The 72,089-nt window shown below is 36.9% G+C and overlaps 2 pseudogenes; one reads left to right on the forward strand and one right to left on the reverse strand.

Annotated features, from left to right (window-relative positions):
- Positions 1–27,186: 27,186 nt before the first annotated feature.
- Positions 27,187–27,286, forward strand: LOC111759457 (U6 spliceosomal RNA; annotated as a pseudogene).
- Positions 27,287–54,042: 26,756 nt separating this feature from the next.
- On the reverse strand, positions 54,043–54,132 carry LOC131278134 (small nucleolar RNA SNORA70; annotated as a pseudogene).
- Positions 54,133–72,089: the final 17,957 nt, after the last annotated feature.

Genomic DNA, 72,089 nt, shown 5'->3' on the forward strand with positions numbered 1-72,089 from the left:
GACAAAGGAACTAAGGACCAAGGATCTCGGAAGTCAGCCCCAGAAGGCCACATTCTTCATGAAGGAAGCATTGATTTGGACATTTCCTAGCCTCAAAACTGTAATAAATAAATAAATAAATAAATAAATAAATAAATAAATAAATAAATTCCCATTATTTAAGCCAACCCATTGTATTTGCTTGAGCAACCAAAGAAACTAAAACAACATTGACGCACAGAGAGAAAAGGAGCTTGGGCCTTTGTGGTGATTTGATATTATCACTGAACCTCTGCATCTATATTGCCTCTTAACTTTGTTTTGTGAGATTATTATTATTTTTTACAATGTAAGTACATAAGAGGAATATTTTTTATTAATTAACACTATTTCCTATATTAGACATGTTTTGCAAATATGTACTTTAAAAATATTTTATAACCTTTGGAGTTAACACAAGCCTTGGGGTTAGAAATTACATTTTCTGAGAGACCAGGACAGACATCAGTAAAAATTTCATTTATCAGGGAAGGCTTTTTTTTTTTACTTTTAAATTGTTTAAATTGTTATTATAAAATTTTAAAATATATATATTTTATTACAGAAGTTTTAAGCTTACAAAACTATCATGCATAATGTGCAGAATTTCCATACATCACCCCTCTGCTAACACATGACATTTGTGTGGAACATTTGTTACAGACTATAAAAGAACATTATCGGACTATTACCAGTAAATATGATCCATTGCATAGACTTGGTATATTTTTTCCATACCCTCCCTATTATTAACATTAGGTATTAGTATTGTATATTTGTTATAGTTCATGAGAGAACATTATAGTTCATGAGAAAACACTATAGTTATTGAGAAAACACTCGTATTTTACTGTTAACCACAGTCCATCTTCTTCCATATGGGTCACTTGTATAGTCCCATGCCTTATATGTTCTATTCAAAGTGTATACTCATTGGCTCTCACTTTCATCTCAGAGTTGTACATCCATCATCCCAGTAAAGTTTTGAACATTTTCTTTAATCCAAAAGAAAAAATTCCATACCCCCTATTACTGACCCTTAGGATTGGTATAGTACCTTCTTTGACATTGATGCAAGAATATTACAATATTTCTGTTAACTATAGCCCATAAGTTACATTAATTGTATTTTCCCATGCATCACTATATTCTTACCACCTTGTAATAGTGACGTACACTTATTCTAGTTCATAGAAGAACATTCTTTTATTTGTATTTTTAACTACAATCCTCACCCACCTCCAGGTTCACTATGTTATTCGATCCTTAGATTATTCTCTAATTTTCTTTCAGTTGACATTTGTGTCTCTAAATTTCCTTTTTCAACCACAATCCCATTTATAAACCAGCCCTGTTAGTTATACTCACTATAATGTGTTACCATCAACTCTATCCACTTCCATACTTTTACACTCAAGCTAATTAAAAATTCTACAAAAAAAAATTCTACATACATTCAGCATCAGCACCCCTTCTCTGCCCTTAACCTAAATCATAGTAACATATACTCTAGGTTTTAACTCAATGTGCTTGTTCTTCATATTTAGTTCATTTTAGCAAGACCATACAATATTGTCCTTTTGTGTCTGGCTTTTTTCACTCAGCATAATGACCTCAAGTTTCATCCATATTATCATATGTGTCCTAATTTCATTTCTTCTTACAGCAGCATACTATTCCATCTTATGTATATAACACATTTTATTTATATCTTCATTGGTTATGGATACTTAGGTTGTTTCCAACTTTTGGCAATTCACAATATTAGATGTACAAATGTCTGTTTGGGTCACTGTTTTCAGTTCTTCTGAATATACACCTAGTAGAGAGATTACCAGATCATATGGCAGTTCTGTATTTAGCTTCTTGAGGAACCATCAAACTATGTTGCACAGAGGTTGCACCATTCTACATTCCCACCATCAGTGATGGAGTGTTTCTATTTCTTCACATCCTCTCCAGCACTTGTTGTTTTCATTTTTCTTTCTTTTTTTTTTTTTTTTTACTAATGGTCATTCTATGAGGTATGAGATATCTCATTGTAATTTTGATTTGCATTTCGCATTATAATAGCTAGTGATATTGAACATTTTTTTCATGTGCTTTTTGGTCATTTGTATTTCCTATTTGGAGAAATGCCTAAGTCTTTTGTCCATCTTTAAACTGGATTGCTTGCTTTTTTATTGTTGAGTTATATGATATCTTTACATAGCATGGAAATAAAACCCTTATCAGTATGTGTTTTCCAAATATTTTCCCCCATTGAATGGGCTGCCTTTTCACCTCTTTGACAAAGTCCTCTGAAGCATTAAAGTGTGTAAGTTTGAGGAAGTCCCATTTATCCCTTTTTTCTTTTGTTGTTGGTTTTGTTGGTGTAGAGTTTAAGAAACCACCAGCTACCACAAGGTCTTGAAGATGTTTCCCTACATTTTCTTCTAGGAGTTTTACATTTAGGACTTTGATCTATTTTGAGTTAATTTTTGTATAAGGTGGAGATAGGGGCCCACTTTCTTTCTTTTGGATTTGGATATTGAATTCTCACAGCACCATTTATTGAATAGACAGTTATTCCCCATCTGAGTGAGCTTGACAGCTTTGTCAAAAATCATAGATATGTCTGTTTCTGAATTGTCAAGTCAGTTCCATTGGTCTATATGTCTATCTTTATGCCAGTACCATGCTGTTTTTACCACTGTACCTAGGTAATCTGATTTAAAGTCAGGAAGTGAGAGTCCTCCAACTTTGTCCTTCCTTCTCAAGATGTTTCTGACTATTCAGGACTCTTTATCCTTCCAAATAAATTTGATAATTGGGGTTTCCATTTCTTTAAAAAAAATTTTTTTTTAAATGTTGGGATTTTTATTAGGATTGCCTTGAATGTGTACATCAATTTGGGTAGAATTGACACCTTAACGATATTTAGTCTTCCACTCCATGAAAACGGAATGTTCTTTCATTTGTTTAGACCTTCAATTTCTTTTAGCAAAGCATTGTAATTTTCTGAGTACAATTCCTTTATGTCCTTGGTTAAGTTTATTACTAAATATTTGATTATTTTAGTTATTGTAAACAGAATTTTTTTCCCCTGACTTCTCAGATTTCTCCTTGCTAGTGTATAGAAACACTACTGATTTTTGCTTATTAATCTTATATCCTGATACTGCTGAATTTGTTTATTAGCTCTAGTAGCTTTGTTGCAGATTTTTTGGGCCTAGGTTATAGGATCATATCATCTGTGAATAGCAAAAGTTTCACTTCTTCCTTTCCAATTTGGATGCCTTTTATTTCTCTTTCTGGCCTGATTGCTCCAGTTAGAACATTTAGCGTATATATTGAACAACAGTGGTGACAGTGGACAATCTTGTCTTGTTCCTGGTCTTGATGGAAAAGATTTCAGTCCTTCCCCGCTGAGTACAATGTTAGCTGTGGGTTTTTCATATTTGCTCTTTATCATCTTGAGATCATTTCCTTCAATTCCTATCTTTTGGAGTATATTTATCAAGAATGGATACTTTATTCTATCACATGTCTTTTCTTCATCAATTGAGATGATCATATGATTTTTCTTCTTTGATTTATTAATGTGGTATATTAAACTGATTGATTTTCTTGTGTTGAACCACCCTTGCATGCCTGGTATAAAACCCACTTTATCATGTTGAATTCTTTTAATGTGTTGTGGGTCGGATCAGCAAATATTTTGTTGAGGATTTTTACATCTACACTCATTATGGAAATGGGTCTGCAATTTTCTTTTTCCATAATATCTTTATCTGGCTTTGATGTTAGGGTGATATTGGCTTCATAGAATGAGTTTGGTGCATTCTTTCCTGTACAATTTTTTGGAAGAATTTGTGTAAGATTGGTATTAAATTTTCTTTGAATGCTTCATTGATTTCACTTGTAAAGCCATCTGCTCCTGGGCTTTTCATTTTGGAGAGTTGTCTGATTACTGTTTCAATCTCTTTAGTTGTTATTGGTTTGTTGGGGTCTTCTATTTCTTCTAGGGTCAGTTGTTCATATGTTCCTAGGAATTTTCCCATTTCATCTACTTTGCTTACTTTGTTGGTGTACAGTTGTTCATACTACCTTCTTATGATTTTTTTTATTTCTGTGGGTCAATAGTAATGTCTCCATTTTTCATTTCAGATTTTATTTATTTACATCTCTCTTTTTTTTTGTCTAGCTAAAAGTCTGTCAATTTTGTTAATCTTCTCAAAGAACCAACTTTGGTTTTGTTAATCCTCTCTGTTTTTTTTTTTTTGTGTGTGTGTGTGTGTTTTTTTTGTTCTGAATTTCATTTATTTCTGTTCTGATATTTTAAAATTTCATTCTTTCTGCTTGCTTTGAGAATAGTTTGCTGTTCTTTTTTTTAGTTCCTCCAGTTGTGTAGTTAGGTCTTTGATTTTAGCACTTTCTAAAACATGGAGAGTTACAAATTTCCCTCTCAGCATTGCCTTCACTGTGTCCTATAGGTTCTGATATATTGTATACATACTTTAATTAATCTCAGGGTATTTACTGATTATAGCAATTTATTCTTTGACCTACTGATTATTTAACTGTGTGTTGTTTAATATCCATATATTTGTGAGTTTTCCCTTTTTCTTCCTATTGTTGATTTCCAACTTGATTCCATTACGATCAGAGAAAGTGCTTTGTATAATTTTGATCTTTTTAAATGTATCGATATTTGTTTTGTGACTCAACATATGGCCTATCCAGAGCAAGATCGAAGAGTACTTAGAAGAATACATATCCTGATGTTTTGGAGTACATTGTTCTGTATATGTCTATCTGGTTTAGTTCATTTATATTATTCAAGCTCTGTTTTTTTCACTGATCCTCTGTCTAGATGTTCTATCCAATGATGGAAGTGATATATTTAAGTTTCCACCTATTATTGTAGAAACATCTATTTCTCCTTTCAGTTTTGCTGGTTTGCCTTATGTGATTTGGGGTATCCTGGTTAGGTGCTTATATATTTATGATTGTTATTTCTTCCTGGTGAATTGCCACTTTTAATAATATATAATGTCCTTCCTGTATCTAATAACAACTTTATTTTTAAAGTGTATTTCATCTAAGTATAGCTGCTACAGGGTTTTTGTTTGTTTGCTTTTTGTTTTTGTTACTGCATACATGGAATATCTTTATCCAGTCTTTCACTTTCAGTCTATTGGTATCCTTGGGTCTAAGGTGAGTCTCTTGTAGACAGCATATAGATAGCTCATGTTCTCTTATTCATTCTGCCAGGCTGCATCTTTTAATTGGAGAGCTTAATCCATTAACATTCAATGTTATTACTGTAAAAGCCACTCTTATTTCACTCATTTTGACCTTGGCGTTTTATCTGTCATAAGTTGTTTTCACCATTCGTTTTTTTCACTTTTAGTTACTTTTACTGATATAACCTTCATTTCTAGACTCTCTTAAAGCCTTTCTCTCTTGTCTTGTCTTTTCAGGCTACAGCACTCCCTGTAGTATTTCCTGTAAAGTCAGTCTCTTGGTTTCAAACTCTTTCAGTTTCTGTTTATCTGTGAATATTCTAAATTTGCCCTCATTTTTGTAAGACAGTCTTGCCAGATATAAGATTCTTAGATGGCAGTTTTTCTCTTTCAGTATCTTAAATATATCATACCTCCGCCTTCTTGCCTCCATGGTTTCTGATAAGAAATTAGTGCTTAATCTTATTGGGCATTCCTTATGTGAGGAATTGCTTTTCTCTTGTTGCTTTCAGGATTCTCTATTTTAGGCATTTGACATTCTGTTTAGTCTGTGTCTTAGAATAAGTCTATTTGGATGGGAATACACTGTGCTTCTTGGACATGGATATCTATATCCTTAATAGGATTCAGAAATTTTCTACCATTATTTCCTCAAATATTCTTTCCACCTCTTTGCCCATCTCATCTACTTCTGGGACACCCATGACAAGCAATTTAATTCACTGAGACCCTGTTCATTTTTCCCCACCACTCTTTTTCTGTTCTTTTCTTTTTTTACTTTCTGAGGCTCTATCTTCAAGCTCACTGTCCTTTCTTCCTTTTTATTTTTGTATTTTATTTTTTAAAAGATTTATTTTATTTATTTCCCTCCCCTTCCCCAGCCCCCGCCCCAGTTGTCCGCTCTCCGAGTCCATTTGCTGTGCGCTCTTCTTTTTGTCTGCTTCTGTTGTTGTCAGCAGCACGAAAATCTGTGTTTTGTTTTTGTTGTTGTGTCATCTTGCTGCGTCAGCTCTCCGTGTATGTGGTGCCATTCCTGGGCAGGCTGCACTTTCCCTCGAGCTGGGCTGCTCTCCCAAAGGGGCGCACCCCCTGCGCGTGGGGCTCCCCTACGGGGTGGGGGACACCCCTGCATGGCATGGCACTCCCCTCACGCATCAGCACTGCGCACGGGCCAGCTCCACACGGGTCAAGGAGGCCCGGGGTCTGAATCGCAGACCTCCCATGTGGTAGACGGACGCCCCATCCACTGGGCCAAGTAAGCTTCCCCTTTCTTCCTTTTTAAATCTGCTATGCTATGCATCCAGTGTATTTTAAATTTCATTTATTTTTCCTTTCATTCCCATAAATCTGCTATTTTTCTATGTATACTTTCAATTTCTTCTTTGTGTTCACCCAGTGTCCTCTTAATATCCTTAATCTCTTTAGCCATCTCATTGAATTTATTAAGGATATTTGATTTAACATCTATGATTAGTTGTCCCAACTCCTTTATGTCATCTGGAGCTTCGTTTTTTTCTTTGACTGGGCCATATCTTCCTATTTCTTTGTATGGATTGTAATTTTTTTGTTGGTGTCTTGGTATCTGATTAACTAGGTATATTTTATTCTGGTCTCAGTTTCTCTCTTTAGTCTAGGGCTCTCTATTTGCTTTGCTTTTGCTATAGTCCCTCTTTGATATTTGGTTCAACTTAATTTGGAAGTTTATAGTGGCTTGTGTTTAGCCAATCTGATTTTTTCAGCTCTTTTTCATCTATTTCATGCCCTTTTTCCCTTGCTGGCTGAGAGTTGGAGCCAAGGATGCAGTTGGCACTGTAAGCCATGGAGGCTGAAGCTGCCCATGTTGCCCCATGACCAGTGAAGCTTCTCCCACCTTTCTCCCTGCCAGGGGCAATGATTGCTGTGTGCAATAATCCAAGTCATCCAGGTCAAAACCATCTATAGTTGCCCAGAGAGGCTGAAGAGGTTCCATACTCCTTCCCCCCCTGCCTGAGGAAGGGACAGAGCCACACATTTGGGCAGCAAAGTAACTTAGTGGGTCAAAACTGACCACAGTTGCCCAGGTAGACTGATGAAACACTGGCCCCTCTCCTCCCCTGCCAGGGGCAGAGATTGTGCCACAGATGTGTAATAATCTTGTATGTGTAGGCCAAAATCAACTGCAGTTGCCCAGAGAGGCTGAAGGAGAACTACGCACCCTCCTCCCTGTTGGGTGCAGGGATGGAACCACAGATGTGTCCAGCAGTCTAATCCATGCATGGCGAAAGTGGTTGTAGTTGCTTGGAGAAGCTGAGGAAACACTGTCCCTCTTCCTGTCCTGTCAAGTATAGGGATGGAACCACAGGAGTGCCCAACACTCTAGTCTGTGTGGTCTGAAAGTGGCTACAGTGCCCATCTGTCTCATTGGGAGTGGGGATATAGCCACAGGTTCACCTGATAATCTAGTCTGTGTGGGCCTAAAGCACCTGCAGTTGCCAGGAGAGGTTGAGGAAACACTGCCCTCCCCCCTATCCTGTTGGGGTTGGGGATGGAGCCACAGGTGCCCAACAATCTAGCCTGTGCATGCCTGAAGTGACTACAGTTGCCCTGAGAGGCTGGTGCAGTTCCCCCCAAGCTTCTGGAGGTAGGGCTGGGGTCTAGGCTAGGGCAGAAATCTGACCTATGTGGAAAAAAGCCAGTCCCTGCCATCATTGTGATTTTCAATCAGCCCTGCTTTCCCTCATGCTGGAGACAGAGTTAAAATGGAGGAACCAGCCTCTTCTGACAAGGACAGTTTCAAACTTTAGCTGTTTTAGGATTAGACTTTTGCAAGCCAAATTTACTAATCAGTTGCTGAAGTCAGTGTCTGACAGTCTCATTTTTGGAAAATGGAGCTTCCAACTCCAGCCAGGGAATAGCTCCCGAGGCAGCATGTACTGCCAGTGATGGGCTTCTCCCTCTGTGGCATGGAGTGCTTTACTCATGAATTTTCATTGTAGATGGGCAGTCTCTTCCTTCTGTTCTTCCAAGAACATTGCAGGATGCTCTTCTGGTCTCCTGTACCACCCAAATAAGTGATTTAGTTAGTTCTAGGTGATTACTACATGCCCTGTAGCATGAGCTGATTTTTGGCCCTCCTTACTCTGCTGCTATTTTGTCTCAAATCTTGTTTTTGAGATTATTAAATGTGTTTTTGCTTTAGCCACTATTTTTAATGAGATTTCTGTATTTGACATTTAGTGAGGACAAATGAGGAGAGATCAACATTAAAGGAAGAGTTGGGGAGGTGTGCTTCCTTAGGTTTGTGTCAATTTACTTTCTCCTGGTGTCTCAGAAATTAGAGGAGAGAATGAAATGCATTTCTGCACACTGAACTGTGATTATTCAAACTTCAGTTATCTCTTGGAGTTGATTTTCCCTTCCTGAAAAATTCTTTACTTACATGGATTTTCAGTACTCTCTTCCCCATTGGAGTTCTTTTGACGTTGTCTTCTAAGCTGAGTGAATCCGGGAAACCATCAGACCTGAGAAGGTGACGATAACTGAACTCAACTGAAACTCCCATTGTGCTGACCTTCTCAAGATACTCCTAAAAGACCTGATCTTGATGTTTCTTATTCAATTATCATTTAAGAAATAGGACCCAATCTCTGCACAACCTTTGTTTTAAGTCACAAATTCTAATCACACGTTTTTTAAAATAACATTATGAGACTCAGAATTGTCAACAACATTTTGTGTGCTTTTTGGCCAAGTACATGATCAAATATTATAAATGTCCCATGACTAATTGAAAATAATTTGTATTTTATTATTTTTGGGTATACCTATTTTTAATAGATAAAACATTTTGTGTGGTTCAAATTTTCTAGGGCCTTATTTTCTCCTACTTTATCCATTTTTATTGAGATATAATTTTCATACACAGTTCATCATTTTAAAGTGTCTAGTTCAGCAATTTTTGGTATATTCACAGAGTTGTGGAACCATTATCACTATCTAATTCCAGAACATTTCATCAACCATAAAATAAATCTTGTATGTGTTAAGTCACTCCCCAATATCCTCTTGCCTCCTCAGCCCTTGGCAACCACTAATATACTTTTTTTGTCCCTGTGAATTTTCCTATTCTGGACATGGCATATAAATGGAATCATACCATATGTGGCCTTTTGTGCCGACTTCTTTCACTTAAGATGGACATTTGGATTGTTTCCACTTTTTGACTGTTATAAATAATACTAATTATTTGACTAATATGAGTAACACTACTATGAACATTCTTGTACAGATTTTTTTTGGTGAACATATGTTTTCCATTCTTTTGGGAATATATCTGGGAGTGGAATTTCTGAGTTACATGGTAACCCTATGTGTAAGTTTTTGGAGAACAGTCAAATTGTTTTCCAGAATAACTGCATCATTTAACATTCCCAATACACGAGAATTCCAATTCTTCCACATTCTCACCAAATTTATATTCCAGTTTTAAAAATTATAGCCATTCTAGTGAGGTGATGTAGTATCTCATGGTGGTTTGATTTACATTTCCTTAATGACTAATTGAGCATCTTTTCATTTGATTATTGGCTCATTGTATATCTTTGGAGAAATCCTTTCCCCATCTTTAAAATTAGGTTGTTTGTGCTTTTATTTAAGTGTAAGAATTTAAAAATATATATATATATCTGGACACTAGAACCTTATCAGGTATGATTTAAAGATATTTTCTTCCATTCTATGGATTGTCTTTTCACTTTCCTGGTAGTGTCCTTTCATACACAAAGTTTTAATTTGGACAAAGTCCTACGTATCCTATTTTCTTTCGGTTGCTATGTTTTTGGTGTCATATCTAAGAAACTATTGCCTACTCGATGACCACCAACATTTATTCCTATGTTTTCTTCTAAGAATTTTACAGTTTTAACTTTTACATTTAAGTCTTTGATTCATCTAATTTCATTTTGTGTATAGTGTGAGATAAGGGTCCAGATTAATTATTTTTTATGGTGCTAACAATTTGTCCCAGCACCATTTGTTAACAGACTATTCTTTCCTCATTGAATAGTCTTGGCATCCTTATCAAAAGTTGATTGACAATAGATGTATGGATTTATTTCCATACTCCTTCTTCTATCCTACTGATACCTATTCATTTTTAAGAAAGACATGTTAAAATGTTAAAATCTTCTACTTCTACTGTGATTGTGTGTTGATCATTTTTCCTTATACTGCTTTCAAAAATAAGTAAATAAATTTGTTATACACACTAATAAAGGAATTCAGAGGGGGAAAAGTTCACTAGTCAAAGGGCACACTCTTTGGAAGAGGAACACTTGAATATATGAGTTTGCAGTAATGGAATGGCAGGAGCACTGGGTTGCATGCATACAAGATCACTTTTCATGCCAAGAGGACAAGGAACTGGAGGCAACACAACACAGTGGCTGGAGTCCCAGCTGCAAGTTTGAGTACAGGCTGCAGGTGCTTGGGGAGCACTGTGCTGCCCAGCACAGAAGTAGGTGCCTGCATCATCAGGCTTGGAGGCTGAGATGGTCAGGAAGCTGTCCTTTCTTGTCCCACCAAACTGAGCAGCCATTTTCCCATTTCTAGTCAATTCACCAGTCTTATATAAGGCTATTAAGAGGACAGGACCTTGCCCAGGGTCCTTCTTATACCATAGAAAGGTATTAAATATGCTTGAGGAATTGCAGTTCATGGTGAAGTTCTCTCCTTCCTGGATGGACATAGACTGAGGACTCTGATTCAGCTGTTGGCCACTCACCCCTGTTTAAAAAGACAAATAAGGTATTAAAGATTGTATTTAGATCACCTGTCTCAGAGCTGTGACAGGTACTGAGTCTGTATCCCTAGCCCTGCCTCTGAACTTTTTTTATTTCCTCCATTCTTCTCTGGCTATTTTGTCTCCTTTTCTCTTTTTTTCCAGCTTGGAAAAATCCTCACCCCATTCCCTCACAGAATTCCCACCCCTTTAGAATCCTTTCTGGAAGAACCAGGAACCCCCAAGACTCACATGCCAGCTGCATCCATAGGATTATTAATAAACCTTCAAAGAACATCCCCATCACAAGCCCTTCAGCAAAGACTTATTTCATAAATGGGGTTTTGCTTCAGGCAACCCTTCTGAGCTATAGTAACAGTAGAAGCACCATCATGATGTTAAGATAACCGTTGTGTGTATCAGTCATTCTAATCTCTTACTGGGTGTTTCTCCCTGGGTTTTGAGCTAACCTCAAGGGATTCTATGAATGGAGACACTGCCCCCCAATGGCTAGATACTGGATTGCTGTCCTTTCATACCACTTAGATTTCTTTTAATAATCCTCCTATTTCTCCCATTCACTTGCTGAACATACTTATTGAGTATCCACTGTATGCTAGGATGCATCATAGAAACATGAACAAAACAGAAAGGAAAATCAGTGAAGGCTAGACTTGTGGGTAAGCATGGTGAATTGAAAATCTATTTTTCCCAATGCTTTCTGATAATCAACTGAAATGAGAGTTAAAACATTTTGTTTGTTTATTTTTAAAGTTATGAACTCCAAATGGCAGAGGAGAAGTGGAATGACAGCCATGTGGGATATTTGGGGAAATGTGAATGGATGGATAAGTGGTAACAGACTTAGCTGACTGAAGAAAGTTGAATCCTAAGTACCTAAGGGGAATGGAGGGTAATGCCAATAAAAAGCTCTGAAAGTCTCAAAAATTAGGACACCCGGTATCTCAGAAGATCAAAGTGAGTGGTGGAAGTTGGGGACTTTAAACAAGATTTATAAAGTGTAAAGTAGAATTGTATAAAGTACAATTTACTCTCAGATCTCCAATCCTGATCTGGAAAAGTCAGGCATACACTCCCTCCTAACTTCTTTAATAGAAAAAAAATGCTTAGTTTTTGAAGATATTTAATAAAGAGGCTCAAGCTCCTGGGATACAAGGTTCAGTTGAAAGTGAGGTGAGATAAATACATAAGAACAGAAGAATCAGAGCTATTCTTCTGTTAAGATCCCGGCAGTATATTCCAATATGCATGAATGTGCATCCAAGGATTCCTACACATTTGGGGGAAAAAATCCTTTAATATGAAAGGCAGAGACAAAAACAAAAGAAAAGGACCTTGATGGAGACATTGCAGGGAGAAGAATGTTAACATTACTTATTAACTGTGAACATTCTGGCCTTTTTTTCTTAAAGAAGTAAATGAAACTTTAAATAACAGTAAAACCTCATTTTCACAGAATGGAATTTTAGAGGAGAAGTTCATTTTTTATTTGATATAGTAGCTTGAAGTTTCAAATGTCTAAAATCTGGGCAAAGTACCTGGGGAATGCCTCATAACTTTGGTCCTGATTTAGTAAATCACTTGCCACTTTGTATTGTCCAAGGTTTCTGTTTTATATCCCATTGTGCTCCTCAGACTTAACGAGAGCTGAGAAATCTATTGCTGTTTCCCTGAGTGTCCTTCTCTCCTTGTTTCATTGCTAATATTTTATGGTCTAGGGTCTATCTGAGATTTACTTCTTTTTGTGTATTTACCTTGCTTATCTCCTCTATTTCTACTCTGTTGTGGCATGTTCCTTCATTTGAATTGCTGTTTCCCACCAAGGAATAATATAGATAACCTCAAGCATCTTATTTTCCTTCTTTTTCATAACTCTGCAATATTTTATTGGGAGAATACATTGTTTTAAATTTTAAAAAGCAGTATAAAAAATCTTCATTCAGGTGACTCAGATAATGACAAATTTGCATTAATCCAATGATGGCAGGGAGCTACAGATGGTCGCCTATTCCTAAAGGTTGAGAAGCATACTGTTATCCTGAGGTCTGTTGCCTCCTGGTAGCCTTCAGAGCTGCTGTTGTAATCTCAGAAATGATAAGCTGTTGTTCCAGTTTCCATGAGACCTGCTGTCTCAGTCTGGAAAGTACTGTGATAATTTCCCAAGCATCCTCATTTCCTTGAGAATTCTGGCAACACATCTCCATCCCACAAAGGGAAATACATGAAGGGTGACATTAAGATTAAGTCCTGGGATGAACTTGGCATCCATTTCTGGATCATTAATTTAAAGCTTTATTTGTATATTATTTAGAAAAAAACCTGTGAATTTTAAAGCTAGAACATGAGATTTCACATATACAAGGGACTATGTCCCCCACTTCCCAGGCTTCCAAGAACACTGTCTCACTCTTCTTGACTGTTAGCAGTAATTTGTAGGGAAAATTTAAAAAACACAGAGGTTACTAAGAGAGCTCATATATATCTTTTGTTTGTGACCTATATTAGCCTAAGGAATATGGATTATTTCTATTTAAATTTGTCATAGAAGAAAAATACTTTCCAGGAATCCCAATAAAATGAAAAAAAATTGGGACGGGGTGCACCTCTTTTGACTAGAAAAAACTAACACAGCTCCAGGCCTTTTCACATCATCCTAGGGGATAAGTTTGGGGACCAAAGAAGGTCTAGCTGGGAAGGGTCAGGAGCAGAATGGCTGAGCAAACCCAGGTCCCGTTCTTTTCTGATGCCTTTAGTAGAGGTGAGTACAAAGTGAGACTTGCCCCCAGGCTCCAAGTCCTTGAGAAAATTTATTCTCTGGACCCACTGACAGGAAGTAGATGGAGCTGAGGACTAACCTTATGAGAGGAGCCTCTATGTTTCTGGAGTGGCTGTGGCCACCAATGTGCTGCCCATGTTCTTAAAAGTGTTCCTTTGAAGGCCTCCTATTTTTCTTCTGTACTCGGGGTGGTTCTTGTCCTCACAAGGTGGAAACCTGGAAGAACCAGGTCCCCTTGGTCCTAGAGCATGCTCTTGAAGTTGGGTGATTGTTTTGTTTGTATCTGGCAGACAGATTTCAGTCTAGATCTTGATTATAATGTGATATTACTGGTGGTGACTCTGACCAATGGTCAGCCTGGCACAAGTTTATTATATTTTCAAAAGTTCTCCTTGAAGGAACAGGCAGGGGACCTTGAGACCATGTTTGCTTGTCAGAAAAGTGCTAGAAGTTAAACTATCTGAAAGGCTTGGCGGCAAGAAGAGTAAAGGTTTTGAGTCTTTGATATCACTCAAACACAAGTTCATCCACTTCCAAACCAGGTGTCAGGTGGCCTTGACCATGTGATTTAAATTCTCTGAACTCAGTTTCATCTGAAAAATGAATAATGTCTGTTTCCCACAGTGGTCAATAATATATGCAAAAAACAGTATATACTATGACCACATATTGACATAGTATAAATAGCAAATGTATTGTAAATATCAAATGGTGAAACTCTTCCAGGATGTTTTATATACATTAATTCATTAGATCCTCAAACTATCCATTGAGATAAGTGCTATTCTTGTTTTTCTGATAAATAGATTTTGAGAGGTTAAGTAACTTTCTCAAAGTCACACAGCTAAGAAGTAGCAGAGACATGGTACTCTTAAGTGTTACATTTCTTTCCTTTTCCCTGTTGAAGGAGCTGTATTTGGGAGTTCTTTCATCTTATTAGTTTTCAACACTTTTTCCCACAAAGGGCACTTACAGTAATGGAGTAGCTGGGTTAGTAGAAGTATGCTATGGTCTTCCTAACATGAAGGGACCTTGTCTCTTCCTGTTATCTGATGGTGATCTGTTACATCCTTGCTATGTTCTCTGCGTTCAGGATGATGTAAGGAAAAGAGCCTAAAGATTGTCACTTTCCCTATGACCCATGTCAAATAACAGCTGAGCCTCAGTGTTGTCATCAGTAAAGCAAAGATATCTGCTATCCTATTTTCTTTTAGTGTTTTAAAAGAAAATGGATATGATTCTCTAAATATTAGGTATTGTATATTTATTGCAATGATTAGTAAGTAAAGGACATCTGAAGCAGGCTAGTAAGATAGAGAATCAATGGATGGATCTGGAACCTGGCAAGAAGTCCATGTGGACATCAATAACCCCAAGGTGGCTACTGGAAGACCTGCCCCAAGATTCTGCCACTCAGAAGAAGACTTCCTCTGGAAGCCAGGAGAAGCCCCAGATATTCCCCAAGTACTTTATCATTGGGCCCTCCTGGGAGACTGATGGGAGAAATAAGCAACCAAAATGGTAAACAGGTGGAACTCCTCCCCTGCCATTAACAAAGGTGTGGGATAGTTAACAGTTCAAAAAGGCAGGCACAGAGCCCAAGCTCTCTCGTGTGCTCTCTTGCCTGTGGACCCCTGTGCCTGCCCTCTATGCACCGCTCTTGCCATTTTTCCTCTGCCATGTGGCCATGCAAGTAAACCTGAGGATTTATAACCTATAATGGGGAACTGTAGTCTGTAAATCAGCCCGCTTTATCACTTTTCAGCCCCTTCCTCTCTACTTGGGACCCCTGATCTATTATTTTCTCCTATTTCTCTTCCTTCCCTACCTGAATAAATTACTGGCCTAACTCACCCAATGTGCTCTTGAAATTCATTTCTGCAGCATAGCCAAGAACCTAGACAAAATCCAGTAACACATCTGTCTTAGAAAGCAGATATTGCATATTTTTCTAAGCAGTGTCAAGCAATAGAATCTTCATTCTTTTCTGAAATTGTATTAATTTTCTGAAAAAATTTGAACAAAAGCACTTTTGGTTCCCATACCCCTGCCCACAGAACCTGTCTTGAGACTGGCAAATGGGCTGTGCTATGGTTTAGATGTGTGGGAAACAGCATTTTACCATGAAACATCCTTCTTTTCCAATTGTTACAGTAACTGAAAATACACCATTTGAGGTGACTTCCTTTGCATCTCTTTCTCTAACATTTCCTTTTCAAAGACAAACACTCCAAAGAAATTTGCCTTGGGAAGTTACATAGAAATGTAAGTTAGATTATAAACAACTTCCTTTTGAGATAAAATTGGGAAATGGATATGAAATGAATAAAGTGAAAGAAGATTATGGAAAGCAATTCAGTGACTAGAAACATTAGGCTCTGAGCTGACCAAAGGAGCCTAGAATGTAACAGAGTGCCATGAGGGGTTTGTAGAAAGCAGGGGCAGCAGCAGAGGAGGGAGGCAAAGAAATGTGCAGGAATGGCAAAAACCTGAAGACAAAGGCTGCATGTCCCAATTCCTCTAGAGCTACCCTAAATTAAGATCTCCTGTCAAGTGCAATAAGGCAAAAGAACAACAAAAGTCTGCAAGATGAGCTCTGCCACAAGGACTATCGAATGTCATTTATTTCTTTTTGAAGCTACGCCTGAGGTGATGGACAACTGAGTGTGGCCACAGCCCATGGGCAGTGAGGACAGGAGAGGCTGTGTTGTTGGTGAGAGTGGAAAACCCTCTGAACCCTCCACCCCTCCCTACTTGCCCACCCATGGGAATCTCATGAGCTGCTTGAGGCAACAGAGGGGAATTATCCAGCACAGTGGTCCAGAGAAGCCACACTTCATAAATATATCTCACAGATCATTATAAGGCATGAGGCACCCCCCTGAGGCTTTCTCTAAGTCTCACTACTCACTGAGTGTGGATAACCCTCTCCATTCTCATTCCCAGAGTTGCCCTTCTAAGGACACCCACAGCATGGTATAAAGCTTTCATAATAAAGCCATTTACATTGGCATTGCATTCTTCTGTTTCACATGTGTTATTTCAATTAATAAACTAACACAGTAAGACTGACTGTGGAAAACATTTTTATCTCCATTTTTATAATTAAGAAACTGGCTCAAAAAATTGAACACAATCATACAAGTGGTAAGTGCAGTATGATCCAGGCCCTTTCTCTCTTGGTGCAGCTCTCCCTAAATTACCCAAGGAGCTACCCTAGGGCAGAGGCTAAACTGGACCTTTGCCGCTCCTCAGATAACAGGCAGTTTCTGCTAAATAACTCTTGCAGCCCCAGGTCAGGACCCTCACAAATGAGGGGTCACAGGATCCCCAGAAGCATGGCCAGGGCCCTTTTAGGATGCTGCAGGATAGGCACTGAGTTTTCTACCTTAGAAAGTGGGAGCAAATTCCTTGAGAGTCCCTTATCGAGCTTTCTGGAAGGAAAGTCCTTGTTCATTATTCTCAGTAGCCCCAGAGTCTGCCTTTCCGAGATTCCTCCTTATTATTCTCCTTAGGACTTATCTAAAATGGGATTTAAGGAGTATACCGTTCCTGGGTCCTCATGGCTTTCACAGCTCATTCCCTGATTATGTACTATTGGGGCCCAAGGATGGTTTTACGACTAAAACTGTGACAGGCTTTTTCAGTCTGGGCTTGTGGATCTCTGTTTATGGTTTCTAGCTATTTGTTCTACTATGCACTAAGAGATTTTAAACTCCTTTCTTTTGTTTTTGGATTTGTCTATTTCTTTTTATAATTCTGTCAAATTTTGCTTAGTCAAAGGTCAGTTTTTAGGAATGTGTTTTATCTTTTTGGTGAATTGAATCTTTAATCATTATGAAAAAATCCTGGTTACTCCAATAATCCTTTTTGCTTTATAGTCTACTTTGTCTGATATTAATATATTTACATCAGCTCCATTTGAATACATTTCTGTGGTATATTTTCCCATTCTTTTGCTTTCTTCATCTCTATATGGTCTTATGTTTTAGATGTGCCTCTGTTTTCTTTGCTTTTAATTCCTTCCTCTGTCTCTAACCTTTTTTCCAGGGATAATTTTCTATTTACCTTTGGAATTTCCTTTAACGTGGATCTACTGATGACAAATTTTATAGATTTTCTCTTAAAATCACTCTGTTTCCATTCTTAAAGGACATGTTTTGCTTTACTTAAAATTCTATGTTGGCAGTTATTTTCCCTCTGAATTTGAAGATATATTTCTGCTCTTTTCTGGCTTGCATTGTTGAGAAGTCACCTGCCAGCTTACTTCTTTCTTCTTGAATGTAATGAGTGGTTTTTCCTCTCTCTGGCTGCTTTAAGATTTTCGTTTTTGATATATGACTTTCTGCTGTTATACTTTGACTATATTTAAGTATATAGTTCCTTTTATTTAAATTTCCTGGGATTTTTTTTTTGTGTGTGTGTGTGTGACTTTTTCAATCTGTGAATTGATGTCTTTCATCCATTCTAAAATATGCTCAGCTTTTCTCTCTTTATATATTACTTCTGCCCCATTCCCCTTCTTTCTCCTCTTTTTCTGACATTTGAATATTTTCTATTCTTTCTCATTCTATTTTCGTTAGCTCTTCTTTCTCATGTAATTTCCCACCATTTGTCTCAGCAAGTAGTCAAGGCTGCAGTGAAACAGAGGAGGTTACTGAGAAAGTGAAGTGTTAAGTAAGGAATGTCAAGCTAAAATCAGTTTTATGAACTTGACCAACACAGTTGGGAAGTGAGAAGAAGAATAAACAATTCTATGACTTAACTCTAGTAAGCTCATAGCTAGCATACCAGGGCCCCATTTGGTAGCAGTAAAATTAACAATAGGCCCTTGAAGTTGAAGACAGGGTTTGTGATTAAAATCCTATCTTTTATGAGGTAGACTCAAAGAATGATTGGCCTGTGACTTCAGGTCCACTTGTAAGACATCATTAATGTGGGATCAGGGTTAAAGCTAGCTTAGATGGTAGGAAAATGTTTTTCCTTGTTTTAATCCATCCCATTGTTTTTTCACTGTGGGATCCAGAAAAGCAGTCGTATATTTCAAGGCCTTCCAGCTATGATGGTGAGAGGACAAGCCTGATGGATTTAACTGCTTTCTGGAAGTTCAGAGAATATGGGTTCTTTCTTCCACTGGTTTCTACAGCTGATTTTCTGATGCACAAGGCACATGATCTCCTTGCTGGGAGGCCAGTTTCACCACAAGAATAAATATAATACTTATGTCCTATGGACCAGTCAGGTCTACTATCTCCCCTGGAGCAGGATAAACCTTGCCAGGTAGAAGAAAAAAATCTGATTTCTACCCATTTTCTTCTGATCACTTCTTCCCATTTCCCCATCCCAGGCTTCCCATCAGGGGCCATCCCTAAGGAGGCAGGCAGAGGGGTCACCATTTATCACAGGCTAAGAAGTCATGCATGCTGGAATCTTTTCTCTGAGGAAAAAAATTTGCTGCTTGGAGCCAAAACCAATTCCTGGCATTCAGCCTTGTTCAGTTTGATAAACAGTCTAAGACAGAATCATAGGAGAAGGTGACCACTTTGCTCAGAACAGGAAATTGGTTTGTGATGGGGGCGAGAGGAGGAAGAGCAGGGCAAGCTGGATGCCATATATATTTATACACATCATATAACCTATTTGCTTTGGGGGAGCTAAGACATCGATATGAATTTAATAGTTTCTCTCCCCTGAAATGACAACTTAGCATTGTCTTGTGGGCAATTGTGGATTAATCTCTAAACATTCTTTATTTTTACCATAAATATATTCATCTTTATATTTGCAATTTTTAACATTCATAGCATTTCTATTGCAGACAATACCTTTACATTATTTTCTAGATATAAAAGTTTTAGATAAAAAATTTAAACATGTACATTATGTGATTCCTATACACATATGTATACACACACATACAAAGATCTCACTGAACACACAACATTTCATGAAAATCAGGAGCTTATATTCTGTCTTGTCTGCTTTTCTTCTTATTTCACATTACCAGATAGTCCTTTCAAGGACTTCTCTTTTTTCTCTCTTTCCTGGTTATTTTATAAGGTTTTTCTCCCAATGGGTGGTCTAGGTAATAACATTTCTTTAAGACAGAGGTATTCTAATTCCATTTTTTTTGGTATGCCTTCAGCTTTGTCAAAATAAATGATTATCCCCATTTTACACACAATTTCCCTCGAAATCAGGTCACTAGGTAGTTTCTGAGGGCAGGAGACCAGTATATTCCATTTTCTTTTTTAAACTTAAAGAATAAAATCACTCCTAGTTAAGTTGGGACCATACTGTGTTGATCACCTCTCCTAACTTTATCTAGAGAATTTAGACTTACTTGATATTCTCATTGTTTGGTTAATAGTAAAAATACTGCCTCAATTCATGAGGACTTACAGTTTGCCAGATACTTAATATATATCATCTATAATTTTTGTATTTTGTTAAGAATTTTATGGGTACAGTAGTAAGGTTTTATCTATTTTACAGAGAGGAAATAGAAGGTGAGAAAGTTGAAGATACAAACTTATAAGTGGCAGTCTTGGGACTTCCACATTAAAACTCTAGACAATGCAAACTAATCTATAGCGAGAAGGTAGACCAGTGACCACCTGGGGTTGAACAAGGGTAGTGGTCAATAGGAAGGTATAAGAGAGGGATTACTAAGGGGCAAAAAAGGTGGGACACAGGGAACTTTGGGAGTGACAGATACGTTCATTACCTTGATTGTGATGATGATTTCACACTTACATACTTATGCCAAAAATTATTAATATCTAATCATATATTTAAATATATGCAGTTTATTGTGTCAATTACACTTCAACAAAGTAGTTTTAAAAAGGTTGAAATTGAAAACAGAGCTAAATGTTGAAAAACAATTACTCTGTACTATAGAGAACAGAATTTTTCATTTTCTCCTAATTATAAAGGGAAACTTTCTCAAGCATATGCAAGGGTAACTATATATTCCATATATTATAATAAACAGTATACTTTATTAAAATAACTATACATATCATATATAAATTAATTTTAGAAAAGTCATCAATTATTCGGCACTTCTCAGCCTGGCCAAAGGATGGCAGTTTTAGAAAGTACTTGAAATAGGTTTGTGCAGTACTGGGCAAACAGGAAACCAGGTATGGTTTCTGATTAGTACAATTTCCTGCAACAATGAGATCATTGAGCTAAAGTAACCTCTGCTGGGATCACCTGACTCTACTGTGTTTTCTGAGGAACTAAGGGATGGAGTATTTGATTAACTGGAACACAGGAAAATTCTGAGACTTTTGCTTAGAATGTCTTATTCTTGCTGCTCACTTGTTTCTTTATTTTCCCTGAAAAATATTTAAACTATTAATAATTCCAGTCATTTTTTCTTTGTAATAGCTTTCTGTTTTTACCCTTCCTATGTCTTTTATCCCTTGTCTACTTTGTATTACAAATACTAGTCAATCAATAGACAATCAGCTACTGTGTCCTTCTACTTATATTTCATTTGCTTCTCACCTGAGGAATAAATGAACACTCTTCACACACCTTATAACAAACTAGAAAACCCTCCTTCATTGTTCTGACTCCAGGATTTGTGGAGTAATGTAAATTAAGGTAGAGATGTGGGCTGGGCATTTTTGTTTTTTGCTTTTTTTTTTATTTTTATTATATGATATGTCTCCATGGTATAAAAGCGTAAAAACTCTTTAATATAAGCAATAGCAAGCACTGCTGTTTGGGTAACAACCATTCTCCTTGTTAGCATTCACTACAGAAACAGAACCAATGGGGTACAAGTATATATTAAGAAATTAATTGTAAGGAATTGGCTGTATGATCACAGGGGCTGGCAAGCCCAAACTCTGTAGGGTGGCCACAGGTTGGAAATGCCAAATAAAGGTGATGTAGAGTTCTTAGTCCTAAGTCTCTAGGGAAGGCTGATTGGCAATTTCAGCAAGAGGCACTACTGAAATAGAGCCAGAAATTCTTCCTTTGATCTCTGAAACCTTGATTCTAGCTTTTAAGACCTCCAACTAATTGGATGATGAGATTTTTCACTTTGTGGATGGTAAATCACTTTTATTGACTGTAGATGCAACCAACTGATGTAAATGCAAATCTAGTATACAAAATACTGTCATAGTAACAAGTAGGCCAGTGTTTTATCAAACAATTGGGCACTATAACCTAGCAAAGTTGACACATGAAACTAAACATCACACACACTCTCCTTCCTTACTAAAAAAATCTTGTTTTCTTCCAGTCAGCAAGTGTTAGCTAAAGATGTATTTTTTCCTGATTCCTCTGCAGATATCCATGAACCAAGTTCTGGTTCATGAGAAATAATGTCCTGAGAGTTCTATCACTGTATCTTGTTAAATGGCTTTATCAAGCTCTTTATTATACAAAAATAAAATCCATGGCTAGACTCCTTGTTACCCATCCCAAGGTTCCAAAGTCCTACCTACATTTATATATCAGATAGAGGAAAATAGACCATCTTCACATTTCTTATGCAGCCTTATTAATTTATGCAAGGTTGGGAAGCATCCTTGTTTAACAAGTATATTCTATCATAATTAGCTTAGAAGGAAATGAATTAAAGGACATTGTTATAAAGTCATCTGATAGTTCAAAGAGAGCTTTCTTAAGGGTTAGGAAATGGGGAAAGGAAAAATTTAGCTTCAGATACAAACCACCTTATAAGTAATATTAAAACTTCGGTGATTTTTACTATTAAAATGCAGTAATAAAATTATTGTTCCTGCATCCTGAAAATGAGGGTTATCTACTTGGGGAAACTGCATGATTGAAAATTGTGACTATTAGCCTTAAATAGATCCCATACATGTCTCTCTTCCTATACTTCTCTAGTAGTCTCTCTTTCATTCTCTAAGACAATTTGATATATTGTCCATAATTCTCAAATATCAACCCTTCTTCTTACTCCATCCCATTATCTTTTATCCTCAATCTTCATAGAAAAAAACAGGAGCAAAACTTTCCATTTCCCTACCTCCAAATAAGAAAACTAACTTCTTCAGTACTCACCCTGTCTATTGCAGAATGGGTTCCCAGAAACAGACTTTGAGATAGATATTAGTATGCAGGGCATTTTTTAGCATGTGATCTTGGGATTAACACCTAAGGGGAAGCAGGTAGGATGTAGGAATTGTCAGAGGGAGAAGACTGGCTACAGTGCAGTCAAAAGAAAGCCTCAGCCATCCCTATGGGGAGCTCTGAAGCTAGGATAGCCCTTCAGAGATTATTTAGGGGTAGGGCATTTGGTACTGATATCCCCGTTTTGACCAGAGAACTTTTCTAGGAAATGAGGGAATACATCCTTCAGTCAAAAATTTGGTGTCTGAATGACTTCTGGCACTCTTTCCATTGTATTACAATAGAGTGTCTTTTCTCATTCAATATTTAATCATTCCAGATATACATGGAATGCTGGCTTCTTTCTCAGGTATCTTTCACTACCAGTTTACCCTAAACCCTCTGGTACTTCATCTTTTTTTCTCCAGACCTTTCCTTTCAGCATCACAATCATCTCCAGAAATCATCATTCTTTGAAATTAAAATAGAGCTATCAAGTCTAGTTTCTGATCATGGTAGGCTAGATTATTTGTATCAACCATCCCACTTAAAACAATGAAAAATACTAGTGCAGGAGGAAGATTAAAAACACTGAAGAGCTGAAAAGACAATTGGTTACTCTGATACTAATATTTGGATGTTATTTTAGTTTCTCCACTGCTTAAACATATGCTACACACTTGGTTGGCTTAATGAGAGGAAATTATTAATTCATAATTTCAGAGGCTAGAAGGTTTGCTTCTTCCAAGGGTTGGTATCTTCTGGCTAGCTGGAAGCTCTTGGGGTTCCTCAGCTTTTCCTTCACAAGCTAATGTGCACAGCATCCTCCTCTCCTTTCTCTTCTGGGTTCTGTTGACTTCCAACTACTGGCTGCTCCCATGGCTTCTTTTCATGTGTCTAATTTTCTTTGCTTATAAGGATTTCAGCCTTTTTGAATTAACGCCCATCCTTATCAGTTTGGGTACACCTTAACTGATAACATATTTAAGAGTCCTATTTACAAATGGCTTCACACCCACTGGAGCAGGAGTCTACTTACCCTTTTGGTTGATAGGCCACATAACTTTTTGGACAGTGGAATATGAGTGAAAGTAGTAATGTACTGGTTTCTCAAAAAAGCTTAAGGGAATTGCCAGTTTCTTTTAGATATCTTTTTCTCTTTTCATTCTCTTAAGAAAATTGGCAAACACTTGTATAGGGCCTGCATTTTTATCCTGGGTAACAGAATGAAAAGATACATTACAGTACAACTACAATAGCTAACCCACAGCCACTAACATAGAAAATTCCTGAGAAATATATATCTATTGTTGTAAACTACTGAGATTTAAAGGTTGTTTGTTACAGAAAAGCTAATTAACACAGATTATAATCAGAGAGTTAGGCAGAATATCAGGGCACCAAATCTTCTTTTGCCTTTATGGTTTTGTGGATATGACAAACACTTGTGATTTAATACTACTTATTATGGGCTAAAGAGACATAGGTGGGGACCCAGGCCTTACCCAGGATGAGGAGTATTGTGGGAGACCACCATAACTTTGAATTGGGTTCACACAGGGCTATAGCCTCATTCTGAAGGCACACCAGATATAAACTTATTCTCCTAATCTCCTCCCTACCATTTCCAAGCACTAGAAATTCTGAAAGGCATGCTTTTGCATTATGTGAGAAAAAAGATAACTCCTGCTAAAGAGGTTATGACCACCAAATAGACTAGAATGAAGTACTTGAATTTTGTTTGAAGTAGTCCCTTTGGTAGTATCCTAGAAAACTAGAAACAGTGCAAGCAAATTCTTCCTGAGGAGAACACATCCACTTTAAACTCCACAAGTAATTTTTCAGAACTCATGACTACAAATCAAGCAAAGATTACCAGACATATAGGAAAACAAGCAAATATGGACAAAAAAGAAACCCAATAGAAACAACAGAGAGTAAAACCAGATTCACATATTGAAATTATTAGACATCAAGTTAAAAGAGTGTTGCTTATTACATTAGAAGAAATAAAGACTACAACTGCAAAACAGTTGCAAGGTGAAGAAAAGTAGAAGTGCTAAAATAAATGTGAAGGAATGCAACATAAGTCCTAGGAATGAAAAGTATAGTAAATAAAATTAAAATATTAATGACTATATTGGATAATTGATTGGACAAAATAGAAGAGAGAATTATTGAATTAGAAAGTAGATCAGAGAAAATTATTCGGAATAAAAGGTTGAGAGAGAAAAAGATAGAAAAAAAAGAAGGGAAAAGAAAAGAAGGTAGTGAGATAGTCTAACATACGTGGCATTCAATTTCAGAAGAAGAGGAGACACAGAATGGAGCAGAAATAAGACTTGAAGAGCTAATGACTGTTAATTTCCCAAAAATGATAAATAACAGCAATTTACAGATCAAGAGAATTTAAAGGAAATGAATTAAATGAAATTTAAACCTAGATACATCATCGTCTAACTGCAGAATTCTACATTGGTTAACTCCTGAAACTAAACCCAAAGGGAGAGTTGTAAAAGAAGCTAAAGAAAAGAGAGATTTTCTTCAAAAGCATATTAGACTGACAGCTGACTTTATTTTTTTCTTTCTTTTTTTTGGCTTTATTTATTTTTTTTAATGTTACATCCAAAAAATATGAGGTCCCCATATACCCTCCACCCTCCTCACCCCACTCCTCCCGTAACAACAACCTCCTCCATCATCATGGGACATTCATTGCACTTGGTGAATACATCTCTGAGCACTGCTGCACCACATGGTCAATGGTCCACATTATAGTTTACACTCTCCTCCAGTCCACCCAGTGGGCCATGGGAGAGCATACAATGTTCAGTAACTGTCCCTGCAGTACCACCCAGGACAACTACAAGTCCTGAAAATGCCCCTACATCACATCTCTTCTTCCCACTCCCTACCTTCAGCAGCTATGATGGCCACTTTCTCCACATCAATGCTACATTTTCTTTGATTACTAATCACAAAGTTCATGAATAGACTATCAGTAAGTCCATTCTGATCCATACTCTATTCCTCCATTCTGTGGACCTTGGAATGGTTGTGTCCACTCCACATCTATATCAAGAGGGGGCTTAGATTCCACATGGATGATGGATGCAATTCTCCTGCTTTCAGTTGTAGGCACTCTTGGTTACCTGGTGTGGTGGTCGACCTTCTTCACCTCCATGTTATGACATCTGACTTTAAACAGCAATAATGGAAACCAGAAGAAAGTAGAATGAAATCTTCAGGGTCCTGGTTGAAAATAACTTAGAACTCTTCCTAGATGAAATAATGTAGTGAAAATCTCCCACAAGAATGGAGGTGAAATAAGTACAATTTCAGACAATCATATTTTGAGGGAACCAGAAACCAGCAGCTTCTGAAGATGCATTGTTGTCACCATCAGCACATTGGATCTTTTTTCCCCTATACTTCAGTTATCTAGTGGTTTCAGTTGTTAAATGGAGGAGGAATAAAACTTTAATGGTTGGAAATTGGATTGGAAAATCACCTTCAAAAAAAAATTCCTGCAATTGCTTTGCAATTTTGAAGAATATTTAGGAGGAATTTTAAAAATAGGAGGTACTGTAGGAACATCAGCATGGTTTTCTGGTTGGTGGAAACATGTTTCTGAACATATGGAAAAGAAAGGAAGAAGAGTCTTTTTTCTCAACAAAGTCCTCTACTTTAAGGTGGGCAGCTGATCTCTTTTCTGGTGGTATAGCTTGAGTGATTCATTTGTTGTACAATTTGCACTATTTTTGTTACCTTTATGATTATGACAATGGGTTGCTTATAAGAGCTAATTAATGTTGTGAACAGTTTACTTTCTCCCATCTCTTCCTTTTGTAGATTTGTGAGAATAGATTTGGGCTGCTTGGCATATACAAATCAAAACTTCCTGAAACTCTCCTTTTGCCCATAGGTCATGTGGTAGCTTGGAGTTACACACCCCAGAAAAAACATATTATTAATATTAATTCTTTCTTGGGGGCATGAACCCTTTATAAATAGGATCTTTTGATGAGGCTCATTCCATTAAAGTGTGACCTTATAGAGATGGCCAGAGAGAGAGAAGCCAGGGGAAGAGGGGAGGGTAAGCAGAAGTTGGAAGTCAATGGAACTTGACAGAGAATGAGGAAGATCCCAGTATGTGCATTGCCATGTGATGGAAAAGCCAAGGACCAAAGATCACCAGCAGTCACCAGAATGCCACAGTTTGGGAAGCAAGCATTGCCTTGCTGTTACTCTAGTCTGGACTTCTCCTAATCCCAAAACCAAGAGCCTATGCTTGCTTTGGCAACAAAGTTGGAATGTTAGAGTAGATGAGCATGGCCCCTACACAAGAATGACACACAAATTCATAAAGCATTCCATATTTTTATTGCAATAAATGTACCACATTATTTATTGTAAGGTGTTAATAATAGGGTGGCATATAGGAACTCTGTATTTTATGCATGATTTTTCTATAAACCTATGACTTCTCTAAAAAACGTGTGAGTTAGTACATTCCAATTGTTTAAACCAACCCATTGTATGGTATTGGTTTTTACAGCTGGGGAACTAAAACAGGTCACTACTTTGTTCTGCTTCTTAACCAATTTCTCTATCCATCCATTTTCAAATTAACTTAGTGACACATGCAAAGTGATAAGAACTCTAAAAGAGATTTGTACAAAGTTCTTTAATAATAACTGTTAAAAAATGGATTTATGTTTGGATATGATCCAGGGATGATGTTAGGGAAAAAGTGAATTATGAATTGGTATGAATCAGAATTGTGCAAGCAGAGAGTAAATACAAGCAAAAGGAAGATGTTCTCAATAAAATATTTGCTGATAGTATAGACAGATGAATAAATGAATAAGTACATGAGTGAGTGAGGGTTTTAGAATATATACTGTCACCTATTTTCATGACTAAGGAATTGCATGGTTGTTTACCTAATATTTTCATAGATCCTAAAATTCCTCATATATATATGAAAATACCTCTTTCATTTGGCTTTAAATTTTTTGGTCATGATAATTCATGATTTCTTTCATTAATATATATATTAACATATATATTAATATATATTGAGTTCCAACTATGTGTGAGGCATGGTTTTATGTGTTTGGAATAAAGGAATAAATAAAACACACAAAAATACCTCCCCCAATGGAGAAATTAAGCAGATTACTCAACAAATTTAAAAGACCTATGTGTGTTTAGATAAAGAAAGATTGGTGAGACCTTACAGGAAAGATGTTAAGGATAAATGAGAAAAAATATTGTGAGGAAGGAAGAATGGTATGGGGAAAAATTAATTGGAGATGTGGAATTATTAAATAATTATTTGCTTTTCAGGGAACCCCCACTGCAGAGCCTACTGCATCTTCTGAGATTTGGGCACAGGCATCATAGTCCTTCAGCTTCTGTACTCAAAGAGACTTCCTCCACAGGATGGTGACATCAGCTCCCATTTGTCTAGCACTTTTTGGGTACAATGAAAATTCCTCAGTCTTTTTAAAGACCTCAAGACTATGTCTAATGCTATCCATCATCCAGGATTGACTGCCTCTCCCCTGTTCTGTCCTGGGGTTCTGACTTCCTTTCTGCCCACTGTTCTGAAGAAAAGTCATAGGGAGAATGAACTAGGAAGTTTCAGGATTCATCTGTGACTATTGAGCACAATATGGCTCGTGCAACTGAGCAAGTGAATTTTCAATTTAACTTACATTTAAATGTAAAAATTGAATCAGTGCAAAACATTTTCTATTAAGCACAGCTTTATTGTTTGAGCAGGACTTTATTTCACCTTGTTCAAAGTGTAGATCTCAATTGAGATATGCTATAAATATAAAACACTCTGCATTTCAAAGACTTGGTTTGAAAAGGAGATTGTAAACTATCATGATTACATGTTGAAATAATATTTTTTATATAATGGGTTAAGTAAATTTTTGTATTAAAATTAATTTTAACTGTTGTTTTTAACTTTGTTTTTTCCATGTAGTTATTAGAAAATTAAAAATTATGTATGTGGCTCAAATCATAGACAGCCTAGCTCTATAAGATTAATGGACACTTCTTTTTCTCAGCTTAGGTCTTATTCCTCCTACACCTTGAATTTCTTGATATTTTGCTTTGTGTAACATCAGCTGGGTTGGGTGCTATGATCCATTCCAGTCTCTACCTCTGTTCATCAATTTTTATTCATTGTATTGGAGTTTTCCTCTTGTTACTGAATGCAGAAAAGCAACAGGGCATGTTTTGCTCTAAATCCTAAGGAGGCTGTGGACTATTAAACATTTTGAAAACTGGGCTTCTCATTTTTAACCTGGTTTGATAATAATTCTTACATATCAAGGTTGTTAATATGTAATTAAAAACAATGTAATTATTTTTATAGGTAACATAATTTTTAAAAAGGTAATGTAATTAAAGATCTTAGTTAAGAGTTTGGCATATAAGAATTATTAAAATTATTTTGGTTACCATCATCATTACTATTATTGACACTCTGTTTCTTGAAAATATTCCTTGGAGGGTGGCAATAGCATCATCATGTTCCACGAAAATTTAAAAAATAAAATAGAAGTTCAAAAGTTATAACTAGATACTTTCATAATGTTGACTCTCTGTTGGAGTCGCAGACCCAAAGGGTATCAGGAATGAAAGATAAAGAGAGATTGGGATCAGGGGATCTGAGAGCATTGAAGCTTCAAGCTCATCAGACAAGTTTATTAATATCAGGGGCTTCTTTATATACCCCAAGCAATCATGAGAACCAGCAACTATTCTAGCTAACTATTCCCATTACCTCATTCTTGAAAACACAGTGCACAGTGGATAAGATAGTAACTAAAGTTCAAGATGTTCTATTATGTTATAGAAACAAATATACTCATAAATCTTGTTGCCCAGGTTACTCATACTATCAAGTCCAGGTTCTGCCAGAATGTTATGTTTCCCAGAGAGATTAGCCACCTGCACGTATATCTCTAGGGACAGCATGACCCAGTGGTCAGAAAGTAACTTGCTACTATGGAAACAACATGCCTTTGTTTCCCACATTTTCCCCTTTTTGTTTTAGTCAGGGTGGCTTTGCCTGTCTTAGGTTGCCCTCCTCTGGGAGTCTTACCCATCATTGACTACCAGCCAAGCACTCTGACCATGGGGAACTATATCAGATTTTTTGCAAGCACCATATTATTAGTTTGTCCCATTGCATCAACATGGTGCAGTCTTGAGCATACCTCTCGTCCCAGGCAAGCAACAACAATGAGCAACAAGATTAACACACAAAGTTCTATTCCTAATGCTGATAAAAATTGTTGAGACTTCCACTAATTTACTGGATTAAACTTATTGAAATGAGAAATCAAATCATTAAAGATACCCCTATCTTCAGCTACATAAATCTAATTATGAGACATTTCTAATATCTTTTTTTATAATTCTTCTATTTCTAATGACATATTACCTTTATGACCTATCAAATGATTTGTAGTCTTTTCCCAAGTAAACATAGAATTATGATAAGCAAGTGGAGTAATACTAAAGTTACTTTTATTCCAATCACATTTCAATCCCCTAAGTAGATTTAAGTTATATACTTGATCTCTAAGATGTAAAACTGCTGATTCTAAATCATCAACTCTACTGTTTAATTCTCCATTAATATATTCTTGACTATGCTGTAAGTCACTAGCATTCTTATGCCAATCATGCACATATTGTTGAGTCCGCACCATCTCATGCAAGGTCACTGTAGCTGTAGTAGCAGCTGCAATGACACCAATTAGTCCTAATATGCCAGCTATTATCAGTCCCACAAATCACTTTGAGCATTTCAGGATTTCTTGAGCCATATGGAACAGCAGTTGACTCTCAGGTGACGATTGCCAAATTTGGTTCAGTTGCATTGGGATCCATATTCCCTGCCACCTTTGAGCCATTGTAATGAAATCTCCATTCTGTAAAATGTTCTCAGACAAACAAGTATGCAAGGCCCCACTTTTATAAAATAGAGCATTCTTGGATATGGTTAATTTTCTGACCACAAACACATAAGGATCTCTTACACATGATTGAAAATGATGAATTTGATCTAAATGCAGATATTGACCATTCTTACTATTATTCCCAATCCATTCTATAGTAGGAACTATTCCTAAAAAAAACTTTCCACAAATTCTTCTGTTTATGTATAGATGTAATGTTACACCATGGAGAAGGGATCCATTTCCCTTTATATTTCCAAACACTATTGTTTTTAGTAAAAATTATTTTTCCATCCAAATTAAGGGATTCATGAAAAGGATATTGCATATTACTAATTTGCTGTCCTTTACTATTTAGACCATACCAAATAAATCTGCCATTATATGGAGAGGGACTCCCCACTGGGGCACTCTCCCACACTATTCCATAGGAATCATTAAAAATGACAGATCCTCTTCCTATATGGCACTCTTGCCATCCTTTTTTATCCCTACTGTCTTTTTGTGGACAATCATAAGTAGGATTTTTGGTCATGATAAAATTGTAAGAGGGAAATAATGTCACAATAGACTGAGTATTATTATTTTCGAATATAATCATGGTCCGATTTTTAACATACATACAGGAGGGATGGTTACCAATGCATAAGGGTCAATAATCAAATGGTAATATGAGATTATAGATTCTTTGTCCTTCCTCATGGGGTTTAATTGGTAACTGATCAATTGGTCCAGGGAATATATGGGTCTTATTCAGATATATATGAAAAATGGATCTTTCCATGTTAACACTCTAAGTAATGGGGGGTTAGGTATATAGGCTCAATAAGTGTAATTACCGGCAGCTTCCTCATTACTTACGATCACCATCACCAGAAGTTGTAGGAGACCCCATCTCTTCATTCTGAGGTTTAAGCCTCTTTGCAGGTAGCCAAATTTGTTCTCCATTTTCTGAAATGACAAGAGCATAGCCTTGCCCCCACACTTTGATCCTGCCTTTTTTCCATTCATTGCTTAAAATATCTTTCCAGAATATTGGTTAATCTTTATTTCTTGTGTCCACTGTAGATGTTTGACATTTTCTAAAGTGACATTCCACAGGTGTCAATGAATTATTAACATTAAGAAAATTTAAAGTAAATAAAGCTTTTGCCAATTGATCTTTTGGTGTTATAATACCATCATCTCCCCCTTTTTGTTTTAGAAGCATAGTTTTTAGGGTATGATGGCTGCGTTCAACTATGGCTTGACCTGTAGGATTGTAAGGAATACCAGTAACATGCTCTATAGCATGCGTAGAACAAAAAGAAGCAAAAGACTTACTTATGTAAGAAGGACCATTATCAGTTTTAATTTTCAAGGAACATCCCATTACAGCAAAAACAGACCATAAATGGGAGAGAACATGATGAAAACGTTCACCACTTTGTGCAGTAGCCCACAAAAAAATGAGAGTAAGTATCAATGCAAACATGGACATATCGTAATTTACCAAATGATGGTATGTGAGTAACATGCATCTGCCACAGTTGATTAGGAGCCAGGCCTCTGGGATTAGTCCCAGCTTGAAAATGCACTGTAGTTAAGGGTCCACAGGTGGGACAGGTACGAATAATTTCTTGAGTTTGATGCTTTGTTAATTGAGGAAATTTATGTCTAAGTCCCTTAGTATTAATATGAGTTAAAGCATGATATTTACTGGCATCTTGCAAACATCCTACTAATAAATCAGCTCTTGCATTTTGGGTAGCTAGAGGACCAGGAAGGGAAGAATGAGACCGGATATGAGTAATATATATGGGCTGATTTCTTTGCTGAATGAGGGTTTGAAGGTCAGCAAAAAATTGAGACAATTCATCAGGAATAAAAATATGAGCTGTTTCAATATGGCCTCCAGTTAAACACACATATTCAGAGTCAGAGACAATATTCAAGGGCTCTTGAAACATTTGTAAAACCTTAATGATGGCTGAAAGCTCTGTACGTTGAGTAGACGAATAAGGAGTCTGCCAAACCTGTTCTTTTTGAGAGGTAATGTATGCTGCTTTTCCACTACTATTACCATCAGTAAATATTGTACATGCATTTTCAATAGGAACAGTTTTCACAATTTTTGGTAAAATCCAAGTGGTTCTTTGTAAAAATGTTAACAGTTTGGAAGTAGGATAATGATTATCAATAATGCCTTGAAAATTACTAATAGCAATTTGCCATTGAGGATTAGTTATATATAAATGTTGAATTTCTTCATGAGAAAGATTGCAAATAATTCTATCTGGATCAGACCCCCTTTAACTGTAACAACCTCACATGGCCTTTTGCTAGTATGGAAATAATTTTTTGGAGATATGTTTGCAATCTCTTTTGTTTATTATTAGGTAGAAAAACCCATTCCAATATACCTTCTTGCCAAAATAAAGCCATAGGAGAAAGAGGAGTTGAGAAAATAATTAAATCAACAGCTTTATCAGGGTCTATTTGTTTTAATTGCCCTTGAGAGATTCAATCCTCTATTAATGCCAATTCTTTTTCAGCCTCTTTAGACAAGATTCTAGGGCTAGACAGATCAGAATCTCCTGTTGAAATAAATGAGTTAACATATAGTTAGGGATTCCTAATATTGGTCGAATCCAATTAATATCTCCTAGCAATTTTTGGAAATCATTTAAAGTATTTAACTTGTCTCAACATATTTGCACCTTGTGTGGTATTATACGTCCATTAGCCAATTTCATGCCCAAATAACAATATGGTGCATTCCTTTGAATTTTTTCAGGGACAATTTGCAAGCCATAATCAGGAAGAATTTGTTCAGCATACTGAAATAACTTGTTGCAGTTTGTTATTTGAAGCATGAGCAAACAATATATCACCCATATAATGAATAATCATTGCTTTTGGAAATTTTGCTCTTAATGCTTCTAAAGGTTGATGCACAAACAATTGACACATGGTAGGACTAGTCATCAAACCTTGCAGTAATACACACCATTGATATCTTTGCATAGGTGCCTGATTATTAAGAGCAGGTACTGAAAAAGCAAATTTTTCTTTGTCAGCAGGATGCAAAGGAATCATGAAAAAAGCATCCTTTAAATCAATAATAATTATGTGTCAATCTTTTGGAATCATGGATGGTTGTGGAGCCCCAGGTTGCAAAGGTCCCATAGGGCTCATGACCTTGTTGATAGCTCTTAGATCAGTTAACAGTCTTCAATTACCTGATTTTTTCTTAATAACAAACACAGGAGAATTCCATGAACTATTAGAAGGTTCAATATGTTTTTGAGTTAACTGTTCTGTTACAAGAATATGAAGGGCATTAAGTTTTTCAGCTGTGAGGGGCCACTGATCAACCCATACAGGTGTATCTGTTAGCCAACTTATAGGTATTGGGCTGCCCTTTTGTTCAATGGCCCCTATGGTAAATTTTCCTGCCCAGAATTTTGTCGACCTAAATGATACCCAAATCCTCTGTGATCTCCTTTTCTTCTAGTATTATATTGCGTACCCATATATAAAGACTTTGCTTGTTCTGACAAAGTAGGAATGTGAATAAAAGCTCCCCATTGACCAAGCAAATCACGTCCCCACAAGTTGATACCCACATCTGCTACATAAGGTTGTAAAGTAGGTTTTTGTCCATCCGGACCTAAAACATCAAATATAGTAGTACTCTGGTATACATCATTCATTGTACCTATGCCAGTAAACACAGTGGGTACTTTCTGCAGCATCCAAGATTGAGGCCAATGTCGCTTAGCAATAATAGATACATCAGTACCAGTATCTACTAGTCCAAAAAATACCTTCCCATTGATGGTAATTGTTGTCTCTGGCCTGTCATCACCTACACAAGTCTGCCAATAAATTCTTTCTCCTGTAGAACCCAATCCCCCTTTTCTATTAAAGGAGAGGGTACTTGGTTTACGATAAGGAAGCAATAGTAATTGAGCAATCCTTTGTCCAACATTAATTTGAACTTGACTCACTGCTTGTACCATTACTTTTATTTCTTCTTTAAAGTCACTATCAATAATACCAATTTGAACCAATAATCCCTTCATAGTCAGACTACTTCTTCCTATTATCAAACCAATAGTATCAGAGGGCAATGGTCCTTTTACTCCAGTAGATATAGTTTGCATACCCATTGCCGGTGTTATAGGCTTAGTTTCAGTAGATGGGAGATCTACTGCAGCACTGCCTCTTGTGGCAGCTTTTAATTCTGAAACTGGGATGCATGTAGCTGGCCATTGTTGACTGGATATTGTTTGGCCAGGTTCATATTGTTTGTCTGAGGGCCCTGAGCTAGGCCCACAAAGCGGTTTCCCGACCCAATTGGAGCTCCATTTGTTTGAAATTTAGACCTGCACTCATTGGCCCAATGATATCCTTTCCTACACAATGGACATATCTTAGATGGAGATTGCTTACTTCTATTCTGAGTGGGACAAGCCGGATAAGATAGGCACTCTTTCTGATAATGACCAAGCTTTCCACATTTAAAACAATTTCCTTTCTTTCTTTCCTCCTTTTTACTACCTTTAAAAGCTGTGGCCAAGACCGCCATCTGGTGGGTGGTAGAGCCAATATCCTGACAAGCTTTAACATAATCCTGGATTGAACCTCCTGCCGCCTTTAAGGGTCGAATTGCCTTTTTACATTCACTGTTAGCCTGATCAAATGCAAGCGTTAACAAAATTAACTCTCTGGCTTCTGGTATCTCAATTGTTTTCATCAGAATGTCAGTTAATCGGGCTACAAATTCTACATAAGTTTCATTAACTCCCTGTATTATTTTAGCAAAAGACTGCATTGGCTTTCCAGGAGCACAAATCCGTTTCCAAGCAGCCAAACATGAATTGCGCACCTGGTTTATGGCCTGATCATCATAATGAAGCTGCCGTTGAATGCCAGACCATTCACTGATACCTAATAACTGTTCAGCAGAAATAAGAACAGGAGGATTTTGCACAGCATTACGGCGTGCAATCATATTGGCTTCATCCATCCACCAGGTTTTAAATTGTAAGAATTCAGCTGGATTTAAAACTGTTCTAGTTAACATTTCCCAGTCCCATGGAATAAGGTGGTCAGTTTGAGCCAACTCTTGTACCAGACCAAGAGTATCAGGGCTATTAGTTCCAAATTGTGCACACACTTGTTTAAGTTCTTTCAAAATTTTAAATGGCAATGGTTCATGATGAGCATGTATTCCCCCTTGGGGGTTATTGGCATCGGGAGGAATTTGTTGAATATTTACTGGGAATGCTTGTAATAATTGCATTGCCTCAGGATCCCCTTGTCAGGATCCTTGTAATAAGCAATGCATCATTGGAGTCATAGGAGCCAGATTGGGTATAAATATGCTTTTAATATATGGTTGGGTGTCAATGGCATCAGTAAATATCCCCGGGGCTACAGGCATAGTAATTGGTGGAGCCGTAGGGGCAGCATTACATAAATTAGGATAAATGCCAGCTTTAGAAATATTCAATTTAGACATTTGCTTAGGCAGAAAAGGATTAGTTTCTTTTTCATTGGAAGGCTCATCCTCCTCTTTGTCCTATATTTCCTCCCTGTCCTCACTCTGATGACCTGTGTCATGGGGCTCCCTGGAAAAGATGGTAATTTCTTCTTCCTCCGCTTCAGACTGCAGCGGATCTAGGGCTGCTGCAATCTGTTGCCCTAGCGTCCACACTGATAAAGGTATGGTTTCTCCTTTTAGATATGCTCTACATAGCACCTTCATTACCTGTTTCCACTGTTTAAGATTTAAAAGATTTTTCCCTTGCGGCTGAAACCAATAACGGTGTTTTTGTACTAGGGCAAAAAGTTCAAGTAAATCAGCAGTTTTCACTGAGACTCCGACAGTATTTAAAAGAGTTTTTAGTACCTGTGAATATTCTTCCAGACGTCCTGTTTGATTACTGCTGATGCTAGCAGAAACAAAATTAATTAAAATTCTTACCACTGTATTGTTAGACTCAAGTCACCTTTCGATGGATGCCTCAACCTTTCAGGAAGGTTTTCAGTTTCCACGTTCCTGATACTGCCATGGAAGAATCTCTGCTGCAGTCACTGCTTTGGGCCCCACGTTGGGCGCCAGATGTTAGAGTTGCGGACCCGAAGGGTATTGGGAATGAAAGATAAAGAGAGACTGGGATCAGGGGATCTGAGAGCACTGAAGCTTCAAGCTCATCAGACAAGTTTATTAATATCAGGGGCTTCTTTATATACCCCAAGCAATCATGAGAACCAGCAACTATTCTAGCTAACTATTCCCATTACCTCATTCTTGAAAACACAGTGCACAGTGGATAAGATAGTAACTAAAGTTCAAGATGTTCTATTATGTTATAGAAACAAATATACTCGTAAATCTTGTTGCCCAAGTTACTCGTACTATCAAGTCTGGGTTCTGCCGGAATGTTATGTTTCCCAGAGAGATTAGCCACCTGCACATATATCTCTAGGGACAGCATGACCCAGTGGTGAGAAAGTAACTTGCTACTATGGAAACAACATGCCTTTGTTTCCCACAACTCTCACCACTCAGACTGACTAAATGAATATCCATTATTAGAAGAAAATGTAGGAATTTGGATTCATCAACTTGGAATGAGGATAGCCTTACTTAGAAGGCTTAGATTTGACAATATGAAAATTAAAAATCATTTATAAGAGTTAAAAAAATTAAAAGATACACTGTACTAGGAAACAGTATGTGCAATATTTATAACAGGCAAGGTAATATTCATATTATTAAAAGAAATCATACAAACAAGAAAAAGCCAAAAAAACTAATAGGAATTAGTTAAATTATATTATTAAGCATGCTACCAAAGTGGAATCACAAATGGCCAACACACATGGAGAAAGCTGTTCAACTGCACTCATAATCAGGAAAAACAAATGAAATATTTTCAGGTTATATAAACTCCAAAAGATTGATAATAATGTTAACCAAGATTCAGGGAGTTAGTTTCCTATATCCTATTTCTAGGGGTAGGGATTGTTAGGATCATTTTGGAAGGCAGGTTTTCAAAATCTATAAAAATATGAAAAGTATATCCCCTGAACCAGAAATTCCCCTTTTAGGTATTTATAAGAAAGAAACACACACATATAATTTGAGCCCTTTACAATGAAAAAGAATTGTGTTTTTCATATAACAATAAAATATTTCAAAATGCATTTTTTAAAGATTTATTTGTGTTTTTAAATTTATTTCTCTCCCTTCCTCCCCACCCGAGTTGTCTGCGCTCTGTGTCCATTCGCTGTGTGTTTTCTGTGACTGCTTCTATCCTTATCAGTGGCACCAGGAATTGTGTTTCTTTTTGTTGCGTCATCTTGTTGTGTTGGCTCTTCGAGTGTGCAGCGCCATTCCTGGGCAGGCTGCACTTTCTTTCGCACTGGGCAGCTCTGCTTACGGGGAGTGTGTGGGGCTCCCCTATGTGGGGGACACCCCTGCGTGGCAGGGCACTCCTTGTGCGCATCAGCACTGCGCATGGGCCAGCTCCATATGGGTCAAAGAGGCCCAGGATTTGAACCACAGACCTCCCATGTGGTAGGCGGATGCCCTGTCCATTGGGCCAAGTCCGTTTCCCTCAAAATACATTTTAAAGTGAAATTAATTTCCCTTTTTTGACCCCTTCCAAATATCATCTATATTCTAGGTATTTGTGCTAGAGATTAACAACAAGGAACATTTCAAATTTTCTCAAGAGAAAATGACTGTGTTTCAGAAGTTCATTTCACTTTTAGAGAGGTTGGAAGGGCTAAAATGACAGACTAGCTGGAGCCTGGACATTTCCCTGGGTCCAATGAAGAAAGCCTTTGGTACAATCAAAGGATGTTCTCTCTTTTTAAATTTTTAAATTTTTACTGAGACTTACACAGAAGTCAGCATTTGGTCAACACAAAGAACCATGCCAAGTTTTCATTTGTTTTTTCATTTATTGAAGGATTACAATTGTGATTCTTAGTCTCTGTGCAAATTTCTCAGTCCCATCAATAATGAAAGCTTTTCTCCCTCACCCTCTTCATCCCTTCACTCTTCTTCTCACTGATTTCCAAATTCTCTTCTCTTTCTTTTCCTGCCCCTCCCCCCCACCCACTTTTTTTTCTATTGAGCTTCTGTTCATTTTTGTGCAGTGACTTCTTTAGATGGCTGGTACTGCTTCTGTACAGGGAGATACTGTACAGGTGCAGCCTCATCTGAGCCACTGTGTGTCTCTCAAGATGCAGTAGTACACAGCAGTGTTTCTCAGGGTAACGCGGGGCAGGATCAAGGTACTGGACTTTCTGTCAGCAGGAATGATTAAAGAGGCCATTCCGTTGGTCACATTGGTTTTTAAACCATGAATCACGTACTCCGGGCCCTGGTGGAGAATCTGTCGATACCAATATATGTACTCACTTCCAATGATTGTAGCATGGTTACAAGGCAACTTCACAGGTTCTCCTTCTGTGCTCTCTATTGAATTGGGCTGTATGGTCTTAGCATCACCCATAATACCTGAAGAGTTGAGAAATAAGATTAGCTCTTGACTATCAAATCAGGGTGCATCTAAAGGCAGGGACACAAGCCTTCCCAGAACTCTCTTCTCCAGCCCTACCCTATACTCAAGTATATTCATGTGTATTACACAGGATGAAAGAAATACTACTGGTACTTATTATTGAGATATCCAGAGCCACAAGGCCAAAAGTAAATTGTCCACTTTCCATGGCTCTTAGGCTCCGTGGATCCCCAAACTTCTTATAGCCTAAGAGCTCTGAGATTCAGGGGTTCTTCTGTGGTTAGTGGGTAGGACCAGCCCCTCACACAGATGCCCATACTCCTTAGTGAAACACAGATACAAACTCCTTCTAGCAGTTTGGTAAAGCATAATTAGAAGTGGAGTTAACAAATATCCCTTCGGTGTCCTTTAGCCACAGAGGTCATCCTTTGCGTTATGTCAACCCCATAATACTTACCCAAAGTTAGGAGAACAGTCATTCCTGTCACCAACCACATAGCTCAAGTGGAAAATACAATATAGTACCAAACCCCAGAGCTCAGACTCTGTCTGATCCCAGGCAGGGGGAGGTCCCAAGCAACAAAGCAAGCAGCAGCCAGCAGCACCGTCCCTCACCAGGCAGCTTTCACTTTGGGTGTTTCACAGTCAAGCATCAGGCAAAGACAGAGCAGCCTCTTTTTGAGTTTACCCTCACCCCCACATTTAAATGTAAATAATAAAAAGAGAATAAGAATGTTTATCCACTATCCAGCCGTAATTCAGAGGGTTTATACTGAGATCATCCTCAAGTTTCAAACCCAAACAGGCTATATATGAATGAGATACTTATCCAAACATACCCAGTGATGGGTAAAAACCCATCATTAATTGGTTGTTTGATGCTCCATTGAGCTGTTAGGAAATGTCCTTTCATATGTTGGGTCTTGTGCTGTAAGGGGAGGAAGAGAATTCCTGGCCACATTTCCAACCAACGCAAGCAAGTCAGTCTCAGAAGCAGTAATATATAATTTAACTTCAAAAGGTACAAACGTCTTTTTGGGAAATTTTTTATAAGTTAGGTTTAAAATTAAATGACATTGTGGAAAAAATATTCTCAACATATATACAGAAAAGAAATAATTTCATAAGTGTATAATATTGCTGTGATCAGTGCAACAGGGAAAAAGAAACAGACCCAGGCTTTATAAAAGCCAAGTTGCCTGGTACTCAGTTCTCCCACATGAGCTCCTGGAATTAAGCATCTTCTAGATGGACGTGGCTGGATATCTCTTGAGACAGGAACCAGACTTGAATGTTGCTTATTCCCATCCCACTTGTGCCCCTCTTTACCACATATTTTCTCATTTCTATGCCCATGCCTGGGAGTGACATGCACTGGGGATACTAAGGAGAAAAGAAGAGAAGGAAGAGATGAGAAGAGAAGATTTGGAAAAGGAAATGAAAGGAAGCCATTTTACAATAGAGGTGAAAGTAAATATGAAGGAATTTCTCTGATTTTTCTCAAAAGTGGCTATTAAGGAAATGGAATGGAATAAAATTAAAATTATTAATGTGCTACCTCGCTATGATAACAAATATTTGGCCACTTAAAATGGAAATACGTACTTTTCACATCTCTCCTTTCTTCCCAGGTGGAGTCAGCGCTTTGCTGCGTGTTTGGGAAGGGGCTTCCCTCATGCCTGTGAAACTGTACACACTCCACGAGAGTTACAAAGCCATGAGGTGAAGAAAGGGGATGGAAGCAATTTCTTTTCACAACTTCATGACAACTTCTTCTGCCCTTCGGAAGGAGCTTCAGTTTGCAGCTCTAACAGCCCCCTCTTACGACTGCATAAATCAACTCCTTCGCTTGGAAATAGGAATCAATCTTTCAAGAGGTTCCTATTTCACAGCTAAAGATAGATGTCTTAGATACGCTACCTCCCTCTAGCGGCAAGACTCAGGGGCTCATCTTTTAGTGAAGAGCTCACTGCCACGATGCTCTACAATCCAATTACATTCAATCACTTTGGGATTTTAGAACTGTGTCTGTGATGTTTTCGCAATTTGTTGAATTCTTCTTTCCTTCGTATCTTAGGCTTCCCATGTTTGAAGGCAGTTGCCAAAGCCCACGCTTTTCGTTGTTTAGCGCAGGATTTGGCACAGAGCACTTAATAATTATGCATTGGTTGAATGAATTCACTTTTACTTATCATCTTATTGGGAGAAGAGATGTAGAACAACTCTTTCAATCATTCCGAAAAAAAAATCTAATTTTCTGGAAAACAAATTGAGTGAAACTATCCATAGGAAAGGTAAAGGCAAGATTAGACCTGCAGGCAAAATTCAAATAAACATGCCAAACCCCATTCCATCCCTTCTGAAATAAGAAAATTTCAAAAATCTCGTATGAGGAAAGCCTGATTATGAGGCTATGACGGTATATGATAGGGTGGTCACATGGTCATAATGGATTCAATAAGTATTCACTGTGCCTCTACTGTGTTCCAGATTAAAAAATGACAAAAGTAATTCAGTGCTGCCAGGGGTCAGTATATTATCTAGTTATATTATGCCAAAGTCAGACCAACATTAGAACTTTCATCTAGAGTTCATTACTACAATGTTCAAATAATGTGGCGAATCCAGGTAGATTTCAGGGAAGAATAATCAATATTATGATACTTCTCTTTTTTGTTTGCTTTTATATAACAGCTTTGTTGGGATGTAACTCACATACCAAACAATTCACTCATTTATACTGTACAATTCAAGGGTTTTTAGTGTATTCACGGTTGTGCAACCATCGCCACAGTCAATTTTAGATAATTTTATTGCCTGAAAAAGGAAGTCCATAAAAAAAATAGAAAGTCATACTTACTAGCAGTCACTCTCCATTTCCCTCCATGCTAGTCAACCACTAATCTACTTTCTGTTTCTATAGATTTGCCCATTCTAGGCATTTCATATAAACGGAATTATATAATATGCGTCATCTTGGGATTGGCTTCTTTCACTTACCATAAATTTTCATAAATTTTCCTTATTGTAGCATGTATCAGTATGACATTCCTGTTTATGGCTAAATAATATTCTATTTTATGGATATACAATACTTTACCCATTAATCAATTGATGGACATTCAGGCTGATTCCACTTACTGTCTATTATGAATAATGCTGCTATAAATTTTTGTGTAGAAGTTTTTGTATAAACATGTTTCATTTCTCATGGATGTATGTGTAGGAGTGGAATTGCTGGATAATATGTTAACTCTACCTGTAACTGTTTGGAGAACTACTGATACAGCTTTCAGGATACTTCTCTTTTCTGCACTGAAAACTGGCAAGTTAAATTACAGGAGAATGTTGTGGGAATCACCAGCCTTGTGTCTTTCAAATCTTTGACGGCGACTCTAATCTTTGCAGTTCTTCCAGGGATGTGGTACTTCCTTTCATGGTGGGAGAAGTTCTAGGGGTTTCCAGTTAGCTCTTTATAACCATGGGAAGATACATTCTGTGGGTCAAGGAGCCAATCTTGGTGTTCTGCCTGGTCCTAAGAATATTGTCTCTTCCCATTAGATATTCTGAGACAGAGAAATTCACCACAGTCTCAGTGGATCCCTGTGAAATGGACTGGGCCCCCAGTGCTCTTCACCTGACCATGACAAGCTGCCACTTTCAAGTGGACCATGGCCATGTCTTGGGTCTCTGGGGATTATAGTGAGTTCAGAGCCAGAATCTAATAAGTCCTGGAAGGGCTGGGTATTTCATTTTCTCCAGTGTACAGAGACTTTAGTCAAGTAAATGGCTTCATGTCCCTCTGGGGAAGGATTTAAGGAATAATCACAGCATTCCTTTGTCCACATAGTTGAGATTTTCTCAAAGGGATTTGCCCTTCCTATCAGCTAACTTAAGTATGGGAACTGAATAAGAGGTGCTTACTGTAGCAACTCGTTATGTCTGTCTCCCCTCCTTTAGCAGATCTAGAAGATCTAGCATATATAAAACATTAAGTGATGAGATCCCACATTCAGTTCTCAGTGCCTCCTGGAGAAGATGAGCAAGACAGCAAGCTGGCATAACAGGCAGGCACAGAGAGTTGATACAACAAGGAGACAGAAAGAGGAAAGACAATGAGAGACACAATGAAGCAGGGAGCTGAGGTGGCTCAAGCAATTGAGTGCCTCTCTCCTACATGCGAGATCCCAGGTTTGATTCCTGGTGCCTCCTAAGGAGAAGACAACAGACACAGAGACCACGCAATGAATGGATACAGAGAGCAGTCAGCGAGTGCAAACAACAAGGCAGGGGTGGTAGGTGGGGGAAATAATAAAAATAAATCTTTAAAAAAGAAAAACAACCAAGTTTCCTAATCTGTCCCTTTCTTTTATTTCAAAGTATCCCATGATGAATTAATCTCCCCAAAGATCTCTGAAGGTCCAAAAACACTCTGGAGATCTCTTCCCTCTTCCCTTGGGGATCTCTCTAAGAAGCCAGAGGAATAGATAGTTCCGTCTCACTCTGCTACCTCTCAGATCTGCGGGAGGCAGATCTAGTGGCAGATCTAGTGGCAGAACGCCACTAGAATAAGGTAAGGAGCCTTATTGCTGTGGCTCATTCATATCACCCATATCACCCTCCTGAGCTGGAAGCTGGAAGTGAATATGAGAGACAAATGGAAGACAGTCAGCTGACTGGGCCTTGTCTGGTTCTATCCTTTCACTAATACCACACAGTTTTAATTGCATACACTTAATATTAGGTAGAGGAAGTCCTCCTATCTTGCTCTTCTTTCAGAGTGTTTTCAATAATCTTGATCTTTTTCATATATATTTTAGAATTGACTTGTCCGTTTCCACACACATGCATATGTGCACACATACATGTACTGTTGAGACTTTGGTGGGGATATCATTGAATTCATTTACCAAATGCAGAAAAATTCAATGTGTTTCTTCTGAATCATGAACAAACAGTGTATTTGCTCCATTTAGTTATTATTGTCTTATTTCCATCTGGTAATGTTTTTGGTTTTCTGTGTTGAGATCTTGCAATTTATTTAAAAATATTTAGTTTTATTTAGTATATTTGATGTTGTTTAAGGGTATTTTAAAATTTTAATTACCTGCTTGTTGCTTGCAAATAAAAAATACAATTTTTAAATGCTAATCTGAAATAATTTATTTGTACATTATTTGGGATTTTCTATATCACAATCATAATCTTTTATTTTGTTTTCTTTCCTTATTCTTGCTAGGATTTCCTATACACAGCTTAAAAGAAGTGGCAACTATTTGGCTTCCTTGTTTTGTTCCAGTTATCAATAGAAGTCTTAATATTTCACGTGTTCATCAATTACAATGAATGTAACATTAATGAAGGATGTTGTTAACGTGGGAAAATGTGGGAGGTGTGGGGAGAAGGGCAAATGGGAATCTCCTATATTTTTTATGTAACATTTATATACACTAAGTATGTTTAAAAATATATATATGTAAATTGATATTTGATTTATGCTTGTGGCATATACAATTTACCAGAGCAAGGAATTTTTTTTTCTATTCTTAATTTTCTAAGAATGTATTTCTTTATCATGAAGGGATGTTTATAATTTATCAAATACTTCTTGCATCTATTGAGATGATCAAATTATTTTTATTAATGTGGCTTATAACTTTGATTGTTTTGAAGTGTTATATAAGCCTTGCATAAAACCCAACTTGGTTGTAATATGTTACCTTTTTTAATATTCTTTCAAGTTTTTATACTTATGTTCATTGAATGAGGTTGCCTTGTAAGTCTTCTTTTTTAAAAAAAATGTCTTTGTTCAGGTTTTTCTGTCAAATCATGCAGGCCTCTTAAAATATGTTGGGAGAATGTTCCCTCTCTTCTCCTCTTAGATTGGTGTACCAGTCATGTCATGATAGGTTATGCTTCTATAATAAGCAACTAAAAAATCTAAGTGGCTTAAAGAAACAATTGTTTATTTCTTGCACATGCATAGTTCTTTTCTGAATCAATGATATTCTCTAGATAAGCTATACTACATGTGGTGGCAGAGGTTTGAACTTCCATATCAACATATCATTTCACGATCAGGATAGCTGGAGAAAGCAGAGGTTAAGGTTAAGCTCACGAAGTTAAAGGCGTCTACCATGAAGTGATATTCCATTCTACTCACATTTCCTTGGCAAAGGTAAGTTATATGACCATGCCAATGTGAGCAGAGGCTTCCAATCCTCCTGAGTACCTAGAAGGAGAGGGGAACTGTATATTATTGAACACTGTGTGTGCAGTAATCAGTTTTCAGACTGGTCTCTAAGAATTCACTTTCCTCTCTCCTTCCCATGCTGACCACAGGTGCTCCTTAAAGTGAGGCAACTAAGAAGCCCCTTCTAATGACTCCTTCTGCTTAAAGGCAGGATATCTGATTAGAATCCTAGTCTTTTCCTCAGGCTGTTGCTTCTCTTTATCTGGAGACAAATACATTAACAAACAAGCAGAAAACAAATGAACAAAAAAGCAAGTAAACTTAAACCTCCAACATCCAATATACAATGATGAAAAAGTGACAGGATAACTTCAGTACAAAGCCCTATTGCAAAAAAGACATGCCCTGTGTTGGCCTGAAGCACGTCTTCCTTGGGTAACACTGGTGCACCCGCCATGTGGTGGGCATGCATTATGAGGGCACTTTCCCTGCCTCGATGAAGCTCTTGCGTTTTCTGCAAAGAGCTCTCTTGCCCATTGTTTTCCACATTCGGTGGCTCAGTCCTCTGGAATAGTTTTCCTTTTCCATTATCTTCTTTGGCCACATATTGGGGGTATATTCCCTTCTTGGGATTTAATTTAAGTAGTTTTTTTCAGTCACTCTCTGTCTAGTTTGTTAAGAACCCAAGATTATTTGAATCACTAATGATCATAATTTGTTTTAGTCAAAAGTGATTTTGGCTGAACAGCACTTTCAAAAGATAAGTTGTCTTCTTATCTGTTTGATTCCAGTTACAGCCATGCATTTGAATATTAAAAACACATAAAAATGAATGTATGAATTTATACAATCTATTTTTATAATAAAATATAAATGAATAGAATTCATTATTATATTTTTTAGAACTGTGAAAATCAACATAAGTCTTGGATGAGAAAATGAATGATTTTTAGCGCTATTTCTGATATGAAAATCCAACAAATTCAAGGTAAAAGTCAGCTAACTGATCCTGAATTTCCTAAAAATAAGTGGGGAGGGCGTGGGTGATGAGGCAAGGGAGGCTTTATTATCCTGAGAGCAAGGAGAAGGTGCAGCGGTGAGTGACCAGCTTTTCTTACCTACCTTGTCCCTCATTTACTCATTACCTGTGTCATAATTTTCAACTGAGTAAAATCCATATGCAATATCTGAAAACTTGTGCTCTAACTGGAATTCATGAAGATCAAAACCCTCATTCTGGAGAAGGACTATTGAGGGTGGCAAGAATCCTTTTACTAAGGGGTGCCATCTTTATAAGCACCCACCCTTGTCTACCTCTGTAATCCAATGTCCTCTTTTAAAAACAGGTATTCCAAATTTTTAATTAAGTTTGTTTCTTTCAGAGTGAACATCTTATTAACCATATGAAAACTTCATCCATCTTCGTACAGAATGCCAGATCCATCTTCCTCCAGTTAAAATAAAATAAGAGTTTTACACCTTGTTAGGCAATGACTACAGCCCATGGTCAGCAGGAAGCAGTTACAGAAAAGAAATCATCTCCCTTCAGCACCCCTTTAAGATTAAAGGTGTAAACTATTTAAGGGTAAAATAAAATTAATAGATGGATCTGGAGCCTGAGTGCCGGTGGCCCTAGGATGACTGCAGGAGACCCCCACCCCAGGATTCTGCTGTCCAGAATGAAAACTTCTGAACTTCTAAAAACAAAGTCCTGGATGCTAACTAAAAATTGATAAGTAAAGTAATCAATCAAACAACAAACAGCCACCCACCTTATAGCTCCAACAATTATGCCAAAGTTTAGCAAGCTAAGCTTTGGCATAAGGGGGGAAAATGATGTGGGCTATGGGTGGGAGGCTCTTTGTCTCTTCAGAGATAACCTTAACCTAAGCTGTCTGTCCTGACTTGTGGGTATGGGATGGTGAGAGGCTGCAGTTCTGTTCTTGGTAACCATGGCAACGCCTCCAGTCCCAAGAGGCAATTTAGCAATGCAAATTCTATATACATACCAGTCAGTCCAGGGAAACTCTGATGGTAGTGATGCCGAAACTTAAGGGAACTTGGACTTGGCCTCGAATGGAAAATATAATATAGCCTGTGCATAAATTCAAAATCATCTAATTCTGTATCCAAGTGTGCCTAGTCTCTAGAAATCCAGTTAAGTGATATGGGCTTTGAATGTTCAGAAAGGATGTAAGACTGAATGTGTATTCAAGGTTGCATCCAGACAGAATGTGAGCAAGATGCTAATTCAAGCTCACCTGAGGTGTGGGTAATATATCAATTCAAAACCTACCTGGTACTCAGGCAAAGAGTTAACTAACAAAGAAAGTTTTCTTTGATAAAAGCACCATTTGACTCCCCACCCTGTATAAAAGGAACTTGAAAATCTTGTTCTGGGCTCGGGTTTGAAACAGAAAGCTCCCAAGTCCCGAGTCCGGGGGCTGTCAATAAATCATTTTTCCTTCTCAAAAAAAAAAAAAAAAAATCCTTTTACTTCAAGGTGCAATATTTATTGGAAAATCATGTGGTACAAGGAAGGAAGGCTATGAGGCAGGAAGAAGGAATTGCTCAGTCTGCTCTCTCAAGGCAAGAAGGCAAGGTGCTTCTTGGTATGTTTTGTGAGATAGGACAAAACTTAGTTGATGATTTATATAAAGACAGTGGTCACCAGATGTTCTGAGGGGAGAGGGGAAGAATAGGTATAACATAGGGCACTGGGGGACATTGAAATTGTTCTGAAAGACATGGCAATGATGGATACAGGCCATTATACATTTTGTCAACATAAAAATGTGTGGCGCAAAGTGTTAACTATAAGGTAAACTATTGACCATGGTTAGTAGCATGCTTCAATACGTGTTCATCGATTGTAACAAATGTACAACACTAATGAAAGATTTTGTTAATGGGGGAAAGTGTGTGTGTGTGAAAATATGGGAATCCCCTATATTTTCAATGTAGCATTTATGTAATCTACAGCTGTTTTAAAAATAAAGAAAAAAAACCCTAAAAAAAAAATGGGTTCTTTCAATATAATTGTATAGGTACAATTTGAAAACACTTCTTTGTGATTTATTTAACCCAAGATATAAAGATAATGCCTGAACATCTCAGGGAAGAATGCTATTCTATACTCTGAGCACAAATATGAGAATATTTTTCATAGAATGAACGTTTAGATTTTAACTTCCCAACTGTGCCACCACAGGATCTGTCTTCTTGTCTGTGGTTCATGGGGTTTCCCCGAGTTCCTGAGCAGGTGGCTGTTCATTAGGGAGCTCTAAGGTTTTTGATTATCTTTCACTGTCATTTGTATTACTGTGGGAGCAAAGCACAGAAGTACTTTGCTGAGTCCGACAGTTGTAAGGAAGAGATGGTGAGGCTGATGGATTTTTTTGCCTTCTGGAATTTCACAGAATAACGATCTTGTTTTGCATTTGACTTAGAAGCATCCTGATGAATAAGGTAAACCATCTCTCCACTGGGAGGCTGTTTATACCAGAACAAAGAATAATAAGTCAATGTAGTTTCATACTTGCAGTTGAAAGTTGCATCTTCTCCCTCCTGCATTGTTATTGTGGTCTGATCTTGAATTACATTATCAGCCATGCTGGATCCTATGGGAAAGAGGGGAAAGCAAGGTTGGTTCTCCTAAATGTCTCAGGTGGGTCATAAGAAATAGATTAGTTTGTGGCACAGGGACAATTAAAAAAATCATGCAGTATTTCATTCCTCCCCTTCCCTCTTAATTACCCCTGCCAGTTATAATTGAAGTAGTCTTATCTTTGGGCTCCGAGAGGAAGTATGTCCGAGGCCGTACGTACTGAAGCTAAAGGAGGCCATGAATGCCCACAGCAGGGCAAGGCAGAGCACAATAGACATTCTTCTCCTGGTGGAAATTTGTCTTGTCTAACAAAAGCCTAGAGATCAGCCCTCTTTAAGTGTCTGAGAGGGCGGGTGCAGGTTTCCTGGAACTGCTAGATGTTTCTGCCCCCAGACAGGAAGTAAGGTTTACAAGGGTTATGTTACATTACTCTATGAAACGAAGCTGTGAAATGTACTATACCCCAAATCTCTGCCTTGGTGTTTTCCCGTGACAATACATTTGGAAAATGACTATTACATCTAACAAGGTATAACAGCAAAGTTTAATAATTTTTTTTTGTTATTGAATTCTTGCCTAATACCACTGTCATCAGAGACCATATTCTGAAAGGTTTAAATACTTTTAAATTGATTAAGGCTTGTTTTATGACCTAGAATATAGTCAATTTTGATAGATAATCCATGTGCACTCAAAAAGAATGTGCATTCTGTTGATGTTAGGTATTCTATATATGTGTTCTCATTTCTGAGGCTGCTGAAAGTAGATACCGTGAAATAGGTTAGCTTTAAACAGTGGGAATCTATTAGTTTATAGTTTTGAGACTGACTAAAATGTCCAAATCAAGGCCTCATTAAGGCAATGCTTTCTTCCTGAAGACTGGCTGCTGGCCACCCTTGGCAAGGCACATGGTGGCATCTGCTAGTCTCACTCTTCTCTGCTGGGTTTCATTGCTTTCAGCTTCTTGCTTGCCTCTCCCTTTCTCTGTATTTATCCTGTTTGTAAAGGATTCCAGTAAGAAGACTAAGACTCCTGGGTCATGCCTTAACTGAAGTAACTGCGTCAAAAGGTCCTACACAGAATAGGTTTACACCCACAGGAATGAATTAACTTCAAGAACATGATTTTCTGGTGGTACACTACACTTAATCAGGAAAAGAATATTAATTGTGCCAGTCGTATTTTCAACATGGCTTTACTGAAAAATGTGTGATAATTCCTACCATGGTTATAGATTTAAAAAAAATTTTTAATAAGTAAATTCAACTAATTTAATTCTACTAATATTTGATATACTTTGCTTAATTCTACTAATTTATGTTTGATATATTTTTAGTTATGGTATTAGGTTTTAATAGAAGTGGAAACGTATCTTTCTCGTGGATGTGCATTTAATCATTTTGAGGTGCTAATCTGTACCTCTAATAATAGTTTCTAGGTAATGTAAATCTTACTGTTAGTATAGCTCTTCAGCTTTCTTTTGGTTCGGGACTACAAATATCTTTTGGATAGGATTTACTTAGTATATTCTATTCATTCCTTTTATTTTCAACTTTTCTGTATCTTATATTTAAGATGTGTATCTTAAGTAGTTTATAGTGTTTTTTCTAAAAATGTTTTGACCATCTTGTTACTTAAATGGAGTATTTGGTCTGTTACCACTTAATGTAATTACCAATAATTTGGTTTTGTATCTAAAATCTTAGTCTTTGTTTTCCATTTAACCCAACCTATTTATATTTCTCTTTCTCTAATTTCTTTCTTATTTTGGGATCATTTTTTATAGTTTTACTTTTCTTTCTACAAATGTGCTAGTTATAAATTTTCTTGTTATTATTTTAGAGGTGAACCTGGAGATTTAAAACATGCATCCTAGACTTATTGCCATATTCAAACTATTATGTTTATCCTTCCCTTCTCATGCTAAAACCTTGCAACACTGTAACAGTTTCCTACATTTTGCATTAATTTTAAACATATTTATATTTTTACCTGATAATTCCTTACTATTATTAATTTGAAAAGTGAATATTAATCTATATTGTCTAAATAATTATCCTTTTCTTCACTGATCCTCATTTCTTCCTGAATTTCAATTTTTCTTTTTGGGATCATGTGTTTTATTGCCATAAAAATGCCCTTTTAAAAAAAATCTGAAAACATCTTTAATAAACTTTCATTTTTCGGAGGATATTTTTGCTAAGTTATAGACTTCAACAGATGCTTTTGAGAAAATTTAAAATCCTTAGCAAGCAAGGAATAGAAGGCAACTTTTTTAATCTGATGAACAGTTTTCACAAATGCATCTGTAACAACCATCATACTTACAAAAATTATTGAGAAATTTCCCATAAATTTGAAATTAGACAGGTAATCTATTATCATTCATAATCACATTGTACTGGAGATAATAGTCAATGGAAGAAAATTAAAAGTTCATACATATTTAAAAAGGAAGAAATAAAACTTTTATTATTTGTGATGACATATATATGTACATAGAAAATCCAACAAAAATCTGCTATTAAAATACATAAGTGAATTCAGTAATTTCATTGAATAAAAGGTCCATATACAAAAAGTTCACTTTGTCTTTATATATCAGCAACAAAAATAGAACATGAATTTAAAAAAATGATACCATTTTCAATAGCATTAAACAATCAGCTACTGAGGAATATGTCTAAGGAAAGATGCAGAAGAACTCTGAACAGAAAACTATAAAATATTATTGAAAAAAATTAATGAACACCCAAATAAGTGGAAGACTATATTATGTTCATGGACTGGAAGGTTCAGTATTATAGAGATAAATTCTCTCCAAAATTAATCTACAAATTTCATGAAATTATAACCAAAATCCTGACAGAAATTTTGGTGAAAATTGGCCAATTTATTCAAAAATTTATATGGGAATCTGAAGACAAAAACATACTGTAGGTAATTCTGAATACAAACAAAGTTGTAGAATTTAAACTACCAGATTGTACAAGATATTATAATGCCATGGTAATTAAGATAGAATGGTAGCTAAAGGCTAATAAATAGACCAATGGAACAGAATAGAGTATTGAAATAAACCCACAATGTCATCTGCTATATTACAAAGGTGGCACTGTAGTGAAGTGAGGATGATCTTTTCAATAAATGATGGATTTAACTTGTTATATACATGGAAGTATGAATCTGTATGCCCCTCTTCTTTCAACTTCAAAAATTCAAATCCAAATGTTTTGTAGATTTAAATATGAAAATAAAACAAAAATTCAAGATGAAAACAATATGGAATATCTTCAAGATCTTGAAGTTAGCAATGATTTCTTTTTTCTTTTTTTTTTAAAGCAGTTTTATTGATGTATATTCACACACCATACAGTCAATCTAAAGTGTATAATCAATTGCTTTTAATATAACCACAGTGTTGTGGATTCATTACCACAAAAATTTAGAACTATTTCATTAATCTCAAAATAAAAACTCCACACCCCTTAGCAGTCATCTCCCAATCCCTCTATCCTTCCTCAGCCCTACATAAACACTAATCTAATCTATATTTATAAATTGATTTATATTTACATTTTATATAAATGGAATCACTATATGTAGTACTTTGTGTCGGGTTTCTTTAGCTTAGCATAATGGTTTCTTTTGCCTGATGTTAACAACTTGTCACATATGTCCAGTTTCAAAGAAAAGCAATCTTAAATATGCAATATTACCCATGTTCATATTTCACATGAGGTTTTGCTATGTTATACAGTCCAAAGTTACATTTTTCAGCTTTCCTTCTAGTAATATACATGACCTTAGACTTTCAGTTTCAACCAGTCATACCCATATAATAACAGTGCTAGTTACAAAAACTATGATGTGCTTTCACCTTTTCTATTCATTTCCAAAGATCAGCAAACAACTTTTTACCAATTCTGCACAGATTAACCCTCAGCTTTCCATTCTCTACCCTCATTCTATTTTCTTGTGACCTATGTTCTAGTTATTATCTCCATGAGTTTACACAATATATTTTGTTCATAATAGTACAATCATACAGTATTTTTCCTTTTGTGTCTGGCTTGTTTCATTCAACATAATGTCCTCCAGATTCATGTATGTTGGCATATACTTCACGACTTCATTTCTTCTTAGAGCTGCATAATATTCTTTTATGTGTATATACCACAGTTTTCTTATCCATTCATTGGCTGATGGACACGTAGGTTGTTTCCATCTTTTGGCAACTGTGAATAATTCTGCAATGAACATTGGGGTGCAGATGTTTGTTCGTGTCACTTTTCTCAGTTCTTCTGAGTATATACCTAGTAATGGTTTTGCTGGGCAAATCTCTATTCAACTTTCTTTTTTTTTTTTTTTTTCAGCCAGCCAGGAAGTCAGTTATTGGGGGCAAGGGTCAAGGAGTCAGGGGGTCAGGGGAGGGCAGTGCTGGCAAAGCCCTCATGAGTGTAGGGCCCGCCACTTGACCAAGGCGCCACGGTTGGGGATGTATTTCACCCCACAGCTGTCCGGGATGAGGCGCTTCTCGGCCACCATGTCTTCAAATTCATCAGCATTTACTTGGTGAAGCCCCACTTCTTGGAGATGTGGATTTTCTGGCGGCCAGGGAACTTGAACTTGGCCCTGCGCAGTGCCTCAAACACATGCTCCTTGTTCTGCAGCTTGGTGGGGATGGACATGATGACCTGGCCAATGTGGACCCGGGCCACCATCCCCTGAGGCTTTCCAAAGGCACCTCGCATACCCGTCTGGAGCCTAGATTGGGGATGACACGAGGTCACAGACAGGGCCAGCAACAGGCAAGGAAGGACTGTCTCCAAGGTCCCTTAGGGCAGCCTGTACAGGTAACAGGCCACATACACTACCAAGGAGGCTACAGACCTCCACAGTAGCTGTACCACTTTACATTCCCACCAACAGCAAATGAGCGTTCCTATCTTTCCATATCATTCCCAACATATGTAGTTTTCTTTCCTTTTATTAGTGGCCATTATAGTAGGTGTAAAATGATATATCATTGTAGCTTTGGTTTGCATTTCCCTAATCTCTAATGATGTTGAATCTTTTTCATGTATTTTTTCACCATTTGTATTTCTTCTGTGGCAAATGTCTATTCAAGTCTTTTGCCCATTTTTAAATTGGCTAGTTTGTCTTTTTATTGTTGTAGACTTTCTTTATATAACATGGCTATTAATCCGTTATCAGATCTATGATTTCCAAATATTTTCTCCCTTTAAGTTGGCAGCCCTTTCAAATGGTTCTTTGAAATGGAAAAGTATATAATTTTGAGGAGGTCTCATTTATCTATTTTTTTCTTTTGTTGTTTATGCTTTGGGTGTAAGATCCAAGAAACTACCATCTACTACAAGATCTTGAAGATATTGCTCTACATTTTCTTCTAGGAGTTTTAGGTTAAGGTATACATTATTTCTTAAATGATACACAAAAAGTATTAAGATAAATAAAATAAAATGCTTAATTGGGTTTCATTAGCATCAAACATTTGTTTTCCTTTAAGGACATGATTAAAAGTGAGAAAAAATTTTTGAAATACATAAATCTGACAAATAATATGTTTGTAGTAAATAGAAAACTTCACTGACACAATAATTAAAGTCAGCAGCACTATAGAAAATAGTCAACAGTCTTGAACAGATTAGACATTTCAGAAAAGAGGTGCCAAATGGCAAAGATACCTATGAAAAGATGCTCATATTCATGTATCATCAGAGAAATGAAATTTCAACAAAATGGTACCCTACTATATACCAAAAACAATGGCTAAAATAAAAACAAGACAGATAAGACCAAGTTTCAAGAGAATATGGACCAATTAGAACTCTCATAAATTGCTGTTTGGGGCAAAAATTGTTGCAACCTCTGTGGAAAATGTTTTGGAAGTATCTTTCAAAGTTGAACATATGTATATCAACAAATACATATTCACTATATATTTGAGTGTGTGTGTGTGTATATATATATATATATTCCACTAGTAATGGATACATACATTCATTAAAATACATATACAGATTGCTCATTTTAAAATTATTTGCAATACCCAAAATCTGAAAATAACTCATACACCCATCAGCAATAGAATGGAAATATAATTTGTCTTATATTCCATTCAAGGGAATATTATACAGCAATATTAAACTGTGGGTATAAGCCAACCTTGAATTGTTCTTTAAAACATAATATTGGGCCAGAAAATCCAGAATACATAATTTATGATTCCATTAGTGTAACTGGTAAAATATGTCATAATATTGATCAGTGTTAGGGTGAGTAATTGCTAACTGGAGACAGGGTACAAAATTCTTGTAACAGTAGTTATTTATATGCTGGTTATATGAGTCTGCTCATTTTGTTAAAATTTACTGGGCCAAACATGATATGTGCATATAATAGGAGTATTATATTTTAATAAGAATTTTACTTTAAAAAACACTACCATACCATTGAACCCCACTCAAATATTTAAAATAAAAAAAACACAGAAAATACCAAGTATTGATAAAGATAGTGTGATAGACTGATTGCAAAAATGGCCCTAATTATACATCCCTCTATATAACCAATCTCTTTGTACTGTGGCTGCAGGTCATCCTGCAAAGTGCCATGTGAATGCCCAGGGCAGTGAGTATGTCCAGGAAAAACCTGAGAGGACCCAAATTCTCACTTCTGCATAGCCTTGAGGCCCTGTGCAAGCAGGAAGTAAATGCTAAGGCAGAGTTGCAAACTGCCTGATGGAGTGTTGAAGGTGTTCCTCAACATGTATACAGATTCTCTTGGCAAAGACAGGGAGTCTTATTTGTTCCAGACATGTAAGAAAATCTCTGATTACTGATCAATAAAGTAATTGAGCAGAGTCTTCAGTGGCCACACATAGCAAAGAATACAAACTTTAAAGAATTATTTCATAGAACTCACTAGATAAACAGAAAACAACAAAAATATGATTTACAGGTTTAAAAATTATATTATTTAAAATATCAGGTTTTCAACCAACAATTATGAGATATGCAAGAAGTTGGCTGATTCACAAGGCAAGAAAAGTAGTCACTTAAAACTGTCCCTAAGGAAGTTAAGTAATTGGACTTATGAAACAAAGTAGTCACTTATAACTGTCCCTAAGGAAGCTAAGTAATTGGACTTATGAAACAAAGACTTTAAATCAGCTTATTTTAAATATATTCAAAAGCTAAAGGAAAGCATATTTAAAGAAGTAAAGGAAGGTCTGACAATGATGTCTCATCAAATAGAAAAAAATCAATAAAGGATAGAAATGATTAAAAAAGCACCAAAGAGAAATACTGGAGTTGAAAATTACAATAACTGAAACGAAACATTCACTAGGAGGACTCAACAGCAGATTTGAACTGGAAGAAGAAAGAATTAGCAAACATGAAGATAGGTTGAGATTGAGATCATTCAGTGACTGTAAAAGGTTAAAAAAAGTAAAGAAAAATGAACAGGACCTCAGAACTGTGAGAAACCATCTCCTTCACCTAGAAGGAGAAGGGAGGAAGAAAGGGGAAGAAAGAGCATTTGAAGAAGTAATGGCTGAAAATTCCCAAACTTGACAAAAAAATCATGAAAACTACACATCCAATAATCTCAACAAACTCCAAGTAAGATAAATTCAAAGAGATAAATTACACACATCATAATCAAATCATCAAAAGTGAAAGTAAAAGAAAGAATGCATCATCCAGTAAAACTACCATTTAAAAATGAAGGAAAAATTAAGATATTCCCATAGTTGAAACAAAACAAAACAAAACTGGGAGAATTCATTGTTAGAAAACCTGTCCTCCAAAAAATAATAAGGAAGTGCTTTATGCTGACATGAAAGGACACTAGACTGCCGCAAACCCATATGAAGAGCACCTGTAAGTAAATATGAAAGACAGCATAAATGTATTTTTCGTTTGAAACTTTTTTCTCCTATTTCATTTAAAAGATAATTGCACAAATAATGATTATAAATCTGTGTTGATAGGCATACGGTGTTTAAAAATGTATTAATCTGGTATAAATTATATAATTATAAGTGGTTATAAATTAAGATGTTAATTGTAATCCCTGGGGCAACCATTAAGAAAATAATTCAAGTGAGTACAGTGAAAGGAACAGCAAAGAAACTAAAATGGTATACCAGAAAATATTTAAAGAAGGCAGTACCTAAAAATAGGGGAAAAAAAGATAGAAGACTCTAGAAAACTACTAGCAAAATGATAGATTGAAATCCTGTCTTGTAGGTAATTACATTTAATGTAAATATATTAAACACTTCCATTAAAAAGCAGAATTTGGCAGAATGGATAAAAAAGCATAGTTCCATTATATGCTATCTGTAAGAAACATATTTTAGATTCAAAGTTACAAATAGCTTGGCAGTAAGTGAATGGAGAAAGATAAACCATGTAAAAATAAACCAAAAGAGAGCTGACTATACTAAAATCAGGAAAAAAATAGACTTTAAGACAAAAATTGTCACTAGAGACAAAGAAAGACATTTAATAATGATAAAAGGCCAATCCATCAGGATGATATAATGATTAAAATATATATTCAATTATCAATAGAACCTCAAAATATAGGAAGTAAACCCTGACATAACTGAGGTGAAAATAGATAATTTAACAATAATACTTGGGGACTTCAATACCCTGCTTTCAATAACGGATAGAACAACTAGACAGAAGATTAACAAGGATATGGTAGACTTGAATAATACTGTAATCCAGTAGACTTTTTATACACACAAAGAACAGTCCATCCAACAATGACAATGCATCTTCTTCGGTGCACAGGGACATATTCTCTGGCAAAGACCAAATGCCAGATCATAAAACAAAACAATACATTTTAAAATATTTTAATCATATGAAGAATGTTCTCTGACCATAAAGGAATAAAATTAGAAATCAATAACAGAAAGAAAATTGGGAAGTTCACAAAAATATGGAAATTAAACAGCACATTCATAAATAATGGGTCACTAAGCATAAAAAATGGCCAATAATCATATGAAAATATACTCAACATCATTAGATATTAAAAAATTGCAAATTATAACCACAGTGAGATATCATTCCATACCAGTTGGAAAACTGGAATAAAAATGACAGAGAATAATGTATTGGTAAGGATTTGGAGAAATTGGAACTCCCCTATGTTATGGTCAGTAATGTAAACTGGTGAAGCTGCTTTGTAAAACAGTGGAAGTTCTTCAAAAAGTTAAAGTTACCATATGACCCAGAGATTCCACTCCCTATACCCAAGATAATTTAAAACATTTGTCTGCCTAAAAAACTTGGATATGTCCAGGCTTAAGAGCATTATGCTAAGTGTAAAAGCCAGACAATATGTAAAAGAGGTTACATATTGTAAGACTGTGCATATGTGAAATGTGTAGAATAAGCAAATGCATAGGCAGAAAGTAGGTCAGTGGTGTCCAGGGGCTGGTGTGTATAGGCAGATGGGAAGTGACTCCTCATTGGTACAAAATTTCTTGGTTTCTTTTTGGAGTGATGAAAAGGTTTTGGAATTAGATAGCGGTGATGGTTGCATAGCTTTGTGAATATACTAAATACCACGTTTTTGAACACTTTAAATGAGTGAATTTTATGGTATGTGAATTATACCTCGATTTATAAAAAAGAACAGGCAAAACTATTTTATGGCTTTGTATAAATAAGAACAATGTTTTCCTCACAGTGGATATTGACTGAAAAAAGGCATGAGACAGTTTTCAGGGTTATGGGAAATGTTTTATAGGTTAGTATGGGTGAAAGTTACCTGGGTAACTATCAAAATTCATTGAACTATACTCTTAAGAGATATGTGTACCTTACCACATGTAAAATACGCCACAATAAAACAATAAAAACAGGGAAGCGGATATGGCTCAAATGATTGGGTTCCTGTCTACTACATAGGAGGTCCAGGGTTTGATTCTTGGGGTCTCCTCATGAAGGCAAGCTGGCTCAAGTGGAGAGCTGGCCCATGCAGAGTGCTGGGCCATGTGGAGTGCTGGCCAGTGCAGAGAGCTGGAGCAGCAAGATGATGCAACAAAAAGAGACATAGAGGAGAGACAATGAGAGGTGCAGCAGACCAGGGAGCTGAGGTGGTACAAGAGATTGAGTGCCTCTCCCGCTCTGGAAGCTCCCAGGATCAGTTCCCAGTGCTACCTAAAGAGAAAACAAGCAGACGCAGAAGAACACACAGCGAATGGACACAGAAAGCAGACAATGAGAACAAAAACAATGGGGGGGGGATAAATAAAATATCTTAAAAAACAACAACAAAAACAGAGTCAATTAGGTAATTTGAACATGATCCAAGTGACCATCAATATGGGACTGATTAAATAAAACATGGTACATTCATACAATGGAAAACTTTGCATCCCTTAAAAAGAATGAGGTGATAGGTTGATTGGTAGCTGAATCTGAATGATCTGATATAAGGGAGTTCATTTTATTATTTTCCTTATTTTGTGTAGTTTTGAAAATTTAAATAAAAAATATGAAGGCAGCTCTATGTACTGGTCTTAACAGTTTCTCATGATATAGTTAAGTGCAAAAAATGTGGTGACAGAATTGAGTGAGTGAAAGGTATGCCACCATTATATATATCTCCAATATGGGAAACTTACTTTTCACTATTTAGACTTTTTTTAAGGCTTTTTTAAAAACATATTTTTTGATTTATTTAATTTCTTTATTTCTCCCCACCCCCTCATTGTTAGCACTTGCTTTGTCTGTTCATCTTTGTTTATTTTAGGAGGCACTGGAAACTGAAGCTGGGACCTCCGATGTGGGAGGGAGGCACCTAATTGCTTGAGCCACCTCTGTTCCCTGCTTTGTTGTGTTTTTCACTATGTTTTATTTCTTGTGTCTCTTGTTGCATTATCTTGTTGTGTCACCTTGCCATGCCTGCCCATTGCACCAGCTTGCTGTCTTCTTTAGGAGTTACTGGGAACTGAACCATGTATCTCCCATGTGGTAGGCTGAAGCTCAATCATTTCAGCCACATCCACTTCCTCACTATTTAGACTTTTGTATGTTTCTGAGTTTTGAACATTTGTGCACTTATTACCAATTCAAAAATTCAAAATTAAAGATATATTTTGATTACTATTAACCATTCTTTATAATTTTTAATTAGATGTTTTTTGTCTTATAGTTTGCCTGCTTTTTCCCTCTACTTTGAACAGTTTGACTAAGATAATTATTATCTTGCTTTCCTGAAGGGACATTGAGAAACATTGAAAAGTTCATATTACTGATGTATGTGCAGATCTTTGAGGTATGAAGTAGTTGGTACTATACTTTTGACAAAATATCAGAACTCTAGAGTAATATCATCAAAGTCTGGGGAATATATGGCCATGGAAAAACCTGATGAATTGCCCAGCTATTTCTGATGAGCACACATCCATCAGAAGAGAGAGACAAAATAGTGTTAAATCTTGCCATCCCTTTCTATCTTTCTTGCTTAATATTCATCACCAGTAACTATGTCTGATGCATTGTGAAAAGTTAGTAAATATTTGTTGAATGTAGAAGAGCTGCAGTGGGAAAAAGCTTTTCAGGAATTACTCTGATTGTTACTTGAATTCTGTCTTTTATGACATAGTACCCATACTCTGAAGAATGGACATCACTGTTACATGAAATATATATTTTATAGGTTAAATTTAAATAAATTGAGATACGTCTTGAATGAACATACAGTAAATGCTTATCTATGGGTAGTGGAATTTTGCATGATTTAAATTTTCTTCCATTCTATTTTCTATATTTTCAAGATTTTCATATGAGCATGAATTGATTTATAATAATTTTTAAAAATAAATCTTTTATTTTTCCTGAAGACCAATGAATTGCCACCCAGGAGAGTATCATATCAAGTAACCTTACTGTATTATAGGAGGTCTAAATTTCAATGAGAGAAACTCAAATACTCCAGTGAGGTTATCTTTATGATTTAGATTATCTACTGACCCAATTTGTCCAGAATACATTGGAATTAGTACAAGTTGTCTTAACTCATCTTGAGTTATTTTAAAAATGAAAATTTTATAATCACAATGACTAGATCTTTGCGTTCATCTCGTTTGGAAATAAAAACAGTGAAGCAAAGCAAACTAGCTTCAAACTGGTCAAGTACAAAGAATGTAGCTGGAGCCCCAGCTGCAGGTTTTGGTGCAGTCTGCAGGTGCCTGGAGAGCTCTGTGTGCTGGCTGCACAGAGATACAAGGCTGAGTCTCCTGGTTGGGTGGCTTTAATATGCAGGGAGACATGTTTAGCTTTTTTATTCAACAGTACTGTGACTCTTCCGTCCTGTTTTCTATCCACATTCGAACGAATTTCTACCAGAAGATTCGGGCCTTTCCCTGCTTCTTTCTTGTACCAAGGGAAATAATTCCAAGCCTCATCTCTGTAAGTGCAGTTGAAAACAGCTGTCTCTTTCTCCCAGACATTCAGGATTGAAGGGCTTTGTACCACATCTTTTTCTTGGTCACTCACCACTGTTGAGGAAATGACAATGGGTTACAGGGTCATGCTGAGAATTTACATTTTACTTCTACAGTTTCTACAGAAGCTTGGAGAGAACCTGAAAGGCCCTTCTCTCCTTGTCCAGACTTGTGATGTGCACCCTTTCAATAGTCCCTGGACTTACCATTCAGCTGAAGACACAGGATCACGATGAAAGCTCTCAAGGGCTTCTCTGTTCCTCCTGCCATTAAAATCACTAACAGACCCATAACTTCTGGAAAGGAGAGCGTATTCTTTTCTCAGTGTGTTCTAGCTCCTTCTCAGTCTAGCTGAGACCAATGGGAGACAAGCTCTGTTCTGTCCAATTATCCACTAATACAGGGTGAAGCAGAGTGAGTCGTTCCATTTCTCTGCAAGTGAAAATGAAGTGCTGCCATCTTGTGGTGTGCGGCTCTCTAGCTGCCGTCTTGCACAGTGCTCACTCATTCTGTCTTTAGGAATGCTGATGGCATTTCTGTCTGTCCCTTAGGAATGCCTGTTATTTCACAAATAGGTAATTTTAGTTAAGTTATAAAGTTTATATATATTGCTCTCCATTGGTGCCTTTTGCACCATTTTTTGCACAGAAGCAAGTAGATCTTCATTCAATATAGACGTTGTCTTCTTTGGTCTTGTGGTAAGGCAAAGTCTCTATCTTTAGCCAAGCAGTGTTGCTGCTAAGTTTCTGAAATATTGAGAAAATTCCTGCTGTAAAAGTGTCCTTCTGGGTCTCGAATGAAGATAAAAGTAAGTACAAAAATTTGAGGAACTGAGTCAGAATAAATATTAGAAGGTTGGTACTTAGAAGATAACCTGAAATGATGGTCTGTTACCATGAAATGGTCACCACAGGCTCACTTTCTGGAATATCTAGGAGAGAAAGACAAACATTTCATCAGGGACCCCCGTTCCTCATTTTAATAATATGTCTGAAGAAGGAAGAATGTACAGTCACTTTAGAGAGACCATTAGAACAACCCATCTGGACTTTTGACACCCTTCCTGGTTCCAGAGTCCAGACCTACTCTATTTCTACTTGCATTAGACATGCTAGTTCCAACAGGAAAAATAAGGTCCAAGGTAGGAAAGAAATTGATTTACAGCCTTTGATTTTACTTTTCTCATTGAACTCTAGCAGCTAGACACCTGTCATTGAGACAAGCAGAAATATGCCTGGGAGAATTTGTATACAGTGACCACTCCTGGGCTGTTCTCCTTTTGAGAAACACTGTCCTACAGATACACATTTCTAACCCAATATTTTGAGGACTTCTGCTCCGGGGTTCTACTATCAGTTGCAAATTCCTTCTGGAAACCTAGGTCTGGTTGTGTTGAATTTTCTATTTCTTACTCTCTGTAAGTTAAATTGTAAGAAAAGAGAAATGAGGTTAGCATGAAAGGGCTAATGCAAACTTACATATCCAAAATGTTTTTAAAAAGTTCAAAAGTGTGGGAAGTGGATGTGGCTCAAGTGATTGGGCTCCTACTTACCACATGGGAGGTCCCTGGTTTGGTGCCTGGTTCCTCCTAAAGAAGACAGTGAGCTGGCACAAGGGGCAGGAGCAGCAAGCTGATGCAACAAGATGATGCAAGAGACACAGAAGAAAAACATAATGAGAGACACAGCAAACAGGGAATGGAGGTGGCTCAAGCGATTAGGCACCTCCCTCTCACTTTGGAGGTCCCAGGTTCAGTTCCTGGTACCTTCTAAAAGAAACAAAGAAGATGAACAGACACAGCAAGTGCAAACAACAAAGAGGTGGGGATAAATAAATAAATAAAACAAAATCTTTAAAAAAAATTCAAAAGCAGACCCACATTGAATTTCACTAGTGAGTAAGTGAATGAACTGGTATGTAAACTAATACAAGAGTTTTAGTTCCTTGATGTATTATGAGTAGACTGATTCACAGAAACTTTGGAGCATGATTTGTGACTGTAGAACATCTTAGGAACAGCCTTTGTCAAGTGTCTAGTGATTAACACCACTATTTAGAAAGCAATTGGAAAACATATTACCTCCTGGAACATTTGGGGCTGGTTGCCTATTTCAGTCCTGAAGGGATGAAAGTGCCTACTTTCTGAGGTAGGAAAAGTGATTTAAAACAGGGAACTTGGTAATTATCTGCTGGCTGACATTTTTCCATTTAGTTTTTCTTATAACAAATGGATATTGGACTTAGATATGAAATTAAGCAGATCATCTTTTTCCCTGACAGTTTCAATATATTTTAAAAACATATGAATTTAAAGGTAATTGTGTCCTGATGAGAGGATGTCATACATGAAAGTGTTTGTTCCCTTGTCTGTCAATTCTTTCCCTTCTATTGGTTCTTAAGCCCATGACACCTGGTGTACCAGTGACCAAGCACATCAGGACACATCAGTCCTTCCTCCAGGATGATAAAGGTCAGGTTTAAAGTTTCTTTTAATGTCTTGCAAACTTAGTAGCCTCTACCCTAGCTTCTATTAGATGTCAATGGATACTTTGTCTGATTGAACAATTACCAATCTTGCAAGATAGGGTTAGCTCCGTTACCTTGGATGAAGTGTAGGGTAGGGGTAAATTGTTAGCACATCAATTCCAGTTTGTTTTCTCTATAGCAGTAGAATTATAGCCAGGATCTATGTCTGTGTGTATAAGAAAGTGCCCTATACTCAGAGCAAATTTTTATTTGAGAGTCTGAGCAGTTTAGTCTACCTGAAGAATGTGTGTGCCACTTAGTAACATATATTTATACCTACTCCTTGTGAAATTATGAAATCATCAATATTGCAGTAGAGATATTTGTGTTTTTATTCAAAAGACACAAATATTGTTTTTGTCCAATGTAAAGGTGCCTTAAATTAATGTCAGTGACTCTGCATGAGTCAGCCCATTGACTAGAATCAAGCTCATGTTTCCCTCTAATCCCCCAGTTTATCTTCCCATGTCAAAAAGTGAGGGATATTCATCCCTCCACTATCAGATGTTCATAAATCATATATTTGTTGCTGCTAGTTTCTGAAATCCCTGAAATTAGTTTTTTAAATAAGCCACTTGGAAGTGGTAGTGAATTTCAAGTATTTTAGCAGCTTGTTCTTCGTAATATATGTTGTAAAATACTTCCATAGTGTGATAGTTCATTTTTACCAATAAGCCAAATACTGAAAGCAGATGTCTCAATTAAGGTAACTTTATTCAAGATCCCAAAAGACCTATATTCCATTCCTCAAAATGGCCTCCTTTATTTTATTTTCAAAGTTAGCCATCTAGACATTTTTCCTGTCAGCACTCAATGTTCTTCCACGAATGGAAAATTTAAGCAGAAGAAGGAGATTTGGGACTCCAAAATTTCAGCAGTGTACATTGCAAAGCCAGAGTGCTGTGAACTTGAGTCTCATTCAAGAGTCTCCTGGATGTCTCTATCATAAAATTTAAATGACTTCCCTTTTATAAACTCAGTGTTGTAATGCAACAATGAAAGAATATGGCATATTCCAATAACTGCCTTTAGTAATTTATTAGTGCCTACTTCATGCCAACTACAGTACTTGAAGTTTTATAGCTATCCTTTCATTTAATTTTTAAAGTGATTTAAAGGTAAAGGAAAATAAATCCCAGAAGTCAAATAACACACAAAGGCAGCATATGAACCTAGATAGATATGACAAATAAACCAAAGTTTCTTTCATTATTTCATTCTGCATCTATAGTAGGATCTATGACCAATATAAGACAGATAAAAAGTTAAGAAATGTCCTTTTTCACCACCTTGCTCAGAATTTACAACTATTGAATAAAAACATGTGGATAAATATCTTTTAGATAGAAGATTGAAAGATGATAATATGGCACAAGTAAAAATTATAGTTCACCAGTATTATGTCTCTGACAATGGTGTCCAACTCTGTCATCTCTAGAAAGAGAAAATATAAAGTAGAAAGACCTAAAAATTAAAGGTTCTACAATAAGGGTTACCCCTATCTTCTCTGAAATGTCAAAGTTTTCTTGAAAAGATCTTATTACTTCATAAGCTCTTTAAAATCTAGCTTCTTTAATTAATGTTAATTTATATACATTCACTAATGCTGTCGTATTTATGGTAAAAAGGTATCTCTATCTCTTGGATTGTTGCACACTCAACTGTTAGCTTTCCCTGAATTCCTGCAGCATAGAAAGTCTCTTTCCTCTCTTTGTTCTTGTTCCTCCCCTGTTGCTTGTTATTTGGTATGTGCTGGGCTCATTGGGTGGGGATGTGGGCATTGTTTGTTGTCTTGGTCCAGCTTTAATCTTAGGTATGTCCTGTGTGCCTAGATCTCAGATTCAGAATTCTCAGCATCCATGCCCTCCCTCCCCATGGTAGCTAAACACTGTCATGTTTCTCTGGTGGGTCTCGTGAGGGCAGGAGTTTTCTGTCTCTCCCTCAGTGGTAGCAGAATGATAATAATATTGTTTTAGGATTTTCAGCCTAGGGTGGTTTCCTATCCTCCCCCAAGGATAGAGGGTTTTGTTTTTGTTTGTTTTGTTTTTATTTCTTTTGCTCTTCTCTTTGCTGCAGTGGATTTTAAACTGTGGCCTGGGGATGGACAGGATTTGCTCATCACCTTCTGCAGACCTTCACCTCCCAGGGGCTCCCTCTGTCTCCAGCTCTGTCCCCAATAACTCTGTGAACCTATGGTGGAGGTTTGTGAAAAAGTCCCACCAATGAGTATAAACTCCTTTTGTGTCTCTGTCATGCCAGCCCTCACTTAGCCTTTGGCAATTTGTTAAAAATTTAACTGATTTCTTTTTCTTACTTGTGTTGCAGCTAACACCTTTTTGCTGTGTTCTAGTAAAACTGTGCCACTCCTAAATGCCTGTTTCTCCTTGGAGGAGCTTGTTCATCATTGCGATCAAGTCTACTTGGTTGCCCTGGGACCTCAGCTCTCTGATGAATTGAAGAAAAGTTAGGATTTTGCTGTTTATCCAGTTTTACTTGTTGTTAGATTGGAAGCAATATTCTTTCAAGCTTTCGAAATCCTAGGTGGAATAGGAAGTCTATCCATCTTCTATTGCATCCACAAGTAAAATATCGATATGAGGAATGCAGTATTTTGTCAGGGTTCTCACTGAACCATGGGGTGCATTGTAACATATTATCACTGTAAATCAATTCAGAATTGAAATGCCTCCTTCCTAGTCATTCAGTGAAACAGGACATTGTTTTACTATTTGCTGTTTGCAGTTTGACTTCACGTGGCAACTAAACCCTTTTTTAAAAAGTCGAACAGATTTTATATTTTGTTTCTAAATGTCCCATAGAGATCAAAGGCTTTTCTTTATTACAGGAAGAATGGACAAGCTTCTGAGTCCATCTTTGCTGATTCTGCACTGTCAGCTATGCTGTGGATCATGAGGGTAAATCTGGACTTGATAAGGAAAAATCCCAAAGGACATTTCAAGGCAGAGGGAATAGATAACTGGAGTTTATTCTCATCAATGTGGGTTCTTGCTGGGACCTTAAAACTGGATTTTGAAAATTGGATTATGCATATCATGGATATCCAGAGAACATCTACCACATTATTATTCTCCTTGGGTTTGCTCCAAAAATCGTGGGGAGAACATCTTACAATCCCTATAAGGGAGCTTGGATGCTTCCCTTCAATCAATTAGAAGTATTTGAATGTAGGGCATACATTTTTTCCCTGAATGAATGATTGACTAAAACAATGAGAATAAGTAGTCAACAGGCATGGCAATCTTCCTGTGACACATACGATTTCAGGAGAGGAATACCCAAACTGCCCAGCAATAGATAACAACTGTAAAGGCTCTAACACTATATTGTGTTCTATCTTTTGGTTCTGACAAGCTGCTAAACTCTTAAGTGAGAGCACAGATTAACAGGAGAGGAATATTAAGGGTTTGGCAGTGTGTCAGGCCTACAGCCACGTCTGAAGATGCAGTGCCCTTAGTGGGGAATTCCTTGGAGGAAGACCTGGGAGAATGCGCTAGGAAAATGAACCATCAGTCAGAAGAAAGGTCCTGAGCACTTGGCCAAATACATTGGAAGTTGGTAACCAAATAATGATTGGTGTGATTTAGAAGCTGCACACTCATTTTTAATGCTTCCATAAACCCATCTGGTGTCTGCAAGATCAACTTCAGATCACAGCACCAGTGGCTGTGTGTCCTTGTTTGTCTTGACATGCACCCTTTCTCAGTTGAGGTTAACCAAAGCTTGTGATGAACAGGTGGCTGTAAGCGGATCCCAATAAATAGACTCAGTTACAGGTGGTATGAGGGTCAAAGAACATGGTAGGACAAAGTGGAGTTGGCAGGGATCAGAATGAAAAGTAAGCAAGACAGTAGGAATATTCATCTAGTCCAGAATGGGTTATGCTTCTACGTGGTCCAATATACTCCAGCCTGTAACCTCAGCTGAGGTTGCATTTCCCGATCTAGTTTTTAGCCATCCTTGATATCAACATCATTTTGTATGCCTGTATTTTTCTTAGTGTTTTCCATACTATCTTCCCCCCAAGAGATTGGGTTGAGCAGGTATAAAATCAGAGACAGTCAAATATGGTTTTTAAATGTTCTGCAAATATTGCTTTACTTTTTTTCTCTCCTTTTTCCCATGGTATATTCCATGGGAAGCAATAAAAATTTGATGCTATCTAGGAAGATTGGCTTTTATTCGTGGTACTGTGTGGTCTCTGAGCCAGCTGTGGGAGAAGACTTCCTACAATGAGTTCAATGACTTCCTTTCTAAATACTATTTTATGCATCCCTAACCACTAGCTGCTAACAAATTGCTGGGTAAGGTTTGTGAGTCTTGCCTGGGAATAGGCAATTGCTTTAGGTTGTTTTCATTTCTTTGAGACCACAGACCACAGAAATATGGTGCCAAGAGTTCTGACTGTGATAGTGATATGATGAGCCTGGCAGGTTTTAGCTGCTTTCTGGAAGCTCACAGAACACCAGTCCTTTGTTTTATTGGTTACTGCATCTGTGTCCTGAAGAATGAGGAATCATTCTTTGGGAAGGCTTTTGTATTAATGCAATACATACTATTCAACCCTTGTGCTATATGAACAGTCTAGTTCCATGGTCTCATTCTCCTGCATTGGTATTGCCAGTTGGGATTGAATGACCCTTTGGGACATGCTGGATCATGTAGACAAGAAGAAATAACATCATTGATCCCCTGAGCTGAGTTTTCTGTGAGTTGCCAAGAAATGCTGGGTCAGGAGCTAAACCTAAAGTCAAAATCTGATTCCTCTGTCTCTCCTTCTTATCCCTAAGTATTTGCCACATTTGTCTCTATGTTCACTTCTTTCACTGTCTCCTTCAGTCCTAGACAGCATGTGGAGTTTCAGCCTCAACATTGGCAGCTCTCCCTACCAAGAAGGGCAGGTGTCATCACTTCCCAGGATAGCAAAGGAAAGTCAGGTTGTCACTTCTGTCTCTAGGAAAATATCTCCTGCTCTGTGCCTGGGGCTCAGCCTTGTTCAGTTTTTGTGTAAAACTCCACCTAGATTTACTGGAGAAGGGCAATGTTGTTGTCTCAGAAGAGGAAAGTGGTTTAGTGGAGAAGGGGTGGGACTGGTTTTCAGATTACATTCTGTTCATACTTGTATAGGCTAAATTGAGCTATTAGATATGCTTAATATCTCTTTCCTCTGATAAGTACTATTAAATTATTCTCAAGAGATTCATAGAGCATATAAATTTCTTCCATCAACATCTTTACTATTGCCTAGGTTTAGATAGACATTTTGAAAAACAGTATTCCTAAATACAATCTCTATATATTCTTTTCTAAATGAGGAAAATAGATTGTAAGTTAAAATGCAGCTATGGCTCTGTATTCTTGTTTGAGGATAGATAAATTATATATCCTTGCACATGAAATTTTATGGAAACACTGGAACTCATTCTTCACTGTTTCTTTAACCTCTCAATTCATGATTTAACATACCTCTCTTTAAAATCTACTCTATTTTCTGGTTATTTTAGGCTTTTGTTGTCCTACAAATGGGTGCTGTAGGTGGCCATATTTTGTTAAACAGAAAAAGAAAATAATTCCCTTCCTCTTCAATTTTATTTGCCCTGGGATCAGCTATAAAAGAAGATCCTCTCTGTGACTAGATATTATTTCCCATGATGCTGGGTTACTAGGCAGTTTCTGGATTAAGAGACAGGTATCTATTTTCTTCACTCTTACTGCCCCTCCTCTTACTACTGTACTAAAACAAAAATTCCTGGAGCCACCAATACCATGTTCATCAGCTCCTATGATTTAATTTTGAGAACTCAGGCTCACTTGAAATGGCCACTTTTGGTTAATAATAAAAATATTATCTAAATTCACAGAACACTTAGCATGTTCCAGGAACTTCACAAATATAAATTTACTTAACACTTACCTTTGTGGGAGAGGTGAAACTTGCAGGAGAGGACTACCAATCTGTACCTTTTGATCACCCCATTTTACAGAGAGGAGACGGGCTCAAAATCACATAGTTAGTAAGTGGAGAACCTGGAATGTAATGGCTTTCTAGCTTAAGAGACTGAATTTTTTTAAATACACATTTTAATTTTTTAAAAAGATACTTAGATTACATAAATGATACATTAAAAACATGAGACTCCCATATGTCCCACTCCCAACCTCTCCCACACTTTCCCACATTACCAACATCCTTCATTAGTGTGATACATTTGTTACAATTGATGAACACATTTTGGAGCATTGCCACTAAGTGTGGATTATATTTTACATTGCAGTTTACACACTCTCCTGCACAATTTTGTAAGTTATGACATGATATATAGTGGCTTGCATCTGTCATTGCAATGTCATTCAGGACAATTCCCAAGTACCAAAAATGTCTGCATATTACACCTGTTTTTCCCTCTCCTTTCCATTAAACTTTGAGTGGACACTGCCTTTACATCAATGATAAAAATTCTTCCATTACTAGAATAACAATATGTCTATACTAGAATACCAGTAAATCTACTCTAGTACATCATTCTGAGGATTCTGGGATGGTGATGCCCACTCCACCTCTAATGGAGAGGGGGCTTAGATACCATGGGAAAGATGGATGGGACTATCTTGCTTGCAGTTGCAGACTCTCTGTTTCTTGGGATGATAGTTGTACATCATCTTGTTAGTTGTCTTGGGTGAGTCCAATGAACTGGAGAGAGGTGCTGCAACTCTGTTGAGATTCAGGGCCCAGCTGGCACATGGACAGCTCAAAGATTTAAGTCTCTTGGACATACACCTATCAGCTCTAGCACTAACTATATATTCAAAAAGAAGAGACAGAAGAGCCATGTGTAGGGAAACCACAACTGAATCCAATTCTGTTAACTGGAAAGTATAAATTCCAAAGTAGGGTCCACTGGCATGGCACAAAACTTCTGAGCTCTCTGCCCTGTCTGTAGTGCCTGGATGTCTCTGCTATTTGAGGCAATATTTACTTTGGCAGTCAATGAGATCCTGCTGAGATGTGCATAAGCATAACCTCTGGACTGACTTCCCAATTCACTTTGAGGTCTCTTAGCCATATAAATTCATTTGTCTTTATCCTTTGTCCTTTTGGTCAAGATATTTTTCCAGTTGCATTGCTGGATGGTGCTTGGTAGTAATCCCTCAATGCCAGAGAAGCTAAGCCCCAGGAGTCATGTCTCACACTGGAGGAAGGTAATATATTTATATGCTGACTTCCACTTAGAGAGAGGTCACATTTGAGCAACAAGGAGGCTCTCAGGAGGTAACTCTTAAGCACCCTATAATACTAGGCTAAGTTTCAATTTCAAAAGTAAAGGTTCACAAGTACATTCATCCACATTGAGGGTCTGTCAGTGGTCCATCCTCTTTCATTAGTCTGTGCCACTGTACTCTGCAGATTCTTGCAGTCCCGTTAGAGGATGTGGCAGAGGTTTCCAGGATGGACATTTGATATCCTTTCAGTTATTGTGTGAACATCCACACACTGTGACAATGCCCTATGAACACTTGAACACATTTATATGCCTTATAGTTATGTCCCATGTGAACCTCCTCCTATGCATCCTTACCACAGACACCCCACACCAATGATCCTCCCCTGCCACAGCTGTAAACCTTCTGTGATCCAAAACTTCTTCAAAAATGAAGCTAAGAAAATAATCAACTACTATTAATAAGAAAATGAAAAAAACAACGAAAGTTTAAAAAATAACAAATGAAATACAAAAAATTTAAAAATATTTGGAATAAAAATAATTAAAAAATAGAAAATTAAAATTTTTTGACATTATGTCTTTCATTGCTGTAAGA

Source organism: Dasypus novemcinctus, chromosome 3, assembly GCF_030445035.2.
Source record: "Dasypus novemcinctus isolate mDasNov1 chromosome 3, mDasNov1.1.hap2, whole genome shotgun sequence".
Lineage (NCBI taxonomy): Eukaryota > Metazoa > Chordata > Mammalia > Cingulata > Dasypodidae > Dasypus > Dasypus novemcinctus.